The 72,089-nt window shown below is 32.5% G+C and overlaps 1 protein-coding gene and 2 long non-coding RNA genes across 31 annotated transcripts in view; 1 reads left to right on the top strand and 2 right to left on the bottom strand.

The window, feature by feature from the left end:
- Positions 1–13,511, bottom strand: part of LOC143239950 (nonsense-mediated mRNA decay factor SMG5-like) — a 220,519-nt gene extending 207,008 nt beyond the window's left edge. For 9 of the 24 annotated variants that reach the window (XR_013021464.1, XR_013021463.1, XR_013021465.1 and 6 more), the window contains exons 1-6: positions 12,618–12,924; positions 9,025–9,205; positions 6,131–6,277; positions 5,320–5,385; positions 4,885–5,041; positions 3,271–3,355 (exon numbers count right to left, since the gene is read on the bottom strand). Coding sequence is in view for 18 of the 24 variants with exons in the window: in XM_076481633.1 (XP_076337748.1) it covers positions 3,271–3,355; positions 4,885–5,041; positions 5,320–5,385; positions 6,131–6,277; positions 9,025–9,205; positions 12,618–12,718 (737 nt within the window). In the remaining 6 variants the exon portion in view is untranslated. Of the gene's footprint in view, positions 1–51; positions 2,321–3,270; positions 3,356–4,884; positions 5,042–5,319; positions 5,386–6,130; positions 6,278–7,481; positions 7,639–9,024; positions 9,206–12,617; positions 13,020–13,171 lie in introns of those variants that run through there. The other 15 variants (XM_076481637.1, XM_076481640.1, XM_076481638.1 and 12 more) reach the window with 15 other exon arrangements.
- A 17,108-nt stretch (positions 13,512–30,619) lies between these two features.
- Positions 30,620–62,782, bottom strand: LOC143239951 (uncharacterized). 6 transcript variants are annotated; one of them, XR_013021470.1, is made up of 4 exons: positions 62,171–62,393; positions 58,018–60,877; positions 42,456–42,561; positions 30,620–31,730 (listed from the first exon to the last, which is right to left on the bottom strand). It is a non-coding gene; the product is annotated as an uncharacterized LOC143239951 (long non-coding RNA). The 6 variants fall into 6 exon arrangements; XR_013021468.1 differs by lacking the exon at positions 30,620–31,730 and having other exon boundaries at positions 39,209–42,561; positions 60,798–60,877; positions 62,171–62,782; XR_013021469.1 differs by lacking the exon at positions 30,620–31,730 and having other exon boundaries at positions 39,209–42,561; positions 62,171–62,391.
- Positions 47,387–61,025, top strand: LOC143239953 (uncharacterized). The gene is made up of 2 exons (XR_013021473.1): positions 47,387–49,861; positions 56,827–61,025. It is a non-coding gene; the product is annotated as an uncharacterized LOC143239953 (long non-coding RNA).
- Positions 62,783–72,089: the final 9,307 nt, after the last annotated feature.

Here is a 72,089-nt window from a genome sequence, read left to right as displayed (position 1 = left end):
AATAAATCCTTGTAAAGTTAAGAACTTAAAGTTTATAAAATATTAATTAAATTTTGATGCCAACTTTATTCATACATAATAACGACATAGTTTAATTAAATCTTGAATGTAACTCTAAAAAAATCATGATGTTCACAGTTTGACCTGATTGTGGCAAGTGTTGATCAATACATAAAGTAAGAAATAAATGAAATAAACAAAAATCTACAGTAGAAATGAATAAGAAAGCTAAAACATTAGAGTAAAGGCCTCATATTTACTAAAAATTAAATACATTTTTTTGTGTGCACATATTACTATAATGTTAAAAAGATTTCATGTGTACTATAAAAACAGTGTAGTATATGCTGCAGCAATATCCAACCCAGTAAAAAATAGGTTTCTTATATTAACCACAAAATAGACAGTTTCTATGTCACATGGTATTTACTTCCTGAAAAATGTCTGAAATGTCACAGAAAAACAGAACAGAATAAATTCGTTATTTAAATATGTTACTTTGTTATCTTTTACCAAACTAGGCACCTTGTGTATGTATAAATGTAAATAAATTCAGTATCAAAACATGAAGAATGAAAAAATGTTAAAGGCAAAGGCAATTATTATGAGTTATTGTTTATTCTTATTTTTCTGTGATTACAATAAATATAGATAATTTGGTTTTTGATATTCATAAATATCAATGATCTTAATAACAAATTAAAATCAAATTTTGAAATTCCGATTTGAAAGGAACAGCATTTTACTTATAATAGACAGAAATATCCTTCACTTAAAAGCACTTCATTCACAGCTTATTTGTGTGAAAAAGTTACTGTATTTTGAAAATACTAATATAACATATAACAATAACTTAAACTGCCTTGTTACAAACCAGAGATTCTCACCTAAGTATCCAGGAGTTATTTACGACATCCATTCAAAACTAAGACTACTACAGAATTTGTTTATTGTGGTAGCTCAATGAATACCAAGTTACTAAAGTATAATACCTGTACTCAATTAAAAATACCTTATACATATTTTGAGTCATTGTTTAAATGAAAACGACATTTAGAATAGGATTTCTACTTGCAATAATAATTATAACTTAAGCAAAGATATATGTCTCTTCTGTCTCATGCATCCCAGTTTGCACTGAAAATCAGTTATCTACACCAAAGTTCACTATTTTAAAATCAATATAAATTTCTGAAGAAAGATGAATTACCTTTACCAATACCGAAAGCAGTTCTGAGGTAAAACTTCTACAGTAAGAGTAGTATGATAAACACCACACATATTTTAGATTTAACCTTCTGTTTGTCACTAGTAATACTCTGTACCTAGTAAAACATACACACACAAAAATTCTCAGAATTAAAGGAACAGTTATAATTTTCTTTTTATTCAGCCCAAAATTGTCAAGTTTGCATATTCAAATTTCTCCGTAGAAAAAACAGAATCCAACGTGTTAAAAATGAAAGGCAAAGATCATTGAGACCAAACAGATTATAAACGGATTTAATAAATATTTTTGTTTAACCTCTCTTCATGTAAAATGCACACAAGTGGCTTCAATAAATAACCAACAGCTAAATTTGAAAAAAAAAAAAAAACAAATTTCCAAAAGTCACTGATAAACCTATGAAAGGATGGCAATAGTTGTTAAGGAACTTTGAAAAATGATTCCTGTGTTGTAGTCCTGATATTACAGGGATGTGCTCAGGTATTCTTTGCATTAATTTTCAGAGGTTTAGTTCAAAATAACAATAAAGTTAGAGAAAAAAGTTTTCACATTGATTTGGCAATGCTATACAAAATGTAATAAACTGGTAATTTTTGTGACATAGCTTATAAAAATATATTTATCAAATGGTACTTCTTTTCTAACTATTATTATCAATAGGCAAGCAATAATAATAATAATCACAATACATTGTCAAAGAGAAGTATCCCATTTTGTAGTACATCAGATGTTAAGATGAAATTCCAACCAAAAAATTCTGGGATGGACTGCACTTTGTAAAACTTGTGTATCTGTTGTTGTTATTGGCAGTAACATAAAACATTTGAGTACCACTATAACAAAGTATATTTTGTAAAGACACAAACCTTATCTTTGTTTTGACCAAAAACTTATTTAGCCTGTTCTTTAAGATTTTTCTATTTATGACTGTTATGATTGTATCAAAAGTGTCTATTTTAAGCCAAACTTATCTCATTTGTCTTGTCTTCAAAATTCTCACCACTGCTCTTAGTTTAAACATTCTTGGCCTTGACACCAACCTCTGTCTAGAGGACCAGGATGAGACACTTGTAAGCAATGTAAGTAACCAATCTTCAATCCAAGATTGGTTACTTGAAATTACTCTTTTTTTAATGAGGTTTTGAAAATATCCTAAACCTAATTATCATTACACTTATACATAGAAACAAACTCAACAATATTAGTACCTTTCATACTATCAAACCAATTCAAAACAATGTTTCCAATTTATTTATTATTATATATTTATATACAGAAATAAACAAAGAGGTAGTGTAACCCTAGTTAGATGTTTATAAATGATATGATGGCAAGTAATAACTAAGTCAAAAATATTGGCCTCACAACAATCATTTTCCAGCTGAAAATATTAAGAAATAGCAGCAATAGTTTTATTGAATTTAATTTCTTTTTTGAAAGATGAAAATTATTACAAGGTGACAAATGGAATCTGACTTCTGAAAGATAAAGAATGTTTTTAACTATGCCTAGAATTTTGAAATAACAAGTGCAAGTATAAGAATAGAGATAATTTCCAATTTGTGATGTAGGGCATTATTTTTTTTTTTACAAGTTGGAAAGAATATTTTCAATTTTCAAGATTGGGAATAAAAACATAGATGAAACTTGCACAGAAAAATTGAAAAAAACAAACAAACAAATAATAATAATAACCGATGACAAATTATACTTCCAAACCAAAAAGAGTATGGTAATGGGTTAGTGTTTAAAATCAAACTACACAATGAGCTACCAATCAGTGCTGCGCTCATCACAGGTATTAAAACATGGTTTTTAACATTATAAACTATGAATTATTTAACCAAAATAATGGAGGTTACAGAATCAAAGTATTTTTTCCCACACAATACACGTATATTACATGTTAGTTTTTAATTTTTTTTAACTGAATATAAAAATATATGGTTGGATAAATATTATACTTTTGCAGACATTTTCTTGTATTCCAACAACATTTTTACTTGTAAGTTATTCAGTAAAAACTAAAAAACGTTACTCACCTAGTTCCATGCCTCAGTTCATTTTCCAGCCACCTAATTGCTTCTCTTGCTCCCACACTTTCTTTCTTACGTTCATCAAGACTAGCTGTCACCAATAACAAGTGAGGAAACAAAGAAGTAGTTTTAATAAAATCATATTCAAACTATCATGTCTTACATTTGCCAAACACACAAAAAAAGCACTTATAATTAGGAGAAAAAAAAATACTTAATGAATATTGAGCTCTGAATTATTGTTTCAAGTCATATAGTGGTGTTCAGTGCACATCATAACTTTTACTAAGTTACAGTTAAAATGCAATTAAACAACTTTATTGTCAATGCACGTGAAAATGCTTGGCATCAATACATAATTTACAATTCAAGTTTCAATTAGTTTAAAAAGGATATATTTATGTCAATTTTTAATCTTTATTTCTACATGTCGCATAATACCTTTTAGCTCTGAATTATTTGTTTTAAGCTTTCTTTCTTCCCTTTAAGTGTTACAATATTCCATAATTAGATACTCCGATTACAGGTACTAACAGGCCAGAAATTAAAATAAGAATGTCTGATCTCTTTCTAAATTATTTATTTACTCATGCTTTCTTGTTAATGTTACATATTTATAACCAATAAAAAAGCCATTCTATGACCTACGTGACTGTGATGTCTTTGTTTCATTTTAGTAAAAGGATATCAGTATTCCACTAGGTAATGAAATTTTTTAAACCTTTTCATAAGTAGGTAAGTTAGAAAAAAAGATAAGTATGAGTAATTCTGTTTTACTCTTTGAACTTTATTTCCAAAATGAGTATTTGAAAATTATACAATTATTTTTGGGACAACCAACTTAGGTTCGATGAAGATCAGCTTCCAAGATCAAAAAGGTTTCAATCCTTAAGTGTTGAATTTTTTTCTTTAACATGTTTTTTTTTTTATATAGATGTGTAAACTTTAACCAAAAAGTCCTAAAATGTACAAATTAAAAATTTAATAGGTTAGATTAAAAAAAAAGGTAAATGGGAATTTTGTTGCCTTAAGGAATGCACAAAGAATATATGTTGTTAGATGATAGGTGACATATCCTAATTGTTTTTAAAATAAAATCCCTGCACTTTGTTACTATAGATTATAATGAAGCATGAATTATAATCATTATATTATAATATAATTATAATATATAATTATTGAAACAAAACAACAAAATTAAAAACAGAAGTACACTGTTACAAGCTTGTTGCCATTTAGGATAAATAATTGTAATTTTCTGCTGAAATCTGCAGTCATTCTAAAACGAAGGAAAGGATAATTAAGATATCATGTTTTGTTGTGTTGGTTACAAGGCCAGTCAAACAGACAGCACCCATATAGTGTTAAAAATTGAGAAAATAGCAGATGAAATACAAATTTGTATTAAAACTTTCAACACACATTTAGAAGGTTCTAGAAGTAATTATAGTGGAACAACCTCTCTGAGTAAGAAGGGAATAACACAATTTTCTATGTTTGACTTTCACATTGTGCTGAGTAACTTGACTCAACAAGAGTATCTATAACCTTCAGTTTTATTTATTAATTATGAAGCAAAAACTAATAGTAGAAGTAAACTGTGCTACTGAATGTACTTACTAACAGATGGCACAACAATAACAAATCTCTTGGATAATCTCAACTGCTTTAACAATGCCAAATGTTGACAGAAGGAGCTAATGTCAGGAACCAGATAAGGGGAAAGTTGGGGAAATCCTCCTCCTTTCACTTTAGATTCCAAATCATTCACTTCAGCCTAGATCCACATACCCATATCAGTGAAATATTAGACATATGAATCAAAAAAATATTACTGATATGTTTCATCATTTAAAAAATTTGTATACTAAAGGAAAATTCACTAACATTAAAATATTAGTCAAGTAGAATTTGCAAACAAGAACAAAAAATATATAAAAAATAAATTGACATCATAAACTGATATGCTTTATACAACATAAGACAGTTAACATATATTTATATTTGTAATAATACTATAGAGTCATGACAATATATTTTTCACAACATTCCTACCTTCAACCACAGATGAGCCATTTTCCACATCATCTGTTTTCTTTGACCTACAGGTTGCTCAACTCCCTGAGAGATATAATTAATTCAAAAGATTAACACTAAAAAATACTCTTGAAAACAACAAATACCTGAATAAAATTTAACAGGTTAAATAAAAACAAAGTAATTTATTCTGCTTGTTAAAACCCAGGCACTAAACTAAACAAGTCTCATCTTTGCCTAGAAACTATACACACACACACACACACACATATTTATATATATACATATATATCATTCAGTAATTAGTGCAAGGTTTCTTCTTGTGTAATGACATAAAACAGAAGTACGAAATTAATTCAATACTTCTCTAAAGTGAATAAAAAATTCACAATTCAGTTTTTGGAATAATGGTGCATACAAGTCAGACAAAAACTTCCAGTGTTAGTTTTCTTTCTGCTACAGCTTGATGATTGTGAAAACAGCAGGTCAACAGCTTATATTAATATCTCTTAAACTATGTGCTGATTTCTCCAAAACTCTTCTGTTGTTTATGGTTTCATCAGGAAGTTTCAAACAAATATTCACTTACTCTTTAACTGTCTTATCATAATATTTACACATTTCTTCAGTCGGCATCAAATTCAAATTTTTGGTTTATCATTAATGCTTATAACAGAAACAGAAAGAAAGAACAAAAGAGAAGTGTACAAAGAAACAGTTATGAAAAAGAGATGGACACCAGTAACTAATCAATAACACAATAACATTTAGAGATGGACACCAGTAACTAATCAATAACACAATAACATTTAGATTGTTATAAACTTACAGCCTCAATACTTACAGCTCCACTGAAAGTTTTTTCTGTGTTACTTGCAGTAAAGCATTCTTTTTCAGAGTTAAAATTGACTCCTGTCTTTGGGAGCCCAGCTAATAACTGGCCAAAATTGTGAAGACACTGTATGCGGAGAAAAACCTTGTAACACCACAAGCAAAAAAACAAATGTTTATGTATGCATTTTAGCTCATACACTTGTGTGAAAAAATCAAATCTAGATTAACACAAAATTCAACTTAACACTTTTGAACAATCTCATTAATATTGTGTACATTAATTTATAAACTTTTTTTTTCCCTCAAAAAGTCTACATATTAGTAGTATAATATGATATTCCAGAATACATATCCACTGATATCTAACAGGTAAATAAACATTAATTATTACAACACACAAAATGATTGTAAAAAAGTTAAGAGAACTAATGAAAGCTGGAGAGCAAAAAAAAAAAAAAATTAAACACAAGCATTTTATCTAAACTGGCCAGTTTCAGTGTTCTCATGACAAAAGTTTGGATACTGAAGTAACAAAAGTAACTATGTTTACACAGAATGAAGGCAGTAACAACATATATATGACATTGTTCTGTTACAATGAATGTTCCAGTGTTATATCCCACAATCTTACATCACTCTCGTTACACAAATTAAATAGACATAAACCACTAGCATATAATGACTTGTAGAAGCCTTTATGCAATCACTAAACTTGAGTACAACGTGTAATTCAGGAAAACAACAACAAATAAACAGAGCCAAACAACTATAAGTTATTACGGAGAGACTGTTGTAATATATCACTTTTACAGGGTTAGTTGTAAGCTTACAGCCTTCCACACATCCCACTTAAGCTACTTACCTGAAGAACATCTGAAGAAAAATGTTGAAACATTTGCCTGAACAAAAGTACGTTGTTATTTCTAAGTTATGGAAGGATGAAATGTGAGTTGTGACAGGGGTAAGTGCACTAAATTATTTGTACAAAAACTTAAGTTTTATCATCCAATAAAGTTTTAACTTCTACACAGTAACATAATAATTATTTATAATATAAAGATCAACCATGTAATACAAAAAAAGCTACATATTCAACTGTTTCTAGATGAAATAACAACTGGTTAGTCAGAATTCCACATATAGAATTTCTCTTAAAAATTCCAAATAACTACAACAAAAAAAACTAAGCAGAGATAAATATTTATATTGTAGAAGGTTATTATGTCAAAATCTGATAGTTTTCTTCTTTTACTAGATTACTTCTTTTGCATATTCAGAGTTTTTATTATTATGTGTAAGCAAATAAATCACGTAATTTAATTTGACTTAAATCAACAATTACTAACTTCTTCTTTCGAACTAAGTCCATAGGATGTATCAAATTCCAACTGAAGGTGAAAATTCTCAAGTAGGGCTAGCCCACGTAGGGTAAAGTCCTCTGGCAAAGGCTGTGTTTGTTTCCATTCTGGTCTATTCCAGACAAAACCTTGAACACTTGGAGGGCTAGCATCGGAAAATACCAAGCATTAAACTTACAGCAACTTAAAGCAGTCCAGTAAGTTCACAACAACTACCAGGTGTTGGTCTGTCTGTCTATATATATATATATATATGTAATAATATTATACTTTTGCTAATTCTTTCACATCAAAGACCTTGCTATCCACCCCCAAACATTTTCAATGGGGTTCAGTTTGAGCAAACACGCTGGATGGTCCAAAAGAATCATGTTATTCGCCATGAAACAGTCCTTTGTGCTGTGGGTATTGTGGATTGCAGCATTGTTCTTGTGAAAGATCCAGTCATTTTCACAAAAGTAAGGGCCTTCAGTCAATAAGGATGCTCTCTCCAACATGCCAATGTAACCAGCTGCGGTTTGATGCCCCTGTATAATACTGGAAGGAGAAAGTACCCCAGGATATCCTTATCGTGCTAGTAACGTTGGAAGACATCTGGACCATCCAGGTTAAATTTTTTCTCATCAGAGAACAAAACCTTCTTCCACTTTTCTAGGTCCCATGTTTCGTGCTTCTCAGCAAAGTTTAACTGAGCTGTTTCATGGTGTGGAAGGAGGCATGGCCTTTGAAGACGTTTACAGTTTTCAAAGCCTTTCTCTCACAGATGCCATCTTATTGTTCTTGATCTACATTCTGCATCAACACTGCTCAACACTGGTGAAATTTTCTTGGCCCAACCACTTGAAATTCTCATTCCATATCTTTCAGGGTCTTTTAAGAAATTTGCAACATTAAGAGAGACCTTGCTTTTGCAGCTCAACAATTCTGCCAAGTTCAAACTCTGTCAACTTTTTAGCCTTTGCCATGTTTTTACCCAGTGTAACACAGGAGATGTCAGTGAGAGATGTTGACAACACTAATGCTTGAACACAAATGACTAAATTTCATTACGTGTTTACCGATTAACGCTTCGTTTCTGTATGGTCTTAAACTTTTGACCAGCTGGTATTTAGGCTAATTTCATAGTGTTCACATTTTCCCTATTAAATGCTAAAAAGTTTATTTTTATTTTCCCTTTTCTTATTTTCATCTTTCAAAGCTCGACTCAAATAAGTGGTTGAGTCTAACAATGCAAAATGCATATTTTTTCATGTTCACTGGCTTTAAGGTTTTAGCCAGCAGTGCATATCAAAAGTTTGATTCCATATAAAAATTACCATACGATATCAAATGATCAAATAGCAATTAGTCATACATATTTATATAAATCAAATGCTGGAACAAATTGGTTATTTAAAGCAAAAATAGTGATATCATATATGAAGACCACAGTTTAAAATAACTTGTAGTAAGATAATAACACTCCAGAAAAAATTACAATTTAACATAAATATACCAGAATTTAAACAAACAAAGTAACAGCTTTAATCACCTCTCCATAAGTTACAATAATGTCACTATTGATGATTAACCAATCAGCAACAACTTTGATACCCGGCAAAAGTCCTTCTTGGTTGATGATTTTAATGACTTCAACTACTGAGGGTGTCAATTCCTGTTCCACTAGAGACATATTTAGGATGATATTACTCAAAAAGATATTTTGGTGTTGGCTACATCCAAAGAATGACAAAAACATTCATCATATTAAAATATTATACAAAACAAAAATGTTTAAAACTGAAATACCAGACACTTATTTTTATCAATCTGAGCATAAAATAACACTATGTAACAAAATTTTTACTTTTAATGCTAATACAATCAAGTCCATTTTGCAGAACTGCCTTATTACTAGTCAAATTTTCTTCTAGTCCTCCATTGCAGTCAACAGCAGTGCTCGTGACACTCTCAACACTAAGTCCACTGTGCTCACCGTAGTCACTCAACTCTTCTTCGACTCCATGCTCAGTTATACTACCACTGGTGCAACTAGCTGTGTCACTGCTGTTCTTTTAAGTCTGACTCAGAATGACCTGAATCATTGTTTTCATAACACACAGAAATTAGTTAGCAATTGATAATGACAAATTTTTTGTCGTACGTTTATTCGACCAAACACATGAACTGGTTTGAAATGATTAAAAAAGGCCACTGATTTTATACTTTACATAGAACATGAATGATAAGAACTTGGAGGTCATAAACAGCACAAGTACGTCGTATGCCATACACCTAAATGTATCAAAATAATATCAGAATTTCCTAAAGCCTTTTGAGATGCTGACCCCTTTAGAAATTTATAAAGCAGTCACTGATTCTCAAATTCTTAGAACATAAATTAGAAGTGAAACTTCAAAATATAATCAACTTTTATGATGCAATCATTAGGAAACATAAAATGTGAAAAAGAATGAGGTTTTCTCTAAAAGTTGCCTGATGAATATCGGACTGTAGGGTTCAGAGTTTGAGTCTCAAGTCCCTGAAGTTTCTAACATTAAACCTATTTCTCTGTCTCTTCAGAAGTCCAACCATTTACATGACTAATTGCAGGTTTAACAACATACAAACTTGGAAAGTCATACAGCAGTTAGATGCATAGGCCAACTTTAGCACAGGAGTTATTTCTGTCCTCCTATCAACACTTAAGTCCTTATTCACCCCTTTACAGTCTCACCAAACCAAGGGGATCAATATGAACCATTCTGGGAAACCCTAATTTACATGATAAAGAATTTTGACACACATTTGAGAAATTACAAAGTTTTATATTTAAATATCCATAACAAAGATATAAATGAAAAATATAAAGTTATTACTGAAATAAACCTCAAAAATGTGACAAGAAAAATACAAAGAAATAATAATATCTGATCTATTAGAAGTCATAAAAATGAAGAAGATAAATTGGAACTATTTTAAACTGTTCTGGTCATTGTTATGATGAAGTCCAAAACTTGATAAATACCATTAATAATAACATGACGTTGTTTGACATAATCTATTGCAAAACATAAATTATTTTCAAAGTAAAAAAGTCTCTGTCATAAAGAACGTAATAATATTGAACAATTTTAAACAGAAATAATACAATTTGTTAGACACTTTAAAATATATACTTACAATATTTAAAAATACCATGCAATGCATCTGAGATAAATAATAATGATACGATAAAATCTGTGTCACTAAAGTTACTAATGACCAGACAATATTTTTTATAGTAAAGATGTATTTTATACAAACAAAATTGAAAATTACCAATCCTGAAATTTTTTTAAAATAAAAATATCATATTAACATTATTGTGAGATATCTAACCAGTCACAAGTTGAAATGTATTAAAATCTTGAAGAATATTTATCTGGGAAATGTAATGTGACATCGTGGTTATCGTTAAGTTTCCACAAAGCTTTGTTAGCATTTAATCACTATGTTGTACAGCATAACTGTCACAGTTTTACATTTTTTAACATAAAGGGTGTTTTACCATTTCACTATGAATAATTTACAATTATAATATTTTAAGTACTTCTGGATATGAAATTTCATTATCTTGACTTCCAAATCACTTTTATAGTATTTAGTGCAAACTACAGACAAATACCCAAATTCAAACCTACAGCTTTATATAATTACATTTTCATGTTTACAAAATACAATTTCATGAAAGTTCTTAAGTGGTGTCACATCTGTGCTAAAGTACAAACATTTAAACCTAATGGCTCAGAAGAGCTAATTTGACAAATTATAAACTGTGCCCAAGTACAACTGGTCACAGTGATGACCCTGTAAATATTTTCTGAAAACTGTGAAAACAGAACAGCTACATTTTTTACAGATAGTTGGTGCTTTATTGACACAGTTTTGCAAGCCCGATAAAAGATATGAATATTCAATCATAATGAAAATAAAAACATTTTTTATTGAGATTTGTTGTATACCTTCTTCAGTAATTAATACTTTTCAAATTTTCTGGCTCTTTCTGTTACAAAGATTTATTCATAACTTACCATCATGAACTTTAACAAAGGTATCACCACCACAGTGGTAAGAGTAGTTAAAAATATGATTGCTAACCATATTCTTAGACTTGACCAATCTAACTTCACAAAATAACACGTTGTTTTACTATTCTTTGATTGTTTGTTTAAACAGAGTATTTGTGATGAAACTTAGTTGAATGGACGATAACTGCTGTAAAATCACAGAGGATGACATTTTGAAGTCTTCCACTTGAAGACGATAGGTGGAAGACTTTCCAAATGTTATCATCTACACTTGTTTTTCTCCAACAGGCATTTGTCATCTATTCATGTAAGTTTCATCAAGTTATTTTACTTGTGTTATTTACAATAAACCTAACAAAATAAATAAGGATTTGAATCAAAATAATATATTGGTGTTACCTTCACTACCCTCTAAATTTAACTAATGTCTGGTCATAAGAGAAACTTTTCATAGCTTTCAAACAGATATAATTTAATACAAAAAAAACCTTTTAACAATGAGAAACACACCTAAAGAAACTAAAAATAAAAGTATCAGATCTCTAGTTTAGTTTTATGTTTACTAAACTTTTCACAAGATTCCTCTGTTCTTCTCTGAGGACCTCTGCTTAAATATTTTACTTGCTTCACACTGATGGAAACAGTTTATAATATGCTCCATCTAATGGCATTCAAACCTTATTTGTAGCTATATTCTTTATGCTTTTCTTCATTGTAGTTCAGACTACATGCTGTGACATTATAAAAGGGTGGAATTGAAAAACTGTAATAATACAAATAAGGAAAGAAACATAAAATGTTTAATTATGTATTTAAAGTATGATAGTTTATTTATCTATAAACCAATGTTTTGGGATGGAATGAAAATTTGAAAATAATTTAAAGTTGCACCATTTACAAGAGATTCCCCTCAAAGCTGTATGCAAACAAGTGTTTACTTTTTTAAATTTTCATTCCAATTTTTATCAAAAAATGTTACAAAATGATAAAATAACCAATTCTAAAGTATTTTTGAGTTAGAAAATGTTGAATTAGAGTTTTCTATGATAACTATATTGGGTAAGAATCTTTTTACCTTTTACTTATTGAACTGGCGTGTATGTTTTTCTCATAGCAAAGCCACATTGGGCTATCTGCTGAGTCCACCAAGGGGAATTGAATCACTAATTTTAACATTGTAAATCTGTAGAGTTACCGCTGTACCAGCAAGGCACTACAGAACTGGTAGTTATCTACTTTTATTTCATGTAGTAGTTAAATTAAAATAAAAAAAAATGTTAACACCTTCACTTAATTCTGAATCTTCCTGTAAATCGAGAATTTTCGGATTCATTACTCGAGAACATTAACTACTAGACCACGCTCGGCCCAAAGTTATGTGTACTTACCTTTTATCGCACGGATAAAATCACTTGTCTCACTTGGTAACGCTCTTTTCTCTTTCGTTCGCTACGTGATTTCTTTTTCCCACCATTTTCTACAGTTGACAGAGATCAAGAAAAATGAAATATTTGTTGAGTTATATTTGTTCGTTATAACTAAAATTAACAAGAAATCGAAGTTTATTTTTCTTGGCATTTTTACGTACCAAAATGACATTTGCGGAAATTAATATTTAATTTTTATTACCTGAAAATTTGATTAACAAAACAAAAATCGCTTGGAAAACTTTTCTTGTTTTTAAGCAAAAAAAGCCATGTTAAAATTTTCTTTGAGTTTTTGTTTGTTTTATAGTAAAGCCAGCCACATCACTCCGTCTACCGTATTCTCCGTAAAAGATTTAACTCCCTATTTGCCCCCCCAGTGGCTTAGCGGTAGGTCTGCGGACTTACACCCCTAAAAACCGGGTTTCGATACCCGTGGTGGGCAGAGCACAGATAGCCCATGGTGTAGCTTTGTGCTTAATTCAAAACAACAACAACAACAATTCCCTGTTTTGACTTTTGTAAATCAGTATGGTTACTGTTGTCCCGCAGGAGGAACTCTCAGAAAACAAGAAAGCAAAGCTATTATTTCTTTTTCTTTATACCGTGAGATGGCACTATCATCGACTTTATTCATGGTTTTGTATTTTCTTCTTTAAGTTTCCGAGAAATTTATCAATATATACATGTGAGTAAAGAGAGAAGCAGTCATTAACGAGAAAAAAAAATAAAAAAGAGCTTTGGTCAAGTTAGTGAATAAAAATATGTAGTAAAAAATAATTAGAGCTATTTCTGTTTCAAACACAAAACAAAACAAAAAGGAATATACGCGATAACTATAACAAAATAATGACAACACCTTAATGAAATACGTATTTAAGTTTCTCAGAAACAAAACTACTTCAATCAAGAAAGTCCACAGTTTTTCTGTTCCGTATTCCGTCTTATTCTTTGACTTTCTAAGTCCTCACAACATCTTGTCTTATACATTTAAACTGAAAATAATTCCTTAGTACTACAAAAATTGATTCCAGGTACCTTTCTGGTTAAAAGCTAACACACAGGATTACATACAAAAGTCGTAGCAGTTTTCACACGAGACCTAAAATTCGAGCGTTTTATAAAATCCCGGTCACACCAAACATACTTATACTTTCAGCCGTGGGGACGTTATAATGTGACGGTCAATCCCACTATTCGTTGATAAAAGAGTAGCCCAAGAGTTGGCGGTGGGTAGTGATGACCAGCTGCCTTCCCTCTAATCTTACAAGGCTAAATTAGGGAAAATAAAATATATTATGGATTCTGAACAATTCGAAAGCGCTGGAAAACGAAAAACACATTATGTCATAGTACCCGCGATTCCAAGTTGCGGAAGACGTTTTTTTTTATTTTCTGCCACAACGGAACGCCAACCATGGATATCAGATTCACAGTGGTGAGTTGTTCCACGTAAGCAATAACGTGCTTATAAATTCACTTTTTCGTTAACGCACGTCCCTAATTAACGTTTTTTTAAGCGTTAGTAAATAAATTTCTGGACTTGAAATGTCTAAACGACACCGCAAAATAGATATCGGAGTTTATTTTTAATTTGAAGGCGGGAGTTTTTGTGTGACCTAAAATAAACAACGCACGAGAATTCAAGATTCCGGATTAAATTCGCCAGCAGATAGGTTTTTTTTTTGTCCAGAAAGTTGTCCCACCTGAAGACAGCTCCGCCTTTCTCAATCGTTCAAGATAAATTTCGAAAAGAGCTGCATTCTGGTGTTACGAAAGTCTTATCCCTGAGTCATTTCATACATCTAAAGTGCACGCTTCATAACTCTGACCTTGACAGTTAGAAGGACATCCGGGAACGTTTTGTAAAGTACAAAGAACTTTCATCTTAACCGATCCGTTTGCAGCACGTGAGCACGTGGTTTAGTTTTTTTCTTAAACCCTCCCCCCCAAAAAAAAGCAAAAAAAACGTTTAAGCAGGTTGTGTTGGGCTATAGCTTATCTTCAAATCAGAACATCTGACATCGCAAACGATTTATATATATCGACATCTGGTATCACACTAAAGTTGTTTTATATGAAGACATATTCCACTCACCTTCTTCGCTCTGTCCTGTTCCCCACTGGTATAGCGGTAAGTCTACGGATTTACAACGCTAAGATCAGGGGCTCGATTCCACTCAGTAAACTCAGCAGATAGCCCGATGTGGCTTTGCTATAAGAAAAAATACACTAGGCCCGGCAAGGCCATGTGGGTTAAGGTGTTCGACTCGTCATTTGAGGGTAGCGAGTGCGAATCCTCGTCGCACCAATCAGCCACGGGAGTGTTATAATGTGACAGTGAATCCCACTATTCGTTGGTAATAGAGTAGCCCAAGAGTTGGCGATGGGTGGTGATGACTAGCTGCCTTCTCTCTGCTAAATTAGGGACGGCTAGCGCAGATAGCCCTCGTGTAGCATTGCGCGAAATTAAAAACATAACACTGTCCTAAACTATTGTTACACTACGTCTAAAAAAATGTGCGCTCTTTCAAACATTGTAATCAGAAGGAAGGATATTTTTCCATATTTCATTTTTTGGGACGAACCGCAATATTAGTTTATATCTTTTGTGCTTTACTGTACGCACAGGTTGAAATTTTGGCGAGATTTCTTCAGTGTTTGGTTAGAAGGACTTTCTTTAACATGAACTGGAAAAGAGATTAATTTTCGAAAAACGTCTGAAACCTTCTATCTTCTCAGAAGTTTTGCAGGCACGTGACTAACCGAGTTTATCGGATAAACAATAACATCAGACACGCTAAACGCATTCACAAACCTATCGTTATCAGATCTCACATAATGGTACAGAGGAGTGTGTGTGTTTTTCGTATAGCAAAGCCACAAAGGGCTATCTTCGCAGTCCACCGAGGGGAATCGAACTCCTTATTTTAGCGTTGTAAATCCGGAGACATACCGCTGTACTAGCGGGGGGGGCTGGTACAGAGGAAAGGGTTTTATCTTGACCTAGACAGTGACCTCACCACGGGTATCGGAACCCGGTTTTTAGTGTTATAATCCTTTAGATTTCCCCTCTGAGCCAATGGAGAGCTGAACATATAGAATCCAGTTATCAATGTCTTCGTTTCCACATTAGACATGGAAGTGTTAGTATACCATTATTTCACGCTTATAATGAGACCCCATTTGTAAATATCTCAAAGGAAAACCTTAAGAGGCACAAGATGATTCACTTTGAACTTTTTAACCTTTTAAAAGCCAAGGTGACCTTCACAAGCCTTTAAAATGATAAAGATGTGGTATCAATACGTTAAAAAATCCTGTTACGTGTTAACTCGTCAAGTAATCTTCTGATTAGTAATGATACAACAATCATGTTCCTTACTATGTACGGTTGAAACTGTTTCAGGCGTTTTAAAGCACTAGTTACTAATTGAATCCGGGTTGGAGTTATTAGTACCAGAACAAACTTTACCAATATAGTTTTAAAACGCACGAAATAAAACCACTATTATGTCCTCAAGATTTGTTCCTAGTAATTTTTGCAACATTTCTAATCACACATACACACAGACATTTAATATTTGTAGTGTGTGTGCTATTAAACTCTAATTTTAATTGGTGGATGACTTTAAAGGGAAAAATGAAAATGGTTACATTTTGCAGTTGCTGATATAAACAACGCCTCGATCACAACTGTCTTTTGTCTGGTGCGATTTGAAAACGTTTTCACCAAATACCTGATCACCAGATTTAATAAGAAGTTGTTTCCATCAGAAAAGTACAACTGGTAGAATAAAAATAAAAACAGTTGTAAAACTCAAGAAATTGTTTGTTTTGTTTTTAAAATTGGCCCAATGCTATACGAGGGCTATCTGCACCAGTCGTCCCTAAGTTAGCAGTGTAAGACTAGAGGAAAGGCAGCTAGTCATCACCACCCACCGCCAACTTTTTTACCAACGAATAGTAGGATTGGCCGTTAAATTATAACGGCCCCCACGGCTGAAAGTGCGAGAATGTTTGGTGCGACGGGGATTCGAACCGACGACCTTCAGATGACGATTCGAACGCCCTGACCACGCCGGGCCTAACTAAAGAAATACGACAGAGTTTTGGCTCAGTGGGATACAGGCTAAAATGCGTATTTGAATATTTGGTTGAGTTTTACTAAAATATGGTGTTCAAAGAATACGATCCAGATAAAATGGCTCGCTGGGTATATACGTTTTGCTTGAATGTGTAGAGGATCCGTCAATATCCAGTTCTCCACATCAATGCTAGAGTTCGTTACTTGTTTATTTATTGAAACTTACTCCAGGGCTGTTTGCGCTAGCTCTTTCTAATTTTAAAGTCATAGACTAGAGGAAAGGAAGCTAGTCAAAAACCATCCACCGCCAACTTTCGGGTTATCATTTTAATAACGGATAGTTGGATTGACCGTCACACTATGACTTCTTCTCGGTTGAAAGAGCGAACATGTTCGGTGAGTGGATTCTACCCCGTGACCCATAGGTTGCGAGTCTGGTGCCCTAACGACTGGAATATGCCGATCCAAAACGTAACATTCTATTCACTAATCTTACATTTTTATTTTAAACGTCAGTTCAACAGCAACGTGCTTAGATTGTTGCCTGGAGACTGGAATAAAACCCTAATTATTTTTTTCTGAAAAAAGGTTTTTGTCTGTTTTTATTTAAACACAATGGGCTATTTGTGCTGTGCCCTCGACGGGCATCGAAACCTAGTTTCTAGCATTGTAAGTCCGCAGACGAAACACTGTTCCATTGGAGGATGTGTTTTTTTCTAGAGCAAAGCCACATTGGACTATCTGCTGTGTCCACAGAGGGGAATCGAACCCTCGAGTTTAGCGTTTTAAGTCCGTAAACTTACCACTGTCTAAACGGAAAACCCACTGGAAAACCTAAAACAAGGAAACAAGCTATTGTTATTAAGAATGGCGTGAACGTTGTGTCATGATGTTCTGGACCACAACTAATTTCATCACTTTTGATTAGTTGTGACTTTTGTATTCAGGGGAGTCCTCAAAAATATTTCCAGGTAGGGGCAAAGTTTTTAAGAAGGGGGCAAAGTAGTAAGAAATTGTTAAATGAATAAACTACCCATATGTAAATTCAGGTCCCCCACTAGTATAGCGGTAAGTCTACGGATTTACAACGTTAAAATCAGGGGTTCGATTCCCCTTGGTAGGTTCAGCAGATAGCCCGATGTGGCTTTGCTAAAAGAAAAACACACATGTAAATTCTGAATGTATAAAGAAATGATTGTGATTCTCATTTTTGGTTGGGGCGAGTGCGGGCGCCCATAACTGAATCACTTGTGTGTTTCAATAAATATTTCCACTACTGTACATCGAGAATATCATTTGTTATGATATATTGAAATCTGGCAAGCTGTACCATGTGTTGATGTAACCGTCACAGAAAAAAAAATATTGTTATTTATTTTACAAAAAAGAATCAATAGAGAATTTTTAAAGATCTACGATTGTTCTTTACTCTTGGGTGTTTGTGTGATGTCAATAAATATTCTTTTATCAGAAGTTCGTGGTTAATAGCTGATTCAGATATCATAATTTGGAATTCGAATTTAAAAGTCCTCTTTTCCACAGTCTGTGGACTTGCAGTGCGAGAAACCGAGTTTTAATGGCTGTGGTTGAACAAACGTAATTATAAATTGTTTTTACTGTTATATAAAAGAAAGAAACGCAAAGTATTAGAGGTTTGGATCTAATTTTAAACAAAAAGTTCAACAATTTCTAATGCTATGTTCCTCACGCGTAGAGCCCACCATCAGTTCATCTCTCTATACTCCACGCTCAGAGTACATTGCAAGGTTATGTCAGTCATTTTCTAGGTCGAGTGCGGCCCAATTGTTTAACATGACTGATTATCCTTTGGAAGTTCTGTAGTTCAATCCCCACCCCACAAAAAATCATTACACACTTTGAAGTTTTGAGTTCGTTACGAGCGTGGCAGACAGGCCCCACTGTTGGAGTAGCCAAAGAGCGTGCGGTGGGTGCTTTTAGATATTGCCTTTCTTCTAATTCAAAGTTAAGGGCGTGAAAATCAGCACACAATAACGACACATCATCAGATAATTTCAGTAAATTTGAACTACAAACATGGAGTGCATTAGAGGATAATTTCAGTAAGTTGTCCTCCGCTGGTACAGCGGTAAGTCTACGGACTTACAACGCTAAAATCAGGGGTTCGATTATCCTAGGTGCACACAGCAGATAGCTCAATGTGGCTTTGCTATAAGAAAATACACACACTCACCACAAACTTAGAGTACATTACCGGGTCATTTCAGTAAGTTTCAACCACAAACTTAGTGTGTGTGCATAACCTGATCATTTCAATCAGTCTCTACCCTACACTTTAAAGGATATTTACTCTCTCAGCTGACCTATTCATGTGGGGACACTTAGTAAACGAAAGCCACATGCATAGACACAAACACAGCGAAATTTATATTTGATTACCCTGATTCTAAAGCTAATTATATCTGTTAGATGTAATATAATTATATCTGCAAAGAACTTCGAAACAAAATTTAAATTTTAAAGATGAATGAAGAAGTACAATAGTTATTCACTAGATGAACCATATGACTCCACATGGTTTATTACATGAAACCATGTATATCAACAGTGAAAGTAAGACATCGGCCTTCGTTCATCTGTACAGTTTATTTGTTTTTAATTTCGCGCAAAGCTACATGAGGGCTTTCTGTGTTAGACATCCCTAATTTTGCAGTGTAAGACCAGAGGGAAGGCAGCTAGTCATTACCAACCACCGCCAACTCTTGGGCTACGCTTTACCAACGAATAGTGGTATTGACAGTCTCATTATAACGCCCCCACAGCTGAGAGAGCGAACATGTTTGGTGTGACGGAAATTCGAACCCACGACCATCATATTTCGAGTCAAGCACCTTAACCACCTGGTCATGCCGGGCCGATCTATGGAGTCAATTTCGAAATTTAGGTTCGAGACATCATTTTCATTAACTTTATCATAATATTTAACTGATATCCGTTCTCAATTAATGAACGACATAAATTTTTCTTTTCGCTTTTTATTCATACGTATAACAAAAAGGGAATTGTGGGTCATTTAAGTAGATTAATAAAAAAATTAGATGACTTTAATAGCACTAGAAAGTCAACTCGTATGTCGATCATCTTAAGGTCATAGACTGGCAGCTTTAAAGCCTTTAATGTACAGTCAAACACCATCGTTTTGTTTTGTTTGACGCAGATACTGACCTAAATATTGTAACCAGTGCTACAAGTTTGAAAGGAATTGCGAATACAAATAAAATGAAATTAATTATGTCGAGAAACCAAAAAATAGGAACGTGTTTATTTTTTGTTACGTTATTTTAAAGTTCGAATCCTCAACAATAAAATTGGTTTGCTTTGAATTTCGCGCAAAGCTACACGAGAGCTATCTGCACCAGCCGTCCCTAATTTAGCAGTGTAAGACTAGAGGGAAGGCAGCGAGTCATCACCACCCAGTTCCAACTTTTGGACCACTCTTTTACCAACGAATAGTGATCATGCTATAACACCTCCACGGCTGAAAAGGCGAGCACGTTTCGCGAGACCGAGATTCGAACCCGCGACCTTCAGATTACGAGTCGAACGCCCTAACCCACCTGGCCTCTGCTTAATATAAGCTTTCTCGAATATTAAGCCTAAGTTTGTGACGTTGATTTCATAAGTTGCTTACGGAAGTGAAACACGAGTGTTCCACGTGATTTTTAAACATGGAAACTAACAGTTTTCCTGTTGTTGGAAACTGAGGACATAAAACAATAATTCCGTTTTTATTTTCGCATTTTCACAGAACCAGCGTTGCGTGACTGGGGTCATAGGGTCAAAATGTATAAATTTAAATTTTGTTTAAATAGAATATTTCGGTAATATTATTGATTAATTATTTGTAGTTAAGCACAAAGCAACATAATGGGCTATTTGCAATATCTTTAAAACAGGTATCGAAACCCGGTTTTTAGCAATGTAAGTACAAAGACATACCGCTCTTCCACCAGAAGTAGGTCGAAGGACAAAATGCGGGCTCTGAGGGTTAACTCAAATTACAGAGGAGACCTTAAGTATTATTAAAACCTCTGGGAAAGGGTAAATCCACTTTGTGTTTATCATAATGTCGGTGAAACAAACCATTCTCTTGTTGTCGTAGAGTCAGTGTGACTAATGTTTAACCGATTTTGATTGGTTTATTTGGTTCTGCGTAAAGGTACAGGAGGTATTATTATCTGCGTTACCGTCCTTAATTTTAAAAATAACAGACTTGAATGAAGTTAGCTGGTCAACATCACCCACCGTTAACGATTGGACCACTCTTCTCAAACTGTATAATAGGATTTGACAGCTACTCTTACTACATATCTGCTAACCCCAAGTGAAGACTGCAATTTTTTTAGGGTAACGAATGCGACTCATGGGGTTTCAAACCCACAATTTAGTACGAAAATTGATCTATGGAAGCACTTACAATATATTTTGTCTTATGTGAAACTCTTCGAACGTTCTGCACTGTATAGTTGGTGTGATTAATGTGAAACAGTTCCAGACTTATGTACTGTGTAGTCAGTGTCATTAATGTGAAACTCTTCGAAAGTTATGCACTGTATAGTTGGTGTCATTAATGTGAAACTGTTCGAAAGTTATGTACTGCACAGTTAGTGTCATTAATGTGAAACAGTTCGAAAGTTATGTACTGTGTAGTCAGTGTCATTAATGTGAAACTGTTTGAAAGTTATGCACTGTATAGTTGGTGTGATTAATGTGAAACAATTCTAGAGTTATGTACTGTATAGTTGGTGTTATTAATGTGAAACTGTTCCAGACTTATGTACTGTATAGTTGGTGTCATTAATGTGAAACAGTTCCAGACGTATGTACTGTGTAGTTAGTGTCATTAATGTGAAACAATTCTAGAGTTATGTACTGTATAGTTGGTGTCATTAATGTGAAACAGTTCCAGACTTATGTAATATGTAGTTAGTGTCATTAATGTAAAACAGTTCAAGACTTATGTACTGTATAGTTGGTGTCATTAATTTGAAACAGTTCCAGGCTTATGTACTATGCAGTTAGTGTCATTAATGTGAAACAGTTCCAGACTTATGTACTGTGTAAATAGTGTCATTAATGTGAAACAGTTCCAGACTTATGTACTGTGTAGTTAGTGTCATTAATGTGAAACAGTTCCAGACTTATGTACTGTGTAGTTAGTGTCATTAATGTGAAACAGTTCCAGACTTATGTACTGTGTAGTTAGTGTGACTAATGTGAAACGGTTCTAGAGTTTTGTAATGTGTAGTTAGTGTGACTAATGTGAAACAGTTCTAGAGTTATGAATTGTGTGGTTAGTGTGACTGATGTGAAACCCTCTCTAGGATACTTCTGTTTCAGAGCTACTAATCACTTCCTGTATTGTTAGCACTACTTACCATTTTGAGGCAAGCTATTAATTCTTCTATTATTAAAACAACTTACCGTCTGGATGCTTCCAATTGCTATGTAGATTTTTAACACAGTGTACCGCTAGAAGTCTACTATTTGACCAATATTAAAATAAAAAGAAACTAAAAGCAGATAGCAACCAACTTAGGTCCATGTATTTTTCACTGTTATAACCTGAACTCCGATATAAGAAACAACACTACGTGTGTTATATATGTTGTTTTTTTATTTAACACTCTGAACATTTGTTTATATGGCATTTAAAAGATATGTAGCATTGGTGCTGCTAAGTTAGTTTTATGAATTATTGATTAGATAAGCTGTTTAAAAACATATAAGACCAAAAACATGGTTTCTATACCTGTGTTGGGCTCTATAAAGGAAGTCCATTGCTTAACAACAAACAATGAAGCAACTTAATTTAGGTGCGCATGAAATGATTCTCAGGGCCCCGACAAGGACATGGGGTTTAGGCACTCGACTCATAATTCGAGGGTCGCGGGTTCGAATTCCGGTCGCACCAAATATGCTCGCCCTTTCAGCCGTGAGGGCGTTATAATTATACGTCAATCCCACTATTCGTTGGTAAAAGAGTAGCCTATGAGTTGGCTGTGGGCGGTGATGAGTAGCTGCTTTCCCTCTAGTCTTACATTGCTAAATTAGAGACGGCTAGCGCAGATAAACCTCGTGTAACTTTTGTGTGGAATTATGTGTGAATTTAAAGAAACACAGCTAAAATACTAATTAATTACATTTTATTAAGTAGGAGAACAAATCACCCACAAAGCAGCTGTTCCATTTCTTTCTTTTTTTCCCTTTCTTTTTAACTCTAATTAATATTAACTTCTGATCACAGCAAACTCCCTACACTGGTAAGAACACGAAAATAACTTATTAAGTAGAGATTCTGAAAGGCTCGGCATGGTCAGTTGATACTGGCACTCGACTCCGAAGGTCGCGGGTTCGAATCCCCGTCACACTAATCCTACTTGCCCTTTCAGCCATGGAGGCGTTATAAAGCGACGGTCAATCCCACTATTCGTTGGTAAAAGAGTAGCCCAACAGTTGGCGACCAGTGGTGATGACTAGATGCCTTCCCTCCAGTCTTAAACTGTTAAATTAGGGACGGTTAGTGCAGATAGCTGTCGTGTAGCTTTGGCGAAATTCGAAAACAAACATATTCTGAAAACAAGACGGTACAGATGGTATCGGGAGAAAACGCATTTTTATTACTATAAGAACTAGTAATAAGACCGCTGTAAATTTGAATAATAAACTAAAAGGAAAATTGGAATTATAATATTCATACACAGTCTTGCATAAAACGCTGTTATGAAAAATATAAAGCTGATTTTATGGTCATATTTTTTTCTCCAGACATGAAAGTCAAAGGACATAGAATATATTTCTAGGTCTTAGAGGTTAAGGGTTATAAAGAGTTTCTCCAGATGTAGAGATCACGTATCACAGAGCATTTTTCTCATGTCTTAGAAGAGCAGAGGTTATAGAGTACTTCTCCATATCTAGAAGGTCAAAAGTCACAAGGCGTTTTTTAGGTGCTACGAAGTCAAGGGTTATAGAGTATTTTTTTTCGAATCTAGAAATTCAAAGGATATAGAGTATGCTTACACATAATAGCACACACACACACATATTTCCACTTTAAATATCAGTTCTAGCAAACAGAAATAAACAATCCAATAGTCTGTTATGTTTTTTACGTTTATTTGTTATTAGATGTGTTTCCAAGATATTGTTGTACACCAGTTAGCGCTTTTTATTTGAAAAGCTCGTCATATAATAATAAATAAGTTTAAGTCACAAACTAGAAACATTCCAGGTTTTCAACAGCAACTTCGGACGATCCTTACTTGCATATCCACTGTTTCTGTTTCTGCTGTTTGCTTCAATCCTTTTTTTTTTCACTGTCCTCCTTAGGCCACTGGGCATCAAAACCGGCACCAAATCCCACGTGCAGCAGTCTGTCAAAGTTGTTTAACTCATGACGTCATGGTTTTCTTGTCGAGAGTAAACGACCTTACAGAGAAACAAACCAAGCATGAGTTGTTGCTAAGGGTAGAGTTAACAACAACGATTTGTTCTCAAGTTCCACATAACTGTTTCAGTAAGTCAGTCAATTAGAACATAGAAAAAGCTGACGAAAATAAATAACAGGTTAAATAATGGTCAAGTTTCTCACGATACAAGTTAGTGATTTGATTACGATTGGTTTTGCATCAAGGGCTGTCATGGACTGATGATTGTGGCTCTCAACTCACAATGTGCAAGTTGAAGGTTCGAATCCCGTCACTCAATGTAGGATATCAAGATTTAGCACATATGATAGAAGAGAGAACCACAGAAATTGAGATGGAAAAACTATAAAGACAACATCCAATCTTTGTGAATGTTAGCATGCTCAGAGACTATAATAGTTTCATTCTGAAACTTATACACTCATACCCTGTAAAGACGTCATCAACATCAATAAATACGTGGAGATTAGTTCACCCAATCATAATCTTTCTGCAGCACATTATTTGTTCTACTTTTTTAAACTCTCTAAAGTTTATTGTATCATAATTAACTAACGTGTGGGAATGTCAAGTTTCCAAAAACATGATGCGTCTGTGAAAGTTTCTGTCATTATCCGAAGCGTAATTCAACCATCTGTTGTTTGTTTTGTTACGAGAAAGTTTCTTCAATTACGTTATGCTTTGGAATGAACTACAACCATAATGCTCGTTTACAAAGAAAATAACAATAACTTAATCAGGAGTCTAATTACTTTGTTGTTGTTTTTTCAAAACAAATTTTACCAAACAACCAGATTGTAAACAGCCAAATTGTAAACAACCAGATTGTAAACAGCCAATTGCGTCAACATTATTCTTGATTGATTCCTCCAGATATATTTTCTAGAAATTTACAAAAGTAAAGTAGACATTTGGCAGATAAATTTATTTCTATAATTTCAACACGGCTCATTCTAACAGCATTAGATACAGTTTGGTAGAGTTTTACTTTGGGGTAGACAGTAAGTGTAAGTTAATATCATTGTTTAGAGAGAAACGTTTAACCTGATTGGGAGGGCCCCGGCATGGCCAGGCGGCTTATGGCGTTCGACTCGTAATCTGAGGGTCGCGGGTTCGCATCCCCGTCGTACCAAATATGCTCGCCTTTTCAGCCGTGGGAGCGTTATAAAGTGACCGTCAATCTCACTATTCGTTGGTAAAAGAGTAGCCCAAGAGTTGGCGGTGGGTGTTGATGACTAGCTGCCTTCCCTCTAGTCTTACGCTGCTAAATTAAGAATAACTAGCGCAGATAGCCCTCGTGTAGCTTTGCGTGAAAATTCAAAACAAGCAAACCTAATTGGAGAATATTGCAAAACTTTTCATTTAGTTTCATGAAGGATTACAAAAGAACTTCTGAGCTAACTCCAAGAACACAATAAAATTACTGAGCTATCTATTTCAATCATTGGTTATTAATATCACGTTTTATGGGAACTGATATTTTTAAAAGAAGTATTCTTACCCAAAAATTGAAAACGGAACTTTTAATACCATACACACCGGTTGTGCATTTTCACTTCCGTATGGAACATGTTATGGAGTCTAATAATTGTAAAATGTATTAAAATGATGGCGAGGTAGTTAGGGCACGTGGCTCCTTATGTGAAGGTCACGGGCTCGAAATCTCGTCCCAGCCAAACATGCTTGCCATTTTCAGCCATTATAATGGGGACGCTATAATGTTATACTCAATTTCATTACTCGTTGGTAAAAAAGTAAGTAAAAGCTGGCGATGGGTAGTGATAACTTGCTACCTTCCCTAGCTGTGTTTCATTGCTAAATTAGGGACAGCTAGCGTAGACAATACTGGCGTAGTTTTGCGCGAAATTCCGAACAAACAAACGTATATTTTAGAATATGACCAGTGTGACTGCTGCCCTCTATCGTAAACTTTTGAAGTTCTCTTATTAAGGAAAATACATTTATTTAGTCTTAGCTTTTGATACCGTATTCTATCTTATTTTATTCCTTGCAATCAAATTGGGAAGAGTTTCAGTATAATATAATTCTGGAATTGTTTTTCGTTTTTGCGATATTTACGATTTACTAATTTTTGTTTCCATTCGAAAGTGAATAAATGTCTAATTTACAGTGTAGAGAAAGAAACTTGGTTTCCAAAATAAAATTTCGATTTTTTAAATCTAGAAACTGAAGATAATTTTAAAGAGGTATAAAATAAAAACGTGTTCATGTCACGTGTAAGTTTTCGTGATTTAACTACAATTTTTAAAATGTTATAAAATACTTTATAATTACTCTTCTTTTTCATTTATTCCGGCAGATGGCAGGAAACTAATGATTTAACTACAATTTTTAAAAGGTCATAAAATATTTTATCATTATTTTTCTTTCTGAGTTATTCCAGCAGAGGGCGAGAAAAATAGTACCTTGTATGATTACCTAAAATTTAATTATTATTATACACCTAATTTTTTATTAGTGTACCTAAATAATAAAACTTACTAAATACTAAATCATTTCGTCTGTACTCTGATGTCGTTGTCAGGATACTTCTGCGAAGGACTAGTTTTTGTCATGACCGAGGTTCGATCCTGTGTTTTCTTATACAGAAGGGTTGAAGATATATCAATACGTATGCATATAATAAAATTAAATTGTTATATACACGTAAATTAGAAATTATAGCAACAAACAGTAATTCATGTTGAAAAATTAAAAGTCTACGTGATCTGATGTTTTTATCAAAAATATTACACAAAATACATTAGAGTTTTTATCTAGAAATATCAATAAATAATGTACATTTGAAAGTTTATAATAATTAATTTCATCATTCCCCACGAGTGGCACAGCGGAATGTCTGCTGACTCACATCGCAAGTCTGAGGATTGCGTGTTCAAATCCTCGTCACATTAAACTTGTTCGCCTTTTCAGCGGTAGGGGCGTTATAATGTAACGGCCAATCCCACTATTTGTTTGTAAACAGTAGCCCAAGCGTTGGCGGTGATGACTAACCGCCTTCCCTCTGGTCATACACTGCTAAATTAAGGACGGCTAGCACAGGTAGCCCTCGTGTAGCATTGCGCGAAATTTAAAACAAATAAAAAAACATATAAAAAATAGGGTTTTGATACCCGTGGTGGGCGGAGCACCGAGAGCCCATTTGGTACCTCTATGCTTAAATCTATTCAAACAAACAATAAGTTTGAAAAAAAAAAGCTTTAGGTCTTTCGTCGTGGTTATCTTGGTAAAAATATTATTAATTGCGTTTACCCTGCATTTTAAAAATCTTTACAATAAAAAAATGTCGTGGTTCAAACGGTCTAATTTTGTGCTTTAAAAATAAACAATAATAACAAAAAAGAAAGAGAAAAAAAGTTTTATTATCAGCATACTGCGCCATCTTGTGCTAGATTATGTTAAACTTTAGATAAAATTCAAAATTGTTTATGATTAGGTTTCATAACTGATAAAAGTAGTTTAATTTTCTATGTTTTCTATTGTAATTTCAGAATGTGGGAGAGAATAAAAATTGAAAAAAAACTTAACTCATTTATCATTTCTATAAATGACATCGTCCATAAAATATTCTAAAATGGAATAATCATTGTCTCTTCACAGGTTTAGAAGGTGGACGGAGGATCATGTTTTTCTACTGTTCTCTATTCCCGCATAAAATTACTTTCCTAGTTCAAGCTTCTAATCGCCAGTCCATTTACTGATGTCATCAAGCCAAACAAGGTTCTATCTATATCTGTCTTTTTTTTTTCCATTTAATTGTGACCTGAGTAAACCTTCCATTTCTTAAATAATAGGCCCATAAGTTATTTTGTATTTCTGTGTAGTAAAATGAAACAGCAAAGGTTAATTTTGAATTTCAATAGCATCTGGTAACTCGTGAAAATTGTTAACGAATATGAAACTAAAGTACAAGTAATGGTAAAATGGTGCAGGATGAATGTATCAAGTTTGGACAACGTGTTGGCCTTTACAACTTGTGGAAAACAAACAAACATTATATATATTACATGTTTAATTAATTCTCACGAAGAAATAGAGGAACTATGAAAATGAGATATTTGAAACGATTAGTAAAATATATAAACAACACGATGTTTTTAATACTGTCAAAGCGATGAAGTAAGCATGTCACCGTAACCTTCGCAAAAGGGAGTCCGAGGGGCTTGACAGACTTAAGGACTGTCAACAAGGACAATAAACATGTGAAGTCCATCTTTTATATCTCTCCAGCGGTACAACGGCATGTCTTCACACATATAAATCTAGATGCACGTGGTGGGCAGAGCACAGATGGTTCATTGTGTAGTTTCGTGCTTATTTATCAATAAACCATCTTTTGTTGTACACTGACTGTTTTTTTCATGTTTGTTTAAAGGAACGTTCTTCATAAGCAATTAATGTTCATAGAATATAATTTTTATATGTTATTATACTTAATTCTAAGACTATAGGAAAAACTGGTTTAGCAGCAACTTTGAATGTACAGATAAATATATTTTATGAAGGTTCAAATTATATTTGCATATATAAATAGTAGTAACGTAAATTACATCAAACGTATATAGGTGGTTAAATTAGCGCTAAATAACAATTAACGAAAGTTGGTTAAAAAATTCAAAATCGCGATGCGTGTATAAAAAATAAAAATACAGATCATGAACTCGGGATGAAAAATTGACAGCCTTACTACTGTGAAGGTTTGTTTGTTTTGAAATTTCGCGCAAAACTACATGAGGGCTACCTGCGTTAGCTGTTACTAATTTAGCAGTGTAAGCTCTTGGGTTTACTCTTTACCAACGAATAGTGGGAATCATCGTCATATTATACGCTACCACGGCTGAAAGGGCGAGAATGTATGGAGCGACGGGGATTCGAACCCGCGACCCTCATATTATGAGTCGAACGCCTTAACCCACCTGGCTATGCCGGGCATTTACTGTAAAGGACGCTAAACTCGCAATCGTGGGTTCGAATCTCCGCCCCACCTAACTTGTTCACCTTTTTAACCTTGTGAACGTTATATGTGGTAGCCACTCCCACTATTCAGTGATAAAAGAGTAGCCCAAGAATTGGCGGTAGGTGGTGATGACTAGCTGCCTTCCCTCTAGTCTTACACTGCAAAATTAGGGAGGGCTAGGGTAGATGGCCCCCGTGCAGCTTTGCGCGATATTCAAAACAAACCAAATCATAACGGAAATTACCCGTAGTGACAACACAAAATACATTACTCACGATGGTATAAAATACCTAGATCTGCGTCACCAAAGTTTATGCATAAATATTCAAACATGTCAATAATAGTAGATAGACTCCTAGAAGAACAATAAAACATTTCGATAAAAATTGGAGAAAAAAATGAACTATTATGTGAGATCGATAGATTGAATATTCGCGCAAAGCTACTCGAGGGTTATCTGCGCTTGCCGTCCCTAATTTAGTAGTGTAAGACTAGAGGGAAGGCAGCCCGTTATCACCACCCACCGCCAACTCTTGGGCTACTCTTTTACCAACGAATAGTGGGATTGACTGATACATTATAACGCCCCCACGGCTGAAAGAGCGACAATGTTGGTGCGACCGGGATTCGAACCCGTAACCTTCGGATTACGGGTCGAACGCCTCAACACGCTTGGCCATGCCGAGCCGGTATACATTAGATTAATAATTAAAGAAATAAAATAAAAACAGGCCACCTATGAACTAAACATCACATTAGTGAGGAACTTGAAAATAAACATTGAAAGGTAATTTACGTAAATATTTTTAGCTAATCCCCTATTATGGAAGTGCGATTGATGGAACTGTAAAGAGAAATGATATGTTCATACCAAATACATTGGTGAATGATGCATGAACATTGCACTGATAGGGGCCTGAGCAAGTGCGGGTTACTCTGGCTCTCATGTAATATTTATTGACACATTAAACAGTTTAGATAAACAAAGAAAAGGAAGAGGCCAAGTGCACTTGACCCTTCTGGGTATATATTAATACCCAAACGACGAGAGAGAGTGAATCGTCCGCAGTAATAGATACGTGTGTGTACAGGGTGTCCCAAAAAATGTATACGCACTTTGAATGATTATAAATACAATGTTTATTAAGATATATCTAGGTTTTATAATCCAAGTTTAAGAAGACAACTGTAGAATCTTTTGAGTTATCGCAGGTGTTCGAACTGATGACCGTTCTGATCCGGGCACTGCTGATAACGCGGTGAGATTTAACGAATCATTTTATTTGGTACTTGGGCGCATTCTCTTTCAACTGCTTCTCTCAGTTCATTGATGTTTGCAGGTTTTGTGCTACAAACCTTATCTTTGACGTATCCCCATAAAACAAAAGTCCAGAGATGTTAGGTCTGGTGAACGTGGAGGTAATTTACTGCTACCTCTTGGCCCAATCCATCTGTTCGGCAAAGTTTCGTCAAGATAGGCCCTCACATTACGATGGTAGTGGGAGGTGCTCCATCTTGCTGGAAATAAAACTCCTCATCTCCAAATTGCTCTCGAATGCGTGACACGCTAGATTCTTGCAACAAGTTCAAATAAACGAGACCAGTGTTTGTGTTTTCGAAAAAAAAAAATGGTCTAGTTATGCCCAACGCTGATAATCCACACCACACTGTTAACCACTGGTAAGTTTACGTGGTGTTCAACCGTAACAGGCGGGTTCTGATGAGCCCAGTAGGTGCAATTGTGGCGATTAACTGAGCCTCATCGCTACAGACAATCTTGTTTGGAAGCTGTGCATCCTCTGCAGTTTTTGTCAGGTACCACTCACAAAATCCAGTCAGAATCATCTTCATTGAGGGTGTGGACTAATGCTGGAATAAAACTTTTCCAATGAGCGTGCTTCAATATGCGATGGACGCTCGATTTTGGGATTCCTCTTTGCCGAATAGATTTTCTTGGAGATCGGTGGAGACTTTCCAACAGCTATGCTTCTCGTATGGAACTGGTGGACGACTGCAGGCTTCCAGAACGCCCTTTATGAACGTCTTGAACAGTTCCATTTGTTTGAAACGTATGTCTAATTCGAGTAATGGTGAGTGGATATGTTTGAAACTCCTTTCTAAAAGGAGTCTTTACACTTCAGCTACGTTCTCACACTTCCAGTAACACTTTAAGATAACTTTCCTTTTATCAAAGCTTAGTTTTACTTCTTCCATTACTTCAAATCCGTTGTATCTGTAAAATAAGAAAGTTTGAGTTATAATCATTTAAAGTGTGTATACATGTTTTTGGGACACCCAGTATATATCCAAAACACATGTAATACAAACACACAGTAAATAATAATCTAAGCATAATAAAATTATTTATCAAGAACCAAACACAACAATTTAAATAAATTATTAAATAAGCCCATAAGAAATAACAATAGGGAGCAGCTGGCATGGCTATTAACACTTTTATTGTTTGTTTTTAAATTTCGCGAAAAACCTACGCGAAAGCTATGTGCGCTCGCCGTTCCTGATTTAGCAGCGTAAGACAGGAGGAAAGGCAGCTAGTCGTCACTACCCACCGCCAACTCTTGGGTTACTCTTTTACCAACGAATAGTGGGATTGACCGTCACATTATAACGCCCCCACGGGTGAAAAATAGAGGATTTTGGTGCGACTAGGATTCGAACCCGCGATCATCAGACTACGAGTCAAACGTCTTAACCACCTGCCTATACCGTGACACAAGATTGGAAATGTGAAAAACAGGATTCTTTCTGAATTTAAAATTTTCTCAAAATACTTTCATTAAAATGTTTGTAGGTATGAAATGCTCCTTGTTTTGGGGACCTTACGTATAACGAGTTTGTATAAATTTATCTTTAATTTTAAACGATTTGCTTCACCAATATATAATTCACCACAATTTAACCAATATTCTGAAGAATATGTTATGTTTGTTGAATTGCAGTTTAGCAAATTATTAAGACAAAACAAAAGTCTTTATTATTTTATTTATTGTTTTTATAGTTTTCATACACCGAAATTATACAAATGTATTTCTTTCTTTCGCAACAGAAAAAAAAATCTTCATGACGGAAACCCCACTTGAAATAAAATGTATCTCAGAACGGCTGGTATGGGTATTAATACTTTTATTGATAAGGAGAAAACAACGTTCCGTGGTCATCGTCAGGTTAACAAAGATAACTTAGGAAGGTAGAAACGTTGTTTTCTGCTTATCAATAAAAGGGCCAGGCATGGCCCGATGGGTTAAGGCGTTCTAAGGGTCGCGAGTTCGAATCCCACTCGCACCAATACATGTTTGCTTTTTCAGCCGTGGGGGCATTATAATGTCACGGTCAATCCCACTATTCATTGGTAAAAGAGTAGCTCAAGGGTTGGCGGTGGGTAGTGATGGCTACCTGTTTTCCCTCTAGTCTTAGATGATTTCTATTGTAAATTCTCTGTATTTTCAAATATTTTTCATTATGCATTTAATATCATTTTATCATTTTACAATTATATTAAGAAATTTAATGTCTCATAATCTAGTTATATCAAATCCCATACTTAAATTTATCTTTAAAAAAATCATTGTGTACGAGACATATCTATACCACTATTAAATAGTATTTCATAAGTGTAAGTAGTTTTACTATACAAATTATCAAGAAAACCTTTAGATATGGGATTGAGAATGAACTTTCAGCTTCACTTATAATAAGATATTATGAAACTGTATTTATTTCTATCTTTTGACACGTTTAATTATTTACATATCGACCCATCTCTTTGTACAGTTCATCTGTGTCTTTCTCACATTGCAGGCTAGTCCTCGAAAGAACAAAGTCAACAATAGACAAGAGGTAATAGTTTTTTCACATTCCTCGCATCTCTGTTTATTGTTCAAATAACAATACCAGTGGTATTTTACTTACTGACTGATAAAAGAAATATACAAACAATTCACAACACAAGTATAATAATGTGTTTTAGATTTTAAAACTACTAATTAGAACACTATGTTTCTCTTCCAATTTATTCAAATGACATACGAACAATGTGAACTATTATATCGTGGTCAATGTTGCTTACTTACACCATATAGTTAAACATGAAACAATGAAAGAAAACTGTACTTTTTAAAACAAGTGTTGGTCACAATGAATAACATTGTAAAATGTATTCAATATTACATCTTTAACCAATTATAAATATTATACTTCAACCAGTAAGAATTTACACATTTAGTTTATGTAATGTAGATTGTGCTTAATAGTATTTTTCATATATTATAGTAAATAATTCAGAAAGACAAATAAACATAAAATGATATTTAAAATATATTACTTTTATACTTTTATCATATTATTAAAGTTATTTGTAGAAATAAAATAAATAACAAATGTCCACATAATAATTTAACAGATCATGTTCTAATAATTAATAATCTTATTTACTGAATGTAATTCACATTTCACTAGATGTCAGGGTAATTTAGGTGTATGATGTCACCCATATAGTGTTTTCAATAGATAAATAATTTATGTACAACTTGACTTTAATAAAAAGAAGTAAATAATAAAACAAGTAAAATGATTTTTATCAAATAACCTGAAACTTTAGACAATTAAAAGTGTTTCTGAAACAGGAATTGGCCTATAAATTTAGTTAACACCATTGTGTTATTTAGTACCAAATCATATATTAAGACGTTTTTTTTGCTTAAAGTTCGTATTGCGACGCTAGAGGTGAAATTCTTGGACCGTCGCAAGACGGACTACTGCCAAGAATGTTTTCATTAATCAAAAACGAAAGTTAGAGGTTCGAAGGCGATCAGATACCGCCCTAGTTCTAACCATAAACGATGCCAACCAGCGATCCGCCTGAGTTCCTCAAACGACTCGGCGGGCAGCTTCCGGGGAACCAAAGTGTTTGGGTTCCGGGGGAAGTATGGTTGCAAAGCTGAAACTTAAAGGAATTGACGGAAGGGCACCACCAGGAGTGGAGCCTGCGGCTTAATTTGATTCGTTAAATTATTCGGCGCCCAGGCCGTGAAAGTGGGTTTTATCGGGGTACTCCCGTTTCCCCCCACAGCAAAATCTCTGGCATCGGACCTGTAGGTCCCAGCCTCATTCTGAAAAGGGCCGTTTACCCAGTCAAGGGTATCTATTCAATCACAGTAAATTTCAAAAATCAATTCGCCAGCCGCCAGTGTACTACGTCCACGAGCCATGGTTTGGCTCACTTCACTTTCGCTGCTTTCGTCCAGTTCTCCCGTCCTTCCTCTCACTCACAAATATTTTTGAAATGTTAAAAATAAAGTAAAAATCCACGGATATTTTAAAACATTTCTCATGTAAGGGGACGAAGAGGAACTACAAAGTTCCTGAACACCCCAGTTGGGGAGATAACTCTTCTGATTTCTCTCTCTCTAAACTGAACCCCTGCCACGCTAGTTTAGTTTTTTAGTAAAGTTTTAAGTAGGGTCAAACCCAACAACTATGTGCGTATGCGTGGTACTATACTTCATGGCCTAGGATCCATATAGTGTCCTCCCTATTAATTGTATGACCCTGGCATGTGGTCATCAGTTGTATGCGCACGCAGTGAGTTGGGGAAGAAGGTAGAGGGCGTGGGTTCTGGAAATGACCCCTTAACGTTGGTTCATCACTACGGGGTACTTGTACCGTACAGGAGGAACTATTCTATCTTCACTGACCTCTAAATATTCTAAAAGTAAAAAGAAAACATATCTTTTATTTATAAGACTCAGTTGTTAAAAGTACGATAAAAGTTATTGTTGTTGAAATTGGTATTTTAGGATTTTCCTTATCTGCCACTGGAGGGGGAACAGTTCAATTTGTTCTTTCTTATTAACTGAGAAGTTACGGAAAGGGGCTATCTGTGTTTAGCCCACATTTAATATCTAAACTTGTTTTCAAGCATTGTAAGTCCGCAGACATACCACCGTGCTACTGGGAAGACTGGTTTCCTCAAGGAACAAGTCTAGTAAATGGATTTTTCTTCAAAATCATTGTTACGCTAAGAAATATCTTCCGTAAGATGATAAACTATGCCACAAAAAGCAACAAAAACGCTTGTGAACTTTCGTTCCAAAAAAATGTGATGTCAAAGAGTCATTTTACATGTACTGGAGTGTATTGCATGATAACAGTAGAGTCACAAAGTAATTATAAAACACGAAGTACAAGTTCATGACAGGAATAAGAAACTTTCACCATTATACTTAACGAAATGTTTTCAAACGAAACTTACTGGCTCATATCAACTTACTTCAGTTGAAAAGAAAATGTCTATAAGGTCCAGCATAGCCAGGTAGGTTAAGGCGTTCGACTCGTAAACCACGGGTTCGCATCCCCGTCTCACCAAATATACTAACCCTTACAGCCGTGTAGGCTAGCTGCCTTCCCTCTATTCTTACACTGCACAATTACGGACGGCTAGCGCAGATAGCCCTCGAATAGCTTTGCGCAAAATTTAGAAACAAACAAAACTTCTACGTCCTTCAATTCACGTTTTGTTGAAACAAGTAAGTAGAAGGAAATGAGAACAAAAAGGTTAAAAAACATAAAATCCCATGTATGGTATTATACCCAGACGTATTCCTATGCCACTGGGGGAGTTTCTTAACATTAAGAAAATCATTTGTTTTAAAAATTTATGCCAGGCCAGACCATGAGATTAATAAACCTGATAATAAACCTCACTCGTGTATCACCTGTTGTGGTGGACACAGAACACCAGATTAACTACCCTTGTGATAACGTTTGTCCATAGTTCTTGTCAATTCGACAGTCTCTCTCGCACCTTCTAAACCTGATATATATACACCTACCCCACAGAAGAGCTTCGTGATGTGTTTACTGGCGTTGCCTACCTGCAGCTGAGGGAATTCGTTCCAAATTTGAGTTCTCAACAACACGAGTGTTTAAAATAGTTTCTATTTACTGGTGTTTGTGGATATTTTTCAGACACTAAAGTTACTCTTGGCATATTGTGCATTGTGATGATTCTCTCCTAACTACAACTAGGCTTCAAGACCTTTATTCTGAGACGCATATCAACAATACAATAAAAAATACTTTGGCGTAGAGGTCGCACCAACTAAAACGAGAAATCTGTAACCCAGAAATTCATGTTAACACGTGAATATATTATAGTGGTATTATTATTGTTACTATTGTAGTTATTTCTTGGTAATCGCAGAGCTATACAGTAGGCTATCTATTCTGTGTTCGTGGAGGAGACTGGAACTACAAATTTTAGACTTATAAACCTCATATTTGTCTACTATCCAGCGAGAAATATAATACATGCATTCAACTGATATTTATAACAACAGATAAAAACTAAATGCTTTTTCAAGATTTTCTTTTTGTGAAAGTATTGCAAATAAACATTCTTTACAAGGTCCCTTGGTGGGTCAGTGGTAAAATTACAGACTTACAAAGCAAAATCCGAGGTTAAGTTCTCTTCAGTAAATACGGTGGAAAGTTCATTAGAACTTTGCTTAATTAGCCAATCAAATGCCACCTCTGATGGGATGACGGTGGCGCTGTCCACTTAAAATTTGGGATTAAAGACCTCCCTCAATAGACAAAACATATAACCCTATATTTTTTTTCAAGCAAAGCTCTGGAGGCTAACCGTTATATCTGAGGTTTAAAATATTATTTTATTCCAATTTTGTGTTGGACAGAGTACAGATACTGCACTGCGACACTTTGCGCTTAACAACAAACAAACACTTCCAGCTATGAAACAAGACCAGATGTCGTTATTACTCGATAACCTCTTAATGATTTAGTAACTGTTTTTTGTGATTTTGATCAAAAGAGGTCGAAAATCTTCTCTGATAGTGTGACCTGCCATCTAGTGAGTAAAATAAAACGTAATGACTACATCTGTTTGTTTTTTTTAGAGATCATACACTTGTAAAATAGGAAATAAAAACATATGGAATGGTAGTTATTCGTAAAATTTCTATGAGGTATATGTAAAACGAAATAACTTTCCTAATCAACGTAATGATTTAAATCGTTTTAAACACTATCCATCTACACTATCACTTTACTTGTTTACGTACTTTTTACTGTACCTAATATTTTGTTTTTGGATACATTTATAGCAATTCTACGAATAACCAACGATTTATACTTTTTGTTAAAAATGTGATTTTACCATTTGTATTAAAATTAGATTCTGTTTAGTTTCATCAAGGTTCGTGTTAAGATTGCCAATTGTTTCTTCTGCTGCATACCTTGACCACTGAGAATGTTTCGTTTTTTATTTTTATCACGCTTCAACGTATCTAGTTATCTCATGATGTTCCTGTTGGACTTGTGTTGCCATACACATGATGTCAACATCTTTACATCTGGCCTTCTTCCATTGGTACTGCTCTTGCTGTGATGGAGACGTTACTCTCAGATAAGTAAAGCTCAAACGAATCTTCTCAAGGCCAGATGGTTGGGTCATCTTGCATCTTCCTTTAATATTCCGTTTGACTTGACATTAGCAAAGTCTGGTTTAAAATGTTTTGTGGTTTGGTTCCTTTCCTCTCTTGACGTTCTTTGGTTTGATGTTTTTGTCTTCTCATTATATTATGAACGATTTTTTTGTTCCAGTCCTGCTTATATTATACCTAATTTGTAATTTCTTTATCAACAGGTCTTACCTCTCATGCGGTATGTCGGTGTTGCATTTCCCCTGGAGAAAAGTTGTATATGGATTATTGATCGTCTTAACATTTTATTTGAGGATAGATAGGGCTGAGCTTGTCTCGTGGCTCTCTCTACATTTATATTCTGATAATGGGTATCTTGAGATTTCGTGTATCAGGATAAAATGTTTAGCATTACTGTTTATCTTATCTGTGTAATGTCTGTTTTGGGATGGTAATCCCTGTTTGTCCTTTCTTTCGCTACTCGTTGGGTGTGAAACTCAGGGTTTTTAGCTCTCTACTTTCCTTGTTGTTTCCCATGTACTTGGATTCTCTTCTCCAGTATTTCCAGCTGTTCATCATTGTCAGAGAGGTTAGTAGTTTTGATGTTTTGTCATTGTAGCCTCATTTTCTTTATCATTTACTGGTCTCTCGACATTTTCACTAAACTGGGGAACATCAACTTTATCAGTTGATTACTTTTGCAACAACAACTGATTTTACAGTAACTCCAATTAATGAATTATTTTATATGGCATAATTTATAAATACTCATAGGTAATTGATTATATTGATTAATCAAGTTAATTTTCCAGTTCTATAAATTATCATTTATACAACTGAATATGGCTAAGAGCTACGGAACTTGGTCTTAGGAAAATTTAACTATCACGCTTGCTGCTATGGTTTGCCTACTTATAGCCATTCAAGAATTTGTGCAACTTCATTCAGAAACTGTATATTTTTGCCAATGCTAACAATTATTACCTTTTGCTAATACAATCAAGTCCGTTTTGCAGAACTGCCTTATTACTAGTCAAATTTTCTTCTAGTCTTCCATTGCAGTCAACAGCAGTGCTCGTGACATTCTCAACACTAAGTCCACTGTGCTCACCGTAGTCACTCAACTCTTCTTCGACTCCATGCTCAGTTATACTACCACTGGTGCAACTAGCTGTGTCACTGCTGTTCTTCTAAGTCTGACTCAGAATGACCTGAATCATTGTTTTCATAACACACAGAAATTAGTTAGCAATTGATAATGACAAATTTTTTGTCGTACGTTTATTCGACAGTTCAAACATGATCTGGTTTGAAATGATTAAAAAAAGGCCACTGATTTTATAATTTACATAGAACATGAATGATAAGAACTTGGAGGTCATAAACAGCACAAGTACGTCGTATACCATACACCTAAATGTATCAAAATAATATCAGAATTTCCTAAAGCCTTTTGAGATGCTGACCCCTTTAGAAATTTATAAAGTGGTCACTGATTCTCAAATTCTTAGAACATAAATTAGAAGTGAAACTTCAAAATATAATCAACTTTTATGATGCAATCATTAGGAAACATAAAATGTGAAAAAGAATGAGGTTTTCTCTAAAAGTTGCCTGATGAATATTGGACTGTAGGATTCAGAGTTTGAGTCTCAAGTCCCTGAAGTTTCTAACATTAAACCTATTTCTCTGTCTCTTCAGAAGTCCAACCATTTACATGACTAATTGCAGTTTTAACAACATACAAACTTGGAGAGTCATACAGCAGTTTGATGAATAGGCCAACTTTAGCACAGGAGTTATTTCTGTCCTCCTATCAACACTTAAGTCCTTATTCACCCCTTTACAGTCTCAACAAACCAAGGGGATCAATATGAACCATTCTGGGAAACCCTAATTTACATGATAAAGAATTTTGACACACATTTGAGAAATTACAAAGTTTTATATTTAAATATCCATAACAAAGATATAAATGAAAAATATAAAGTTATTACTGAAATAAACCTCAAAAATGTGACAAGAAAAAACAAAGAAATAATAATATCTGATCTATTAGAAGTCATAAAAATGAAGAAGATAAATTGGAACTATTTTAAACTGTTCTGGTCATCGTTATGATGAAGTCCAAAACTTCATAAATACCATTAATAACTTTAATCCAACATGAGGTTGTTTGACATAATCTATTGCAAAACATAAATTATTTTCAAAGTAAAAAAGTCTCTGTCATAAAGAACGTAATAATATTGAACAATTTTATACAGAAATAATACAATCTGTTAGACACTTTAAAATATATACTTACAATATTTAAAAATACCATGCAATGCATCTGAGATAAATAATAATGATACGATAAAATCTGTGTCACTAAAGTTAATAATGACCAGACAATATTTTTTATAGTAAAGATGTATTTTATACAAACAAAATTGAAAATTACCAATCCTGAAATTTTTTTTAAATAAAAATATCATATTAACATTACTGTGAGATATCTAACCAGTCACAAGTTGAAATGGTGAAATGTATTAAAATCTTGAAGAATATTTATCTGGGAAATGTAATGTGACATCGTGGTTATCGTTAAGTTTCCACAAAGCTTTGTTAGCATTTAATCACTATGTTGTACAGCATAACTGTCACAGTTTTACATTTTTAACATAAAGGGTGTTTTACCATTTCACTATGAATAATTTACAATTATAATATTTTAAGTACTTCTGGATATGAAATTTCATTATCTTGACTTCCAAATCACTTTTATAGTATTTAGTGCAAACTACAGACAAATACCCAAATTCAAACCTACAGCTTTATATAATTACATTTTCATGTTTACAAAATACAATTTCATGAAAGTTCTTAAGTGGTGTCACATCTGTGCTAAAGCACAAACATTTAAACCTAATGGCTCAGAAGAGCTAATTTGACAAATTATAAACTGTGCCCAAGTACAACTGGTCACAGTGATGACCCTGTAAATATTTTCTGAAAACTGTGAAAACAGAACAGCTACATTTGTACAGATAGTTGGTGCTTTATTGACACAGTTTTGCAAGCCCGATAAAAGATATGAATATTCAATCATAATGAAAATAAATACATTTTTTATTGAGATTTGTTGTATACCTTCTTTAGTAATTAATACTTTTCAAATTTTCTGGCTCTTTCTGTTACAAAGATTTATTCATAACCTACCATCATGAACTTTAACAAAGGTATCACCACCACAGTGGTAAGAGTAGTTAAAAATATGTTTGCTAACCATATTCTTAGACTTGACCAATCTATCTTCACAAAATAACATGTTGTTTTACTATTCTTTGATTGTTTGTTTAAACAGAGTATTTGTGATGAAACTTAGTTGAATGGACGATAACTGCTGTAAAATCACAAGTGTAGAGGATGGCATTTTGAAGTCTTCCACTTCAAGACGAGAGGTGGAAGACTTTCCAAATGTTATCATCTACACTTGTTTTTCTTCAACAGGCATTTGTCATCTATTCATGTAAGTTTCATCAAGTAATTTTACTTGTGTTATTTACATACAATAAACCTAAAAAAATAAATAAGGATTTGAATCAAAATAATATATTGGTGTTACCTTCACTACCCTCTAAATTTAACTAATGTCTGGTCGTAAGAGAAACTTTTCATAGCTTTCAAACAGATATAATTTAATACAAAAAACACCTTTTAACAATGAGAAACACACCTAAAGAAACTAAAAATAAAAGTATCAGATCTCTAGTTTAGTTTTATGTTTACTAAACTTTTCACAAGATTCCTCTGTTCATCTCCGAGGACCTCTGCTTAAATATTTTACTTGCTTCACACTGATGGAAACAGTTTATAATATGCTCCATCTAATGGCATTCAAACCTTATTTGTAGCTATATTCTTTATGCTTTTCTTCATTGTAGTTCAGACTACATGCTGTGACATTATAAAAGGGTGGAATTGAAAAACTGTAATAATAAAAATAAGGAAAGAAAGAGAAAATGTTTAATTATGTATTTAAAGTATGATAGTTTATTTATCTATAAACCAATATTTTGGGATGGAATGAAAATTTGAAAATAATTTAAAGTTGCACCATTTACAAGAGATTCCCCTCAAAGCTGTATGCAAACAAGTGTTTACATTTTTTAAATTTTCTTTCCAATTTTTATTAACAAAATGTTACAAAATGATAAAATAACCAATTCTAAAGTATTTTTGAGTTAGAAAATGTTGAATTAGAGTTTTCTATGATAACTATATTGGGTAAGAATCTTTTTACCTTTTACTTATTGAACTGGCGTGTGTGTTTTTCTCATAGCAAAGCCACATTGGGCTATCTGCTGAGTCCACCAAGGGGAATTGAATCACTAATTTTAACATTGTAGATCTGTAGAGTTACCGCTGTACCAGCGAGGCACTACAGAACTGGTAGTTATCTACTTTTATTTCATGTGGTAGTTAAATTAAAATAAAAAAAATGTTAACACCTTCACTTAATTCTGAATCTTCCTGACTAGTACTACTTTGTTTTCTTCTCCTAGACACTCGACGACGTGACAAAGATCGTTCCTTGATTTTCTTCTTCAGAAACCACTGAAAAATAAACAGAGAAGAAGAGAGTAACAAAAGTATTTTTCAATGGCACGAAAATAACAAAATTTACTAGCAATAAACAAAACAGGTTTTTTTTTTCAAGCATGTCACTGTCCAAAGTTACAAAGTTCCTTTAAATAAGAGTAAATATGCATAAATTGTGTGTTTGTTTTGAATTTTGTGCAAAGTTACGTGAGGGCTATCTGAAGTAGCAGTCCTAATTTAGTAGTGCAAGACTAGATAGAAGTCAGCTAGTCATCACCACCCACTGCTAACTCTTGGGCTACTATTTTACCAACAAATAGTGGGATTGAGTCTCACATTATAACAACCTCATGACTGAAAGGGTGAGCATGTTTGGTGTGACGGGGATTCATACCCGCGACTCTCGTGTTATGAGTTGAGTGCCTTAACCACCTGGCCATGCCAGACCAAATATGCAAGGGATCTTCAAGTCAATAGACAGGACTTAAGTATTTTATCACAGAATTACACGACCCTGACCGTTATATCTCACTGATTACAAATATCCCAGAACATTTTAACAAGCATTTCAAAATCTTTGGACCATCAGTTTTATTTGGCAGTCTCCACAAGGGGAAGTTTTAAGGTGTTAAACAGTTTTAAGAATTTCCAAAGACTAACTACTACATAACATTAATTTTTTTAAATGCATGTGACAATCATTCTCTTGTAATTCCATTGTTGGTTAGGGTAGTATTACTTTATTACTTGCATTTGAATATCACTCTTATACATTCTAAATTACTTTTTGTGTTACTACTTACTTACACAAGACCTCATGATTATAAAGAGAGCAACATGCCTACCTTAAGCTACAGGTTCAGGATGAGAAGTTAATTTTTATTAATGGAAGCTCCTTGAAAAAAGGCATACAAAAGAGATGAGTTAATAGTGTGAAACTGTCCTCAATTTCTTGTAAGGAAATTTTTTATTGGAAGTAAAAAAATTGATGTATAAAATATTTTTACAGACTCATCTTGTGTTATCCCTATTATTAACAGTACACCTTCTTGAATTTACAATTGAAGGCAAAGAGAGCTTTGAGAACATGGCTGTACCATGCTAAAAATATCCCTGGAAAAATGTTAGTTTACTTTATTCAGTGAACTTTCTTCAAAGATAATAACAGCTGGGGCAAAATCTTGCTATTTGCCAATCAACTATTTAAGGGGGAAGATATACATACAAACGTAATCACCAAATGGGAATGACTAGGGTTGTAAAATTTGTACAAGGATTATAACATAGGATGGGAAATCAAATGATGGAATCTCTAACAGAAAAATGTAAAAATGTCTTAACTGAAGATAAATAGCAATGTATAAATAAACTTCTGTTTAATCCAGATTGTTAAATCCACATTCTTCATAATGAACTTTATGAAATGATTCAAGGAAATAACTCAAAATATTCAAATATCCTGTATCATGTTAAATATTCAGTAACTTTTCTTTTTCCTTCACAATCACTGTACTTAATAACACATTAGGACATATGATTGCATGAACAAAAGAAAGAGGAACACTAAAAAATGTATCAGACAAGGATACATTGCTACAGCTGTACCAAACTATCCTTAAAACATCTCAAACTGAATGTTATGAAATAAAATATAATGCCACAATAATAATGTATGTTGAATAAAGTTGTAATGTTTACTTCCATAAAAATAATTTTACGTCATTATAAGCAGAAGTATCAAATGAGAGGAACATCTTAATAGTGTGTCTTAAAAATTGTCTTCTTAATTTAGTTGTTAAAAACAAACAGTAACAAAGGCTGTAGCTTATATTCATCACGTTTTTATGACCTACAAATGAAATGATGTCTGACAAAAGTACTTGAGGGAGAAGTATATGTATCTAGAGTTGCATAGTAAATGTTACCACAAAGAACTGTGACTATACAGCAATATCTGTAAGTCAAACACAGCTGATAATAAAAACAATCTACAAAAAACATTTTTTGGAAACTATGTACTAGTCATTCTGTTAACAACTGTATTATTATTTCTTAATTTAAAAAAACAGCAACAACCAACATCTTATTGAAGTATGCTTGTTTGTTATTGGATAAAACAAGATAGTTTCATATAATATAGTACTGGTTAATACATACAAATTACTGTTTAAAACATTAAAAATAAACACCAGCTAACAAAACAACACTAAGTATACAATTAACTTTTAATGTATTCTATCCATTCATCCATCCAATATTTTCAGAAACCAAAACAAGTAATAAATATACTGTGTACATAAACATATACATAAAGCTCTATATACAACTCAAGCAAAAAAATGGTATTATTAAATAGGATCAATTTATAAACTGATTTTATGGAAATTGTTTGGTTTGTACACAAACGTCACTTGAAAACTATCTCCCAAAAACTCAGCAACAAAGGTATGGACAGATAGTTACAATAAACTATTTTGTGGAAAAAAAAAGTAACCCACAAACAAGAAAAAAACGTACAACGTACAATGCAGACAAATATCTTTCTTAGTTACTAAACTAAAAACATTCCACAATACTTGATTTCTTCAAACTGAAAAACATCAACATCTAACACAACCAGAAAAATAAGTATGTTATACAGTTTCTTTGCAGCAGTTATAAGTTTATAATGATTAATAAAATATTTTCCAAACACACACACAAAAATAGTTCTGACTTGTTTCATTTGAAATCTACTTGTAAATATTTTGTTTTAAAGTTAGTTTCTCTGATAAATTTTTATTATTTACACAAAAGCATGACAATATTATCAAATTTTATAACCTTTTAACTAGTGTTAAAATCCCAATTGAGTTAAATGGTTTTAGCTGTTTCCAGAAATGTAAAACTAAACATAAAGAAGCACTTCATAGTTCAAAACATCAAAGCAATATACACATATTTACACTAATTATTCATGTCCACAGTAACACACTATTCTGATAAAAAAAAATTGTCTATGGTCAAAACAAAGTAATACAAAAGGCTGGGACAAGAAACAACTAAATGTTGAACATTCAAGAGTAAGCAGTTTGAATCATGATGTGACCATTGAAGTCCAACCTCACAAAATGAATTGTAAACAACTAAGAGTTTTTGTTAAAACATTTAAGAAACACAGAGGCTGATACCTTACAGAAGTTTCCACCCTTCATGATGGTTATTAGCTTACAAATATTTTGAACCCTTAAGACAACTGATGGTCACAGAAAATGTTAACCCTTATCACTAATCTCTGTAACTGTTGAAGGCCTGTGCAAGGGAACTTGCACTATCATTAACAAATTGTTTTATATTAGTTAAAAGCCCACTCTGACTTTTTTTCACAACAAATAATAAAAACAAAACATGAAAGTTTTTTACTCACTATCTAAACATGGCTATCTTTTGTTAGAATTTTATATTGCTCTGTACCCTTTTTATTTGTCTGAATCTCTTGAGTATCTAATATGATTCACAATAGGTATTCCATGAATTAAAAAAACAACAACATGACATAGTACTATACTTGTGCTAACATAAATTAATATGTAAATCACGAGTATTAAGTCTTCTGTTTACAATCAGTAACAGGAGTAATGTTACAAAAATTCTTCTTCATTAACAAATGTATACTTGTAGTTCTAGTGCTGTAAACATCTACAAGTTTGGGACCTTCAAAATTGGTATTTCATGTAACAAACAAATTAAACAAACAGAAGCAGAAACAGTATAGTGCTAGAGAGAAAAAAAAACCCTTAATGTTTAATTACATCTCTCCCATGAGCAGTCAAATTTATAAATGAAAAAGCATGAATGATATTAAAATAAAGCAACACTTAATGACTGTAATTATGAAAAGAAATGGATCTTAACATATCGTTCATGAAGTATGTATTATTCACACAAACAAAGTAAATTATATTAGCTTATTATTAACTGCAATGGACTATTCCACTAAAACCTCTTTGCAAAGGAAAAGTATTTAACTACACCATCTCCCAGATAGTGGGTTTATTTAATGTAAAGTACAAAAACTGTTGAAAATTATACCCCATAATAACCTGATGATGTATCATTCATTATGAGCCTAAAATGCACAGTACAACATAGCTAATAATTATTTTATCTAATTAGTCAATTACAATTCAACCAGTAGCATACTTATATGACAAGTGAAAGGCACAATTTTAAATGTTTCATAAAAGTTAAGCACAACTAACTTCTTTCAGTGTCAAATTATTAGAGAAACATGTCAAACATTATTCCCATTTTTAAAAATCTTTAAAAGTTCTTTTCCCATTTGTAGACTATCCTACCAAACATTTCTTACAAGCATGAGATGTGTGAGATTTATTTCAAAATAAACTGAACACTGGCTTTCAGATACGCAGCACGTAAATGTGTTTAATATTGAGTAAAAATCAGCTGCCAGCTATAACTGTCTGATGTAAGTAGAGGATGAAAAGTCTGTATATACAATGATAAACAAATTATACTGCTGTGTAATATTACTACAGACATATTTGTCTTGTATATGTTACAAACAAACTGAATTATTCTATAGTAGTAACATCATATGCTCTTCTGCATTAGTTTGGTAAACAACTTTGTCAAGTTATTTAGCACCACAAAACAGTCACCTTATAGCAACATCAAGGTACAGCACAGTGACAATCATTTAGCCACATTTTCATGGTTGTAGTACTGTTTGTTTGTTTTTAGTATCTCCCACTATATAAGAGTATACCATATTAGCAGGGTAACAATCACATTACCCTTTTTTTTCATTGTCATGGTACTGTGTTTTTCTAGTGTCTGCCATTAGGTTGCAGCAGTTGTGGTATAGTAACAATCATTTAGCCATTTATGGATTATTATAACACAATGTATTATTAATACCCTTCATTATGTTACAGCATACCAGTCAACTATACCTAAATTATTGTACATAATACTAACTGTTCTCTCCTGTATTGTCTGCTTACCATTTTACTTCACCACATACCAGGTTGGCAATTTTACTTTGAGAAGTCAAAGAGAAGTCTTTTAGTTAGTGTTAATATTTCTACTTGACGCAAGTAAAGTTTCAATTTTGTATAATATACTTTTGTTTATTGTGTAGATTTGTCATCTAAAAAACTAATTTATATATTTATATATATAAAGTTTTAATCAAGTATTTGTGGATGTAATTTTACATGTGCATGAAATTTAAACAAAATTTATTTCTTGGTCTTGTAATAAATCAATATACCTACCAAAATTGTAATCAGCCTACACCTGTGGTGTTAATGTAATAAATATCTTAAACATGTGAATGTGAAAATTATCTGATGCATGATTTTTAATATATTATAAGTTTTAAACTTAAAACACTAACATTGTATTGGAATAACATTAGTGTTTAATGGATATTAACAATAGGGTTTAAAATGGTGTAAATAAAGTGTAAATATGTTCTGAATAATGAACACTTGTTTTCATAGGGCAGTTGTGGGAAGGCAGTTACTCTTAATTTTCTTGAATTTGAAATTAAACCACCCAAACATTTCTACATGTTAAAACTCCTAACATCCACCATTACAAAAAGTTATGAAATAGAACTAAATGAAACTACAGATCCTATCTCATAAGATCTTTTAACTTTGCTCTCCCTATCAGCTGTAGGGGACTTGTATTGTGATGATCAATCTCATTATTTGTTGGTAAGAGAGTAACTCAAGACTTGGTGGTGGGTGGTGATGACTAGGTGTCTTTTGTTGTATAATTAGGGATGACTAGTACATATTTAGCAGGTGACTTTGCAAATAGTTGCACTAGAAAATAATATTGTAACTATATTTTTAGATTATTAAGACTGGTTAAGATGCAAGGGTTTCCCCTGAGTGGTAGAAGTAGGTTTTGTCTGTTATAACAGTTGTTATCAAAATTTTTACAGCTATGAAACTTGAGACCAGTGGTTCAAACTGGTGTATAAATAAACTGAGACACCCAAAGTAGTTTTTTACTTTATTCTTTGTTTCATGTGTGGGTTACAATATGGACATTATTAAACCCATTATCAGGCATAAGCCCACTACTGGTAGGAAGAAGTCAGTTTCATTGTTTTGAGGAAATTCATTCCATTATTTGTGTAAATTTATAGTAACAATAAATAAAGTAAAAATAATAATCATTTAACAGACCTAACTAACAACAGTACAAGTTATGTAAATATAATAAATGTTATAAAGAACATGTTTATTTCTATTTGATGTTTTTCCTACTAATTTCTTCAATACTGAAGTAGAAATGAAAGTATCTTATTGCAGTCTTCATTGGTTGGCTCTTTTGAACAGTAGTAACAGGATAAAATTTGTAATGCATTAGAAGGTGTTTAATGTAAATAAGAAATAAAATGTTCATACATGTATATGCTATCACTTTGGTACCTTGGGTAGAGTAGAAAGTTGCATCTTTGCTAATGTCAGTTTTTGTATGTATAAATTTGTTTATATTGTTTATTAATTTCTTTACAGTAAATAGGATAATTGTTTGCAATTTTTCTGGATTTGTCTCTTACATTTACCTCTATAATTAATTATCTTTAGTTTTAGGCATTTCGTATTCCATTTGATGCTTTTTTATCTTGCTCGTGCAATGGTAGATAATCTTTTATGAGTCTTAACTTGGAAACTTTAAACATCAGTAAAATTAAAATTCTCAAATTTAGTAGTTTACAAACTTTCTTTATGTAGCACAAATATTTATGTTTTTATACATTGTATTAGACTACATCATGTTTAACTATACCCAATATCAGCTTGATCAAATTATTAAAATAGCATATGTATGTAAATTACAATTGTTGAAAATGTTTTTTCAATTCACATCAAGAGTATCATTTACTCAGTGATGTCGAGAAACCCACTTGTTGAGAAATTTATATGCAAAAATGGCTCGTTTGGGTTGAGAAAATATTTTGCATAGAAGAGCGAACAACCTTTGTGAACCTGACGATGACCGAAGAAGGTCAAAACGTTGTTCGCTCTTCTATGTAAAATATTTTCTCAACCCAAACGAGCCGTTTTTGCATATAAAAGTATCATTTACTTTTTAAGCAAACAAAAGTTAGATGTATCTTAAATACTAGACTGTACATTTTTGTGTACATGTTGGTTATTTTTTAATCTAGTGAAAATCTACTTGAGAACTATTTGGACTAGCCATCCCTTATTTTGAAGTGACAAACTAGAGATAAAATCAGTGTCACTTAGCTCCAACTTTTTGACTGTCTCTTACCATTGGAAAGGAGGTGAGTTTAGATGAATAAGTTTACATCACGGATGAATAACAATATCCACAACACCACCTTACCAATAAGATGCATTAAAATCATTGCATGACATGACTCTAATTATAGAGATCATAGGTGTTTTGCAATAGTGCTTTGTATTTAAAGCTCTTCATATTTTATATTTACAATAGAAAGAGAACTGATGCATTCATTATTATGGCTTAGTGCAACTTTCAGTTGATATGCATAACATCTTTTGCAATTGTTATATTTCTTTATATCTGTAGATTTACAGTACAAGAAACCTGATTTCAAAAGAGTGGTGTTAGATGTTTGAAAATATTTTATATTTATATTATATAATATATTCAAACATCTAACACTGCCCTGTACATTCCAACACTCGGTTACACAACCCCTTTCAAACATGTGGTCAGCTTCCGGTTAGTTACCTTCCTTTCTTTGTGAACCTAACGATGACTAAAGAAGGTTGAAATGTTGTTCCCTCCTCTATGTAAAATATTTTCTCAACTCAAACGAGCCATTTTTACATATATTTTTCTCTACAAGTGGGTTTTCTCGACATCACTGAATACTATTTTAGATTTATTATTAACTTTTCATATAGAAATGGTTCAGAGGGTGAAAATTGGGGAACACATAGTTACCAGTTATCATTGCTGTATTAGGTTCAGCATTTTACTGAATATGAAAATAAAAAATAATAGTATTTAAGTTAAAATTTCAAAACACATTTTGAACAACAAGAATTATCTGTTCTGAATTAAGCAGCTGAGCAAATGGGGAATTTATAAACTTTTTTCCGTACGCAAATATATAATTCTTAAAGAAAGAAAAGAGTAACCACAGGTAAAAACACAGGTTGCCTTAGAAAGGATATGAGAAAGAATTCAAGAAAAGCATAAGAAATTTAAAGTTGTTAGTAGTGTAGAAAATCAAGAAAGTTAGTCAAACAGGAAATAAGGACATCCAAAAATATATGTGAAAAAATCAACTGAAAATGAATTATTAATAAGTAATTTAAAAGTACATTAGGAGTAAAACATATTAGGATGGAGATAGGTCTCTTGAGAATGACAAAAGAAGACATGGATCTGATAATCATGAATTGGATAGGTTATTATGTTTTTTTTGTTTTTTTTTAGTGTTTCAGAATAAACACTTAATCAGTGTTCTTCATCTGAACAATTGATAGATAAAACTGAAGTTGAAGAAGATAATTGCATAAATTCTGAGCTTGTTAAAATTAAGAAGTTAAGGCTCATGGGCAAGATAATATTTCCCTCAGGATTTTGAAGAATTGGATGTCTGAGCCATTTGGTACTATTGTTTTTGTAAGTTCTTGACTAGTCAACAAGGATTAATGAATTCCGAATTACCTAATATCATTCATATCTTCAAGGGAAGTGATAGTAGTTATACCAGTAGTTATAGGCTTATTAATCTCACTTAAATTGTGGAAAAAGTTGTTGAAAGTCTGAAAAAAGATGCTTTCTGAAGTAATTTAACAAAGTTTAAAATTTTATTGAAAAGTCAACTCTAGGGGGAAATATTGCCCTAGGAATCTTTTAACATTCTTTGAAAAGGTGACACATCAAATGCTGGAAAAAATTCTTTGACTGTAAATAATAAGTTAATTGAGAAGAAGAGAGGTTAGATATCAGAAGTGGAGTATCTCAGGGCTCAGTCTTGGGATCTTTGCTTCTTTTTATTTACAACAAGATACAAATGAAGGAACACAATAAATTACTTTTAATATTATAGATATACTAAAATGTATTGCTAACTGTGAAGAGAATGCTACTGCTTTACAAATGGATTTATCATGTAGAGAGTTCTAAAACTAAATGGCAAATTGGCTTAAATTATAACAAATGTAAGATAATGCATATGGTTTACCAGAATTTAATCTGTATGTACAAGTTGGGTGATAATCACTTTAACAATGTCATAAAAGAAGTGTTCTTAGTGAAATAGTTGATTGGTCCCTAAAACTAAAGCAGTGTGCTGTTGCTAGTGGTATAGAGGAAAGAGATTTTCAGGTTATGTCTTCAGAAATATTGAACACAAGTCTAAAGAAGTTACAATTTCTTTGTATAGGTTATGGTTAGGCTGCATTTGGAATATTTTGTTCTGTCTTGGCCTCATTACTTCAAGAAAGACCTTGAATTGTTGGAAGGGATTCAGAAGAGGGTTATAAGTGTGGTATCTGGGATGGTTGTCTTATAAGAAGGGATAAAAACTATCCTATTGTTTTCACTTGAAAAAAGAGAAAAATTTGGATTAAATCTGATGGCAGTGTTCAAGATTGTAATAGGAATTAATAGTTTTGATGCATTTTTTTTCATATTTAACAGTTAAAGTACATGAACTAGGGGACAAAATTATAAATTTCGGCAGGGTAGGAGTCATCTTCAGTTAAGTCCAATTTTATTTTTCATAGAGGATGGTTGGTCTTGGCAATGGGTTACCTTCTGGTGTTCTGGATACAGTAAATATAAGCCAGTTTTAAAAAAAAAAGCTTTAAGTGTTGTTTTATGTATTTGTTTATTGATAAATAGTTTTAGTTTATTTTAGACAACAGAACTGAGATGTTTTTGTTGTTTTCTAATTTCAAGCAAAGCTACACATCTGTGCTAGTTGTGTATAATTTAACAGTAAATACTAGATAAAAGGCAGCCAGTTATCACCACACTCCACTAATTCTTGGGCTACTCTTTTATTGATAAATAGTGAGATTTACTGTCACATTATAATGCTCACACATAAAATTGTGCACATATTTCATGTAATGGGGATTTGAACCCTCATCCCTTAGATCATGAGTTGAGTGTCAAACCACATGGCCATGTTGGCCCCAAGTGAAGATAAACCAATAAGTTTCATACTGTCTCAAAACATGTTTATTTCTTAGAGTAACAATACAAACTGAAAAATAATATGCCTCTCGATAGATCTGTGTAATATTCTACAGTATAATGTTTGGATGGTTTACGGTTTATTTCTGAGAAAATGATTGAGAAACAATTACAGTTGTGTTAGAAAATATAATGAGATTAGTAATAATATATTATGCAATTATAATGGCTTTCCAGTATATTTTTCTGTACTTCCACTGTGCTGTCTTCCTTTTATTAATGCTTATGAAGTTCTGAAAACAAGTTGAGTTTGTCCTTTAGGTCTAAAACTAGAAACCAACCAGCTACCAATCTTCCAAACAAATGAACAACATTAGTTGACAATTTGAATAGCCAACTGCCACTTTACTATTCATATCCAGAATAACCAATGGAGAGACAACAGTTTGACATTCAAAAAGTTAATAGTCATTCCTCGATTGCCATCTCTCTCTGCATATCCCACATTAGTCGTATTTTTTAGTAGATAAACATTCAGTAAGGCCACTTTGTATTGTTTTGGAGATAAAACTTGTACTTGTACACTATTACTTTTTCACATACCTCAGTTTTCGTACAGTTTCTAGTGAAATATAAAATTATTCTTCAACATGTCTAATTGAGAAGTGTTCAGTAGACAATTCTGCTATTTTTTTTACTTGTTTGTGTCGTGGAAACCAAAACTGCACTCGCTACTTCGTTTAGTACATTTTCTGATACTTCTGTGACTTTGTATAGTGACAGATGATAATAGTGGAAACTTTCAGTTCAGGACTACACATTGGGTCATTTAATTTTTATTATAATAGTCTGGGAACAAGTCAGTCATACTTTTCTTTTTATACCAATTATTTCTATAATTATTTTGAATATATTATCTTTTGATATAACATAACCCACACCATTATAATATGAAATCATTATAGAATTCAAATTTGAGTATGATCTATTCATCTAGGACATTGAAAATAAGTTAAGAAAAACACAACACAACAATTACTTTATTAAAAGATGTTAAATAGTGATGAATAATTATTGTAATACAAAACTAGCTTCTACACTAACAATTTGGCCATTGTCTTTGTAGAATAAACACACAGTGTTTGTTCCACGGTAGTCATAAGTTACTTCTACCTGTTTAAAACTTCAGTTAAAGTGTATACCAACAATTTATGTTTGAGGAGGCTAATAATATAGTGTGTAATATGTCATTCCTGTCTATCAATAGAGTTATGTCAACATTATTTTAGAAAGCAATAAATACTTCTTTATTTATCATTATTAAGTACTAATGAACACTCATTCAGATATTTAGAGAAGTTTTTGTGTGTTTATAGTTAAGCATATAGCTACACAATGGGCTATCTGCACTGTACTTGCCACAAACACTGAAACAAGGTTTTAAAATAATGTAATGTGTTTCAGTACAACAAGGGATGTGTTGGTCCATTTCAGCTTTCTCATTATCTAAGCCAAAATTAACAAATTTAAAACTAGCACTTTTCATTCACATATCAATCAAGCTTTAGTTTAAAAAACTCAATCAAATTTACTTCCTCTGCAACATCTGAAGGCAACCTATTCAATAAGCCAACGATTCTATTTGAAATATAAATTATCTTGATTGAAACACTGCTTCTATCTTCCCTAAATCTATACTTTTCCCCCTCCCAAGTTCTATAATTATTTTGTTAAGTGTGAAAAATGTTGATCCATGAACATTATCAATTCTTTTTAAAATCTGAAACACTTCAATTAGACCCCCTTTAACTTTTTCTAAGACAAAATATTTTTAAGGAAATAAATCTCTCCTTGTGTGACAGCCCTCCATTACAGGAATCATTCTTTGAAGCCATCAGAACAAGTTGGTGTATTTCCAGAAGTACACAAAACTCCAAATGTGGTATAATTAGTGACCTATACAATAAAGTTAAAAATTTCAGATCAGTATTCAACATTTCTTCAGATACAACCTAAAGTTCTGTTTGCCCTATCACTAGCAATAGCACAGTGCTTGAATGGTTTTAGAGATTGATCAGCTAGTTACACCAAGATCCTTATCTTTCATGACACTATTAAGGTTATTCCTATCCAAATTATACTTAATTGGAATTATGATAACACAAAAAATTGCATTTATCATACTTAAAACCCTACTGCCGTCTATCTACTATTTCAGGTGTGGAATACTGCTTAATTATTCCTTAGTGAAAATAAACTATTCAAAATTTAGTAATGCAATCAGCAGATCCTAACTTTCCTTTATCATCCCAATAGGGTCTCACCCACATTTTAACCTTTTTCTTTACCCCTTATTGTAACTAGATCCTTAGCATTAATATTTAATTTTTACCTAAACTTTTTCAAAACATTCATTTTGATGCCCTAAGTTTCCTTATTTTTTTATACCATAACAATTTAAATATCTTAAATTTATTATGCTTTTCTTTAATTTTCTCTTGCTCTTTATGACTCAGTCTGGTTTTTATTTGCAGCTACCCTTTTCTTTAAGGAATATTTAAAGAAGAATCTCATCTAATCAGTATCTGCAAATAACCCAGATGGATTCAATCTCCTTGCTATTACTTTTTGATATCGTCAATTTCAACAGGATGCAAATTAAATTTCACGTATAAAACCACTCCTCCTTTTGTTCTTTATCAACAACCTGTAAACCTGCATTTTTGAGAAATTTCTGTCATCAACATCATCTATGTGCAAGTTATTCTAGTAACATTAAAATTGTCCATTCCTGTTTGTGCTGTCATCATTTATTTTATATTTCTAGCACCACAGTAGTAACAATTAAACCTACCCTTATAACCACTTGTATCAATTCATGCATTAACTCTAAAGATGTTATTAAAATAACCAAATTTTATTTTTATTTTCTTATCTATCTTACTCTATTTGTGCTGTTGATTTTATTTTCTTGCATAACAAACCACAATTTATAATATTGCTTGCAATGTTTCTTGACCTAGAAACATTATTTTAATAGATTAGAAATGTTTTTTTTTGTTGTTGTTGTTGCAATGCATCTTGTGATTTGAATTGTTACCTTATATCCTTTTGTTTATCAAATGTCTCGCACTTATAGAAAGTTTAAGTGATTTAGCTAAAAATATGTAGAGACAGTCCAAATACATTTAATACAAAGGCAGAGATGCCAACTATTTCAAATGACTGAGTGATTGTAGACAGAGCCCTTTCATAGTTTTAGTGCTTTTAGATTTGCCAGAAACAAGACAACCTGGTGAAAGAGGCCTTTTTTTTTTTCCATCTTGTGAAGGATCACATTGGTGTTTCTATGCTGCTTAGAAAACAAGAAATACCCATCTATGCGAGCACTAATTGGCTAACAGCACTGATGGCGTAACTATGGATTCCCCCACGTACCCCACGTAATGTATACACCAAAATCATAATGGTTTGCATCTCTGCAAAGGGAGCTTAGTTTTGAAACAAAATACTTGTTGCTTTTTGGTTGACATTAAACCCATTAACGTTAGTTCAATGAAAAAATGTGATGCCATTTACTTCAAAACTTTTGTTACATTGTCAATGAGCAAGGACGAATTGTTTATTTTTCTCACTGCTGAAAGTAAAGGTTGACACTGATTTAGTAATAACCTGGGCTCCAGAGGAATTCATGTTACTGTTTTGTTTTTAAACTTATGCCTTGTAGATATTTTAATGTGATTTAGATTGCATTATGCTCTCACTCATGTCATGAAATAGCACTGTTAATGAACAAAACCAGTTTTGTGTTGTTTACATTATTCTATCCTATATTGTTATTAATTTATTTCAACTTGACAAACACGTTAAAACACAGTTTACAGTTCTCTAATTCAAAATTTTAATAGTTAGTTTTCTTAAATAGATAAATACATAACACCAATACACATATTCAGTAAAACACACTTAACTCACTCATCTTGTTTGTCAATCAATAAGAACAAAGCTACACAAAGGGATATCTTTGATCTGCCCACCCAACAAAGCTTGAAAAACCCAGATAGAAAAACTGTCAACAAATTTCACAGATTCCTTCCCTTTCAGATTCCGAAGCTGAAGAAACATTCTAGGAAGACAGTTTCCATTGATTTCCCACCATCTAAGACGAACAACTATGCCTAATGTATGATAACAGAAAGCAATATTGGAGCATCTTCTTTAAGCCTTCAGGATTTTCTTTGGGTACTGCTGTTTTCCTCCACAACAATTTTTTTGTTGTAGAATCTTAAGGTACCATTGCATACAGACAAAACTTTTCCATTTTTCATTGGCATGATTGAAAATTTTTAAACTATTGTAAAGAATTTTGTGATTTTAAGACAGGTAAGAAATCCTTGATTTTTTCCTGATTTTGTTGCATTCACTTGTGTCTTCATTCTTAAGTATTTCTTGCCTTCAACAGGAATATTAATGTCAGCTTTGCAGGATATCATTACCATAACAAAAGTCTAATTGATAAATTTAAAAAATCAAACCACATGTAATAAAATTTGTATGCCATTCACTTTTCATTATATTCCTTATTTAGTTATGAAATTAATATTGTTGTTATTTAACCTATCCATTTAGTTTGGACTTTTTCTTAAAACATAATGTGGTATTTCCATTTTACATTTTAATCATCATATAGAGACAATCACAGATTGAACTACACATTTGTTGTGATAATTATTAATCATCAAAATTTGTAAAAATGCACTCCTTGCACCTTACAAATCTTTGTTTGATCCTTGTTTGGGTAATGTTTATTTTTGGTGTTGTAACTGAATGGATTCACTAACCACAACTTGAAATGCAAAATATAATAAAGTTAAGAAGAAAATCTTAATTAAAAGACAGTAAAAGTTTCTTCAGCCAGTGTGGTCTTACTCAAGTAATAATGTTAAAATAAAGATATCAGATTTTAAATACTATTTGACATAATTATGGTTAAGGAATTCATCATAAGAATTAATATAAAATTAAGATGTGTTTGTAATTTTCTTAGTTTATTAATTATTTTATTTCCTTAAACATTATTTACAATGTGTATTATTTTAAAATTTTCTATGTGATATTGTTAGTTGTGGGTGATAACAAAGTTGCCTTCCCTCTGGGGTTTTAGCACTAAATTGGGGACAGCTAGTGCAGATAGTACTCGTTTTTTTTAATAAAAATCATGTCAATTATTTGAAATAAAAATAAATAGCTTCTTTTTTTAAGATAAGCAGGAACTTACACTATTTGTGTACTCACCACAAATATTGAAGTCTGGTTTTGTCCTTTGACTTATCGCTGTGCCACTAGATCTGAAAGTACTATCAAATATTGTTTAACATGTAAAACAGAAAACATTTGAGCTTTGAATCTTTTATTGCTTTTATACACAATAGTGTAATCTTGGCAATTTCTGAGCAGTGGTAATACATAAACTCCACTGTTTATTTGAAAAAGAAAATTAGTTTTGCTACGATACTAAAGTTCTTATTACAGCTGAGAAACATCTAACCTTAATATGCATTAGATGTTGAATCTGCTACATTCCCCAATCATAACAGTGAATTCAAAATAACAAAAATCTTCTCTCATGTTCTGCTGATATCATTTCCTAAAATTATATTTACTGACAATGTATGAGTGGTTTTCATCATTTGTTTGTACGTTTCATAAGGCAAGTGTTGTTATTGCATCAGTTCTACATGTGGAAGTAGTTTTAGTTGGTAAAAGATGTGTTGGCCTTACTTCCTGTGTTTTGTAAAACAAATGTTACTGTTGCAAATATAGAAATAGCTGACCTCTAATTTTGCATCTGTCATAAACTTACTGTAACTCTCACTAAGTCTGTGATAAACTGGTTCTTCTCCCATTCTTGGAAGGGTATTTTATTAATTGTTTCCAGAACAAACTGTGCTGTCATCCTCCATATGGTGCTGTTGCAGTGACTATAAACAGGGACCAACTATTTATTTAATATACCTTTCATGAACATATGGTACTCAACTAGTCTTATACAAGGTAACTCTTTATGGCTGAAGTTTCTTTCCAAACAAATATATCCCGAAATATCTTTGTGTACATAAGTGACAGGAATTTTTTAGGCCTCATTCAACTTGAATGCAAATGTGTCAAAGGAAATTAATAGAAAAAAGAACAGCATTTTGTGATAAGGAAGGAATAATATATACCTAAGTTGAATGCTATTGTTTTCATCCTGTGTTTTGTGTTCATATCCATTATATTAAACAGATAAGCTTGTTCTTACTTTAACAATTTAAAATATCACTGAAAAATAAACTGATGTGTATCTTCAGCCTTGGCAAGTTACCCTATTCCAACTTTTCAGGGAAAATATTGGCCACCGTATTGTTCAAGGCTTCTTCAATCCTACATATTTTCAGTTCGCAAAATGTTATTAAGTCATGAGTAGTGACATTGATAAAAAATCCATCACAGTTTGACCAATGTAGTACTACAACTATCTCTTTCCAAACCTGTGCAGACAAGTTAATTTACTGTAGTGTACTACTTTTAGAAATAATGGAAAGTAAAACATCTTGGAATACCATTAATGAAATTAATTTTGTATCAATAATGCTGACAGATATCAACAAAGCTGTTTCGGTCAATCATAGTTAACTGTTACCAGTATCAAGAGCAATATGAGACAACAGTGTTTCACAGATTCTTTTCATGAACCAACTGGATCAAACTTGGGCACTACTAATTCCATTCCAAACATAATTTCTGAGCTAAGTACCTTAGAATTCAATGAGTGGTTGGCAGAGATAAATCCAGGCTTTGAAGAAAAGGAAATAAAACCCCTTGGAAAGTGTTTCAGATTGTCATTTACAAAATTAATCGCTGCATATAGACTTTCTAGACAACATTGAGCACCATATTACATCAGATCTGAACCCTTTAATCTGGTGTTCAAAAACCATCACATGGAGTTCTTCCAAATGTGAAAGGCTTCAGCATCATAAACCTCATAATAATGGAAACAGATTCTAAGCTGTTAATCAACCTTGTGATAAATCTCAATTTCATTAAACTTCAGTTTCTGATTGAAAACTAGGAACCAGATGACTGTGATGTCTTTACAACTTTCAGCTAATATTCCTGAAATGCATTTTATTGTATTAGCAATGTGATAAATACAAACAATACCAACACTTTTAAAACATGTTCCCCCACTTCTATACTGAACACTACACCAAGGGTTAGTGATATGTTTACTGACTTGTAATGGCAAAATCTGGGGTTTCATTTCTTGCAGTAGACAGAGTACATTAAAACCATTGTATATTTCTACTCTAAAACTAATAAACACTGAAAAATATCGTTCATGAACTCTAATTACATGAATCATGTCATTTCACTGTTATATCCTTACAATTATTTGCAATTCGTTAACAACATATAATTAAAGTTACAACATAAAGTAGTAATATAATGCTTTGCATGCAACTTGTTATGCAAATGAATTATAAAATAATTAGATACGAACCAGTTGTCTTCTACCAAGTAAACCAAAATATCTTTTCCAGATTCCTTTACAAATTCATAGGGCTTCTTTATGGTTAGAAAAGGCTTAATCTCAACAGAAGGAAATTTCATCTTCTTCTGTGTAATCTGATTATGTTTTAGATAACATTTCTTAAATAGTTTGACAGAAAAGTTTTGTGTATAATTTCAAGGAATGTTAGAACCTTGTCAATGTTAATGAACTGCAATTTGGATCAAGATAATCATTAATTATAATGTATTCTATCATAGATGAATATTTTAGCTGTAATAGCACTTTAATATGAATGATAAAAAATGCCTAACAACACACTATTCAGTTGTTAAGATAATTCATTTAAATTTGTTCTTTGAAATCATGATAAAGTAGAGCATGTTGCTAAGTGTTTCACATATATTTCTATAACCCAAATATATATATAAGCCATTAACCTACAACAATATTGTACATTCAAATTACATTCATTACTTTAGAGAAAGAACTTCAGAGATTTTAAAATATAGTTACTTACAATTTTACCAAGTTTTCCATCTTTCTATTTTCCTGAAGAGGATGTAACCAATGAAAGGAGCTGAAAAGCAGGATTATTTTCTGTAACAAAAATTAATTGTTGTTTTAAGGTTATAAGCACAATGAATATTAAAACAATAATGACTTCATTCTTTTATTTGTAAAGACTGTATTTCCAATATATAAAATTTATATTTAAATATGAAAAATAAAGTTGTACCATATGTTATTGTCTGTCATTCAGTGTTAATTTCTATAAAATCTACAATAGCCAACAGATAAATAGCAATTACTCTAGTAAATATCACTAAAGCACTGTCTTGACATCCTCTGACAACTCAGTGGCAAACATAAGATTTTGATATCCATAGTTGGTTGAGCACGTATAGCTCATTTTGTAGTTTTGCTTTTAACAGAAAAAAAAAAAAAACCACTGTAAATCAATTTTGTTTAATAATGTGTGAAAAACATTATAAAATCATATTTTCATTTACCCAAAAGTACACAGCAAGTAGACCCAAAGTGCAAAAATATCATAGGTTCATAGTATTAAATTACCAGAAAGTTTTCATTATGTGAGATTAGAAGTGTCTGAGTTCAGATTACCAACAAACGTGCTGACCCTCAAACATGGAGCAAACTAGCAGTCACTCATTTTAACACATGTATGTAAATTAAGTATAAATATATTGCCATCATATGCATTACAGACAATATAAATTCAAATAAAAAATTATTTCTCTATTAGTTTACTAGCATTAGATACTTTTCACCTAAATATTTATCTTGCACATTTAAATATTTTGGGTATTTATGTTAAAAAAGAGCCATTCAGTAAAATAACATGTTTAAATGTGGTCATTATTGTAATGTAAATCATAAACTGACCATCATTATCTAGTGTATAAAGCATTTGCTTCAAATACTGTGACTTTTAAATCTTTTTTAATACAAGGTTAAATGTAAACATATAGTAGCTTACAGGTTTGTAGCTTTGTTTTGTATACTGACAAATTGTATCAGTGAATGCAGGAAATAGTTAAACATTACAAATTTGATGGAGGAAGCCAAATCAAACCTTACAGTTAGTAATTTGGAATTTTATAAGTTATTCTATCCAGACAAATAAACTTGAGACCATATTATGACATTTATAACTTTATTTTGTATGCAATTTTGGATTAATTATCACAAAAATTTTCAAAAGGGATGGACAAGATTAATACTGAAAATTCAGGAAATATTAGTAAAAAAGGAGAGATATCTGCAGGAAAACTAACTGTAATGAAACTATTGAGTTACTTCAATATATATACAATCAAATAATAATTTCTAAAGCATATTTCATGAGTGCTTTCCAATTAAACAACCTACCTAAAGCCAGAATACTTTGATTATCACGAGACAGAACTGTTGCATTCAGGTTTGTAATATCTCCAACATCAGTTTCCATACATTCCTGGTCTTTACTACTCGGTGTTTCCATGACAAAAACATGAGGGAATTCTTCTCTACAATTATTATTAACACAGGTTAAAAGAGTTGGAGATGCTGAAGCTTACTTCTTCAGATCTTCAGCAACTGTAAATTAAAATACACAAATGATCCACGGAGATATAGAAATTGACATATTTGCTAACCAAGGTTTTCTGCTTCATCCATATTAAATGTTTCAAAGTGTATTCTCACAAAGCAATCGTAACAGGTTCAGAATGTCCAAGGTGTAAAACATCACACATACATGTACGACTTTCTTAAAATTATATGCTTAATTTAAATTTATAATTTATTGTTATACTAGAGGTACAAAAATAATTCTGATAAAAATAACTTCAAACATTTTAACAGAATGATTGAAAATGACTTAATTTAAAATGTGCCATTTAGAACTGAAGTAATAATTTTGGCAGTTGTCATAAACTTTATCCTAATGGTAATCACAATAAAAAAAAGAAAGCTAATATATAACTAAGCTATCAATGAGCTACTATTTCTAATAATATTAAATCTCCATTTTCATGTTGTATGAATAATGATAAAATTTGAGCAAGTATTTGTTTTTCTCAAAATGTATAAAGAAATAACATTTAATAAAAATTACAACAGAATTTATAAAGTTAACATAATTTGAAAGTAGTCCTTGAATAAATACTTCTGCAAAAACATTTTAACTGGTCTCCTGATGAACTACAAAGTTACTGAACTATTTGTGTTTGTTGATCTTTCTCTCATACTCCTATACTTATTAGCAAGTGAAGCTCAAAACTAGTTTCTAATTATTACTGTTTTTTTCATTATTTCAACAGTCAATTAATAGAAATTTCAATTTGTGATATATCGTGAACCTGGCAATGACCAAAGAAGAGACCAAGAGATGTATCAAGAACATCTACAACGACGTAAGATGATACTGTTACCTATGATTATAACCTTAGATCACTGGTCGTGTACCAACTCAACAAGAAGTAATCTTTACTTCTACTAAAAGACGAGTGAACTTTTAACCCCAAGTACTTTTAAATCGACCCACAAATGACATTAATAGAGTTATTGTTAGCTCTGTTGAAGAAGCTTTTAACAATATGTTAAGTCGTAGTCGTAACTGTAATTAGACTTAAGTTGACAATATAGGATGTGTATAAAAATTATTGAATATGTTATATATATATATATCTTTGTGTCTGTGTGGTTATCGGACATTTCTCTTTATATGTTTCAGTTGTAGAAATACCTGTAGCTTTACTACGATCATTTTTCTTTTGGTGAGTGGAAACATGGCATAAATAATGTATTTTACCAGAAAGAAATAAAACGGGTATGCTTTTTATTGAACAAGAAAATCTTATATTATCAAGAGATAAGTGAATAATTTTCGAAGATATACCATTTTTACAGTATGTTCGATTAATAATTTGATTACGAGAAGAAGTAATATTGTTCGCAAGATCTTAAGTTGTAACTTAAGCAACTCGTAAGTTGTCGTGTCAGTTTCAATGACGGTGGTTTGGAAAATATTACGTCAATTTATATGACAAATCAAGCAATAGCAATCTAATGTTCAGTAAGAATCATACAGGAAGGAACTGAGAACTGTAACACCTTAGTTAGACGATATCTTATCAAGACAAAAGTTTTGTAATTATAATTAAATTATATTAAAGATAGCGTCTCGATTTCCGATCGGATTCCACAAAATGTGGTTTAAAAGACGCAAGTAGAAATGTTTTTTAAATTTTTCTTCACATGAGCAAAAACATACGATTTACGTCAATTAAACAAAAAATCGAACAACAAAGACAGGTATAGATACAAATAGTTAACTTAACAGGTCACTGTAATGAACTAATTAAACCAGACTCTTCAATTAGATGACCAGAAATTTAGGAAAGTGTCCTAAGTCTTAGAAAACATTTTGATACCGGAATCAGACCGTCTGAACTTCATAGAGCAGGAACTTATATGTTAGCTTTCAATTCTAGAATTCAAAATAACTAATAAAAATTATTATTTACAGTTGGAAATTGTAAGACTGAGTTATCTAGGTTAGAACAAGTATTATGTATGTAGCTGAAGATAGAAAGTTAGTTCATACTTTATACATCGAAATATATTAGAAAGAAATAGTGGATGAAATTGATAGGAAATTACTTCCGTACTTATAATATATGAAACCTACTAATAGTGAATAGATTTATAAGTATTACAAATGAACTTATGTAAAGACAGCTGCAGCATAGGATACACTTAGGGTGTTTACAGAGATGTGTTTGAAAGCAACGAATAGAATGTTCAAATTATATAGGATTGCATACTTAACCTCAACCTTTAACTGTTCGTTAGCTCTAAGTGTGGAAATGAAAGAGAAAGATATCCCGAAATGTGTAGAAGGTCCCCTTAAAGTACATAACCCTGAACATCTTAAAAATAGAATAATTATACTTACATTATTTTATTGTTACAAAATTAAAACACCAATAACTTGGTTATTTTATGTGTAAAATATGAACTTACCTAATCGATACTATGCTCTCAATGAAATATAAATATTTTTTTTTTTATCGAACTTAAGTAATTAAATTAAAGAATAGTTGATATCTCAGATTGGTCAGCTTCTAGCCAAGAAACTACGTTGTCCTCTTGTTTTAGAAGTAAAACTAAATATACATGAATTCCTTTGAATATAAGAGTACCCTACTAGCAAAAGCTATTGCCTATAAAAGAGTTATAGCTAATTCAAAATATAAAACAAGATTTAAATTTTAAACGACTATCAATCTTAAAGGATGACATCCGAAACTTGCCCTGTTCGAGAGCTGGGTAAAGTATCAAGGAATTTTAACAGCATGTACATCACAGGAGAGCTACAGTTTAAGTGGAAGTTGACTGATTCAGTAATGATAACATTGTGATTGGTAGTTATATTTGTAAGTATGGTGTTATACACAGTACGTGAAAAATTGGCTTTAATGACATATTGTAAGTTAGATACGCTTATTCAAGAATAAAACCAAATCAGGCGCGGGCAACAATAAAAGGTTGTCTTACTTTCAGGCCACTGAAGTGGTTGAATTATGTGATGATATCATCTGATTTTGATATAGAGTGATTTATAATAGCTGAACATTAATATTGAATTCGTAAATAATTGGCGAAGTTACCTAATTATAAGTTAAATATACAGATCAAAATTAATAGAGTCAATTAATATATATATATATACATATGTTTGAGAAACCAAAAATGAAATGTTCGAAAACAGGCGTACAAGAACAAGATTAATTTCCCACAGACGATAACAAAAGAAGTTATGAAATATTACCGCAAAACAGTTAATGAATGACAAATAAAATAAAACCCACATTACGATAGTGTTATTCCAGAAGAAAACAACTTGAGCGATGAAGTGTTAAGTGATACATCGAAGTGCCTGTAAAACAGTTAAGTGAGAGAGTTGTTACAATGTTCTCTTCCGAGAAGACATTTCTGTTATGAGTTTAAAGAGACGACCAGGAGAGAACTAATCGTGAAATGAAGACCAATGAGACGTGTCTTGATTGTTACGGATGGACTGCAATTTGTTGTATTAATTAAACTTAAATAATATAACGTGTTCCATATTAATCACTCTTTTCTTAATTTGGAGGGTTTTTTTACGATAAGTATTATATGGTTAAGTGTTATATAGCTAATGAATATTATGTGATTATGTACTATCATTGAGTGTGTTTACTATATATCACTGTATCTATGAACAAGTGTATAATGAATTTATGGTACATATGTTTATGTACATTCATTTATTTACATTATTAATATTAGATTGTAAATGGTGATGGATGTAAGATGTAAGGATCGAAAAAGTGAGCTTTTACGAGTAAATATTTATCAGAGATTTTTATAAAACAAGTAGGAGTGAGGCCTCGCTAAATATTTTTGAAGTATCGTACAATATTGGTTAATATTGAGAATTATGATACAGAATACAGTGAAGTGTCATTAGACACGTGTATAAAACAATTATGATCCTAGAACAACAATGCTTGAATTAAACATGTTGAGAAATATTTTGCTGCTCGTTTAGCGTTTAGTCTGTAATTAGTTGACGCTATTAACTAAAGAGTTCAACCAAGAAGAAACTATAATAGATTGACACCACTACAGTGTAAGAAAAAAGTTACAAAAGATTGAATACCAACAAGCTTAAAACTTCGTGACATGTAAACAACTGTCTTATTGATTAAATATCGATAACAGAGAATGTAGAGATACAAGATAAATATCCGGGTAAAACATTTGACCATGTAGTAATATTTCTTTTACAGCATTTATTTTCGAACTGTCAACACTCGATATATATTCTACAGAAATTAACCTAAGCAAGCATTCGATTCTGTATCAAATCGTGTTCCTTGAACAGGAGAAACACACAGACAGACAGATTAACGAAATTTTTCTTTTAACAATAAATTATACTTTATTTCTTACTTTATTCAGTTTATTTTTTTATGTTTTTTATTGCGAAAAAAATCAAACTAAATTTCAAGCAGAGTTTTAATTCCTAATTAAGTTTACATTAATGTCAAATGTACATTTTTCTTGCACTGTATAACCTTCGGATTGTTTTTTAAATAAAGGTAAGATTTCAAAATATAACTTCTACTGGCGATAATCCGGATCCTAACAAGCTGTAAAATTAAAACATATATAAAGTTTCACATAAGTATAGTTAAAAGCACAAAATTGTCGATGTTGCTATTAATAAGTTATTTAATTGACATAAATAATTTTTAAAGGATTGGGGCAGTTTATGCGGGATGACGAGAAACCCACTTCACCTATTACAAGTGTATTTTGGTGATGATAAAAGATGTTGTAGATGAGATTTATGTCTATACATTTTTGTTGGAGAACAATATATTCCTGTTACTGTTATTATCGAGTGGTTTTCTAAGAGGATATCAACCATTATATTTTCATTGCTGTTGTTCATTTGGATTTCAGTGACGGAAAGGTGTTCTTTATACGATAACATAATTATTCTGTTGGTGTCTTGATTATTTCTTCTATCTCTTCTTATTGACGTATGGTTACATATTCTGAGGATAAATTAGTGTTACACTTACAATAAGAATAACAGAGTTAATATCATTTATTAAGTCTTCGATCTCGTGTTTCTTGGAAGCAAGTGCACCTTGGATGTTGATACTTAGAACTGTGAAATTAAAATTTTAACATGTATCCTATGATTGTTGTGATCTTGCGGTATATGTGATGTTATGTGTTTTTTTAGCTATGTCTATGAATAGGTATGTGCTATATTTCGATTGGGTCGGTTTTGTAAATTCTGTAATAAACTCTGTAACAATGTTTTTAATTAAGTTTACTGTCAGACTTATTTCATCATTTGTGTTTTCTTTTACTGTAAGATTCTTATTTTCTTTGTTGTTTGTTGTATCTGTGATTTTGTTAAGTTCTTGTAAATTGTTCACTGTTTTGGTTGAGGTTTGTTGTTCTTTTGTTGGTGGTTTTGGTTGTGTAGAGTTTCCCTTCAACATTTGTGCATATGTAAATGAACCTGCAGTTTTGTGTGTTTGTTGTGTTAGATGTGATACCTTGTGTTGGTTTTATTGTTTTATATCATAAATGCGTTGTTTTATCTTTTTATTTGTCGCATCCATTATAATTTACTGTTTGTGTTTCTCCATAATTACAGCAGTTCCGTTCAGCTTGATCTTTTTTACATGCAGATATGTGGTGTTCACCGTCACATCCGCAACACCTCGGTGTTGCTAGACATACCGCTGAAACGTGTTCATATCGTTGGCAATTATAATATTGTGTAATTTCTACAGCTGGTGTTTTAAGCTGATCAACTTGAATTTTGGTACCACAAAATGCTACCATTGTTTATCAGTTCCAAGATGTTGTAATGTTGTTCCATGTAAACTCTTTCTAAATTTGTTGGTTTCTTAGAGACCTTGGAGATAATTCTTCCCACTATAGGGTATGGTATATTTAGTTTATGTAATGCTTGCTCAATATCCTGTTTTGTTATGGAGTGGTACACCCTACTGATTACTATTGCCTTAGGCTGTGGATTAGTTCCTGGTAAATATATATTCATGTTTCCAGGTGCAAAGGCGTCCATGGGCCATTCTTTAAGTAGTTTATTTACGTCAGCAGTTCCTTGAACTCGTATAATGATACCGCCCCAAGGAAAACGCTTGACACCAGCTGTTTCAACACCTGGTTTACATCTGCTAATTTCCGCTGCTAGTTGCGGTTGATTATATGTGCCAGGCTCGCCTCAATAATAATAGAATATTTGGGTGTTTTGTTTTAAGTGGTGTATTTTTTGGTTTGTAGTTTCATTTTGGAATGAATTTTCACTTTTTCTTTTCGACACTACCTGAGTAAACTCTTGGTTTTCATTTGTTTGTTCATCGCTTTGTTCTAGATTTTTCTTCTTCATTAGTTTTGCGTTATCAACATCCAAGGCTTTGTTTAAGTTAGTAGCATCATTCGTATTATTTTTAGTGTAGGAAGGAACTATCTCCACCTCTGTATGAGAAGTTTCTTCAGCTTCATCTTCAGAATTTTCACTTGAATTATTTAACTCTTTTTCTTTCTGGTTTTCGTTTTTCTTTTATATTCTTTTTATTATTTTCTTTATCACATTTCAGAGATGTTAATTTTGCTTTTGTGTTGTATTGATAATAATATAATCATATATTTTTATATATTTTATTTTAATAATAAATAATACCTAATAATCTGTATTGTCTGACAGTATTTGTTGTTGTTGTTTCTCTAGTTGTCTGACAGGGTTTGTTGTTGTTGTTTATCTAGTTGTCTGACAGTATATATTTATTGTTGTTGTTTTTCTAGTTGTTTGACAGTATATATTTATTGTTTTTGTTTCTCCAGTTGTTTGACAGTACATATTTCTTGTTATTGTTTATCTAGTTGTCTGACAGTATATATTTATTGTTGTTGTTTGACAGTATATATTTATTGTTGTTGTTTCTCTAGTTGTTTGACAGTATATATTTATTGTTTTTATTTCTCCAGTTGTTTGACAGTACATATTTCTTGTTATTGTTTACCTAGTTGTCTGACAGTATATATTTATTGTTGTTGTTTGACAGTATATATTCATTGTTGTTGTTTGACAGTATATATTTATTGTTGTTGTTTCTCTAGTTGTTTGACAGTATATATTTATTGTTTTTGTTTCTCCAGTTGTTTGACAGTACATATTTCTTGTTATTGTTTCTCTAGTTGTATGACAATATTTATTGTTTTTGTTTATCTAGTTGTTTGACAGTACATATTTATTGTTGTTGTTTTTCTAGTTGTCTGACAATATTTGTTGTTATTTATCTAGTTGTATATATTTGTTGTTGTTATTTATCTATTTGTATATATCTGTTGTTGTTGTTGTGCTGAAACATACAAAGTGAGTTACCTGCTTTCTGTCCAGTGCGGGAAGTTGAAAACTGATTATTGATGTTACATGATAATTTTAGAAACTTACCATTGACATACTGAGGGAAAAACTCACTGATTTCAACATAAATTATAAACAATATGTTTCTCTAATGTATTTGTATTTTGATGTAAGATAATGTTTTTTGAATGTATATTTACAACATTCGTGTATATTGACAGCATATCGTAGTTATAAATATTGCTGTTTGTTTTGTAATGTCTATTTAGACACAGAAAAGTTATACTAAAAACAACACCATAAATGTCCACCAGGGGCGCTCCATTTTTTTATCATTCAATTTTGACACTCTACGTTCTCAAATTGGTGAAAACTACCAAAATTCACAGGTGTTACATTTAAGGGTTAGTATAAATTTTTTTAAAAAAGGTAATTTTACTTGTATAATTATTTGCCTTCTCAGTTTTCTAAACTCTTTCCTTTCCTGCGGTCTGGCATGGCCAAGCGCGTAAGGCGTGCGACTCGTAATCCGAGGGTCGCGGGTTCGCGCCCGCGTCGCGCTAAACATGCTCGCCCTCCCAGCCGTGGGGGTGTATAATGTGACGGTGTATCCCACTGACGTTGGTAAAAGAGTAGCCCAAGAGTTGGCGGTGGGTGGTGATGACTAGCTGACTTCCCTCTAGTCTTACACTGCTAAATTAAGGACGGCTAGCACAGATAGCCCTCGAGTAGCTTTGTGCGAAATTCCAAAACAAACAAACTTTTCTTTCCAACTTAAACGTTTCAAAACGTTTAAGACAAGAAATATTAACTCTGGAGAAAAACAAAACCAAAGAATGCAACATAAAGATTTCAACTTTGCAATACAATAATTATTACTTTATTCTATTGAGTGCATCACAATCAAATTTGAACATTTTGTATTATTTTAGTGGCACATCGGATCGTCCATAATTAGGCAACAGTGGAGAAGTAATAGAATCATATAAATAACAACATGTTGAGCATTTAAGTCACGAGAGATCAGACCAGAAGAACCGAAACTGTGGACATAGCTAAGTGTGCCTAGCAAGCCAGAATATTAATACACCGGCTTAATATTCGAATCCCTTTATCATAAAATTACATCATGACTTTGAAGTAATGACAGTAAGACCGACAATCGAACCCTACTATTCCTTTAAAGTAACCTAAGAGTTGGAGATGTGTCTTGTTGATCAGCTGTCTTCTCTCCAGTGTATCTGTTGAGTATTATGGATGACGCAAATAACTCTCGATTTTTTATACCTTAAACAAGTAAAAATTAAATACAGGCAAAGTTTCAAGTATAGTTAAATAATCTCTCACGTGAGGGGACGCAGACGAACCACAACGTTCCTCAGTGAGGGTGGGAATTCTCAAAACTTCCCTCTCTATAAACTAAACCCCTGCCAAGTTCGTGAACGTTTGCGTTTAACCTCTCGATTAACTTCATGCTAATATTTAAACAAATAAAAAAGATAATTTTGAAAAAATGTTAAATACAAAATTTATGAATGTTAAAAAATAAAGTCCAGTGTGTTAATCCTCCATCTTTTCTTTATGACCAGCACCTTTTGGAATTACAAGAGAAAGCTTGTGAATAATAATAATTTCAAGTCGTACCTTGTGATATATGTATAACAGCGCGATATCTCCCTCATGAGCGTGTATTTTTAATATTGTTTTACCTTTTTGCTGTTTCTTCTTCAAACTTTGCTTTGCTCATATTGGTTTCACTTAAGTGGACTGCAAAACGTAAAATACTGAAATCATTTTAATGTAAACTGTAAGTAGAACTCTTAATACTGGAAATATTTTTGGAAATTAAAATAAATCTTGATAAAGAATTCTTTAATCCTTAATCCTACTGATCCAGTTATTATTTTTTTGCTCTTTGCACAATGAGAAACGTCCGAAAATGAGCATTTCTTGAACAGCAAGATAAATATGTAGAAATTATTCATAGTACGAGATGTGCATAACAGATGGCAGCACGCGTGAAAGATAAGCACGCTAAACGTTTGTTGATTAATTTGGAATTAAGCACAAGCTACTAAATGGGAAAGCTGTGCTCTGCCTACCACGGGAATCGAAGCCCAGTTTTTAGCAGAGTGAATCCACAGACATACCGCTATGCTGCTAGGGGCACGTTGGTCAATTGTCAAGCCCAAAGCAATGAAGTGGACGAACCATTTGCAGTTTTTCCTACTTAGGGAATTCAAAACCCAAATTTTAGCATTATAAATTGTCAACCCATCGAAGGGTGAAACTCATTTGTTGTATGAAGTTTATGAAAAGTTAAGGTATGAACAACACGAGTGT

The sequence above is a fragment of the Tachypleus tridentatus genome, chromosome 13 (assembly GCF_004210375.1).
Source record: "Tachypleus tridentatus isolate NWPU-2018 chromosome 13, ASM421037v1, whole genome shotgun sequence".
In the NCBI taxonomy this organism is placed as follows: Eukaryota; Metazoa; Arthropoda; class Merostomata; order Xiphosura; family Limulidae; genus Tachypleus; species Tachypleus tridentatus.
The sequence above is the reverse complement of the archived record's forward strand: the minus strand, read 5'-3'. Positions and strand labels throughout refer to the sequence as shown.